We start from the raw sequence: 72,089 nt of genomic DNA on the forward strand, positions 1-72,089 counted from the left end.
GACCATTCGTCTGAGGGTGCTCGGCAGATGCAAACACTTGTTGAATTCCCACCCCTTCGCACAGCTTCTTCAACAGGTGACTTGCAAACTGCGTTCCGTTATCTGACACCAGGCGCTTGGGCACACCAAACCGGCACACGATGCTCTTCCACACAAAGCTCTCGATCTTGTGCGGTGATCTGGGCCACTGGTTCTGCTTCGATCCACTTGGTGAAATATTCAATTGCCACCACCAAGTACTTCATCTGCCTGATCGCCAATGGAAAAGGTCCCAGAATATCGATTCCCCATGTATGAAACGGCCAAGGGCTGTAAATCGACTTCAACTCCTCGGGAGGCACCTTGTGGCAATCGGCGTGCTGCTGACATTGCTTGCAACACTGTGCATACTTCTTGCAATCTTCTCTCATTGTAGGCCAATAGTAACCTGCACGGAGAGTCCTTGCGGCCAGAGCTCGACCCCCGACGTGACTTTCGCAGATCCCTTCATGGAGCTCGGCCATGATTCTCGTACATTTCTCTCCGTGCACACATTCCAGGAGTGGGTGTGTGAACCCAAACCTATATAACTCGCCATCAATCATCGTGAACTTGCTGGAGTTCTTCTTTATCTTCCTGGCCTCCATCGGATCCAGCGGGAGAAGGCCATCCGCCAGGCATCGCTTGTACTATGTTACCCAGGTGTCTGGCTCATGGGTAGCGCAGACCTGTGCCACGCTTACCTTCTCCTCCCGACACACCCTTATTCTCGACGATCTCAAGGTCTCCTGGGTTAAAGACCTGTGACTCCTCGCCGCTTTCTCCGTCGATTTGCTTATCTGAAGAACCAGGTGATCTGCCACAAATGCTCTGGGTGTCTTCAGAGTTTCTTGGATCACCGTCCTCTGCCTACCCCCCTTGCCTGAACTGGCAAGCTTAGCTAGCAAGTCAGCTCGTGCATTCTGCTCTCTGGGCACATGCACCACTTCAAAGGAGACAAAGGAACTCTTCAACTCCTGCACATACTCTAGGTAAGCCGCCATTTGTGGATCCTTGGCCTGGAACTCGCCTGTTACTTGTCCCGTGACTAACAGCGAGTCACTCTTAGCCATTAGCACCCTAGCTCCCATCTCCTTGGCCAACAAGATTCCGGCGATCAGCTCCTCCTACTCTGCTTGGTTGTTGCTGGCCTTGAAGGAAAATCTCAGGGACTGCTCAATCAGCACACCGTTGGCCCCTTCCAAGATGACCCCAACACCGCTACCCTGCTAGTTCGACGATCCGTCCACCGAAAGCACCCAACAAAAGTCATCCCCCTCAACTCGTGTTGCTTCTGACGAGAGCTCGACCACGAAATCTGCAAAAATCTGCCCCTTAATCGGGCCTCGGGGCTCATACTTGATATCGAACTCCGACAGCTCCACCGCCCACTTCACCATCCTCCCAGCTACATCGGGCTTCTTCAGAACCTTCTGGATGGGCAGGTCGGTCATCACCAGTATTATGAAGCTGTGGAAATAGTGGCGTAACCTTCTCGCCGAAAAAACCACTGCCAGTGCAGCTTTCTCCAAGGCCTGATATCTCACTTCGGGGCCTGCAGCACTTTACTAACAAAATAGATAGGATTTTGGGCCTGATCTTGGTCTTGGGCGAGCACCGCACTCACCGCCCTCTCAATCACAGCAAAATACAACCTGAGAGGGGTCCCCACCAGCGGTTTGCACAAAACTGGCGGGCTCGCTAGGTACTCTTTAAGCTTGACGAAGGCCTCTTCACACTCCTTCGTCCAGGCGAATTTGTTGTTTCGCCTTAAACACTGAAAATACGGATGGCCCTTCTCTCCGCTCGCTGATACGAAACGAGACAGAGCGGCCATCGGACCTGTAAGTTGCTGCACTTCCTTCACGGTAGCCGGGCTCCACGCCAAATATGCACTTCTCGGGATTCAGCTTTAACCTGAACTTGGCGATCGTAGTGAACAACTCCTCCAAGTCCGCAACGTGCTTGCTCTTCTCCAGCGAGGTCACGACCATGTCATCCACGTACGCTTGCACATTCCTTCCCAGCATTGGTGCAAGTACCCGATCCATCAACCTCTGGTACGTGGCCCCTGCGTTCTTCAGCCCAAAAGGCATCACCTTGTAGCAGTAGCACGATTTCTCGGTCATGAACGCGGTCTTCTCTTCATCCATGGGATGCATCTTTATCTGGTTGTACCCCGAGAAGGCATCCAGAAAACTCAGCAACTTACACCCTGCAGCACTGTCAACCAGGGCGTCTATGCTTGGTAAAGGATACGAATCCTTTGGGCAAGCCTTGTTCAGATCATTGAAATCGACGCACATGCGCCACTTGCCATTGCTCTTCTTCACCAGCACGACATTGGCTAGCCACTCAGGGTACTGGACCTCCCTGATATGGCCTGCAGCGAGGAGCTTCTGGGTTTCATCCCTGATCGCCTGTCTTCTCTCCTCGTTGAATTTCCTTCTTCTCTGTCGCACTGGTCTGACCTGGTTGTCCATTGCTAGATGATGGCACAAGAAGTCGGGGTCAATTCCCGGCATATCTGAAGCAAACCATGCGAAAGCATCCAGATGCCGCTCTATCACCTTGGCAATCTGGTCTTGGAGCTCAGCCTCCAAGGATCTTCCCAACTTGAAGACCTTTCCCCCGATCTCCCTTTCGAGCCATTCCTCGACGGGTTTTGGTCTAGCTTCCCTGGCGATCACCGCCCTGGCGATTCCCAGCTCCCTCGCTTCCTCGCCTCTTCTTCCCGCTCGACGTTCTCTCCTTCAGCCTCAGCATCCATCATGGTGACGTCTTCCCCAGCGGCCACCTCCATCGCTGCACCAACAACCCGCCACTCTTTTGGCTTGGGCTTCACACCGGGAGGCGGCGTCGTTGTGATGTAACTCACTGACCTCTTGTTCTTCAGGCTATTCTCATAGCACTTCTTTGCTTCCTTCTGGTCAGATTTGATGGTGATCACCACCCCTTCCATCGATGGCAACTTCACCTTCATGTGCCTGGTCGAAGGCACAGCTCCTATTCTGTTGAGTGTTGGTCTTCCCAACAGAATGTTATATGCTGAGGGAGCGTTTACGACGAGGTACTTGATTTTCTCCATTCTTGAGCCCGCCTCATTCGTGAAGGTAGTTCTCAACTCTACATACCCCCTGACCTCCACCTGATCGCCAGCGAAACCATACAAACACCCTCCATAGGGCCTCAGCTGGTCAAGGGGCAACTGCAACTGTGTGAAAGTCGGCCAGAACATCACATCTGCCGAGCTTCCTTGGTCCACCAATACTCTGTGGACCTTCCTTCCCGCCGTGACAAGCGAGATGACTATTGGATCTTTGTCATGAGGCACAACGTCCCTGAGATCTTCCCTTGTGAACGTGATGTCCACGTCTGGTGAGTGGTCCTCGAACATGTCCACCGTCATCACAGACCTTGCATACTTCTTCCTCTGTGACGCGGTGCATCCCCCACCCGAGAAACCTCCTGCAATAGTGTGGATCTCTCCGTGAGTAAGCATCTCGTGCTGCTGAGCCTCACCACCTGCGGGCTGGGAGCTCGACGCGCCCCCAGTCCTTCTATCCAGCAAGTAATCATTTAGGAACCCGCTCTTGACCAGGTCGTCGAGCTGGTATCCTAAAGCCAAACATGAGTCCACGGTGTGGCCAAAGCCCTGGTGGAATTCGCACCAGGCGTCTGGCTTTGGTCCCAACACCTTGTCGCCCACCTTCTCGGGCGCCTTCAGCCTGGCTGCTATATTGGGAATGGCGATCAGGTCCGCCAACCCCATGACAAACTTATGCTTCGGCGGGCGATTGTACTCCCGACGTGCTAGTTGAGGGCGCCCTGGGCCCCTGCCCTTGTTCTTCCTTGGATCATAAGGATGGCGAGTCCTCTGATCCCTCTTGGCCGCCGCTGTCTCCAGCACCCTCTGTGGCTGGATCCTGGTCTGGGCACGTGGCCTAGCGGGGGCCACGCTTCCCCTCTTCTCGGCCACCTCTCTTTCATCGGCGATGTGGGCCACCGCAAGTCGCCTAACCTCAGCAAACGTGGCGGGGTGAGCCCTGATCAACGCCTCGCAGAAGGGTCCCGGCAACACGCCCTTCTTGAATGCGTAGACCAACATCTCTTCGTCCTTGGCCGGCGAGCGGACCATCTGCGCCCTAAAACGATTAAAGTAGTCCCTGAGGGACTCTCCCTGGTACTGCCTTATGTCGAACAGATCATAAGACACCCTAGGCGGCGCCTTGTTCACTATGTACTGCTCGACGAAGATCTTCGAAAACTGCTAGAAATTGGTTATGTGGCCTGTAGGAAGGCTCACAAACCATTCCAGCGCCGTCCCCTAGAGTGTGCTCACAAACATCTTGCAGTACACAGCATCCGATCCTCCTGACAGCATCATCTGCGTGTGGAACGTGGTGAGATGTGCCTCAGGATCCTCCACGCCGGTAAAAACAGCTTTCACGGGTACCACACTCGCAGGGATAGGCGTGTTCGTAATCGCCTGAGCGAAAGGCATGGGGAAAACGCGATGCGACGTTGCCGGCGCGACCTCTTCAGCGACTGGGCGCCCCCGCTGCTCCTGGAGAGCTTGGCGCAATTCCTCAGTAACTCTGCTAAGCTCTTCATTCTTGGCCTGAGAGGCAACCAGGTCCTCGTGCATTTTTGCCTGCTCTATGCGCGAGGCTTCCACATTCGCCTGCAGCGAACGCATGATTTCCACCATTTGCGCCATAGTCATGGCGCCTTCAGCAGCAACGGGCGCAACTGGACTTGAACGGTTGCTTCTCATCTTTCTCATGAAAACTTGACAGATCACAAAGAGCGATGAACAACACCTTCTTCAGCGACGATCGATTCAGCGATCAATCGGTCAGAGTTTCGCAAAACTCCAAAGAACTTCAAGAACACAACCTCAACAGCGAACCTTTGCAGAAACGCACGACTCCACCACAAACCACCGTTTCTTCCACGAAAATCCAAACGAGCGGCGAACCTTAGATCTCACCGATTAAAACTTGCGTAAGCAGCGAAAAACCCCACCTCATCGAACAAGAACTCAAACGAACGGTGGAAAACATGAAACTACCGAACAAAGCTTAGATGAACGGCGAAAAATGGTTGCACCAGCACACAACCACACAGAAACTGCAGAAACTTCCAAGAACTCACGCTGTGGATGGGAACAGGTTTTACACGGCCCCACGGTGGGCGCCTGATGATCCTGCCTGTTGACCAAGACGCTGGAGCCTTGCCTCGTCAAACCTAGATCGACTTCTGCACCGTGTTAGTCTCCGTCCTTCGCCGTGATCCACCTCAAGAACCTGCAAAAGACAGAACGGCGCCGCTGCGGCCGATCACGCTTCGACGCCCAAGTCAGCAACTGAACCACCAATTACTAAGAGAAAACTCAAGAACTCTAAGGAACCGTGCAAAATTCTCTCTCAGCGTACTCAAGACTCGCAAGCGTAAAGAAGTAATCTAAACGTGCGTACCTCAGAAGTTCGTTAGAATCTCTTATATACCTGCGCACTTTCTCTCTCCAGACAGTTACACATCTGGACACGTGGCTCGCATCCAGCTGTACACGTGTCACCATCTGGAGCATCCTTGACTTGGGCGCCACTTCTTACTCTTCAGGTTTTTTGGCTAACTTACTCATGCATGACATAACTCAGTGCATAGCTGCCTTGGAGCGTGATCTCTTCTGAGTGGCGAGATCGGGTACCTTCGTATACACCTTCCCTGTGGTCTCGCCGGCCGCCTTCACGATCTACTTTACTTGCTTCACCGTGTATGTTCAGGTAAGCTGTCTCCCGAGCTCATCCTCTGGCCAGCTGGGAAATGACTATCTGACTTCATCTTCGACGATGTCCTTGTCTCAGCGATCTCTAATCACTTGGTCGCCTGGGTTCACATCTGGCGACTTCATCTCAAGCCCGGTGACCGCCGGTTTAGGTATGCTAGAGATCGGAGCACGCCAACTTAATGACTGGCGACTACAGGAGCCCCCCAACGGCTTCCTTCCCTTCTGCCAGCCAGGTGTCCCGTTCAACACGCCTATATAATAGCTCGATGCCACATCATCACTTCCGACGACCAGGGCGGTACAAGAACCCAAAGAAGATCCCCACTGGACACGAACTTAATCAAGTGGTTAAGTAAGTGTGAAGGTTCACTTCTACAGGGCAAAGAAAAAATACAAGTATATGGTGATTGATGATGAAGGGCGAAAATTAAATGACATTGAAAGGAAACATAAAAGCATGGTAAAAACCAAATTGACAATGGAGGAAAATAGGAACATAAGAACACAAAGATAAATGGAGTAATGGAAAAAATGGAAGTGATGAAGGAAGGAAAAGCTTATGTGGTGGAAGAGAGTTGGTCATGCCAATTGGAGTGTAGTTTTCCTCCAAATAAAGTGTTGATGGTCACAACTTGAGAGCTCTCCAATCACTCAAGATGAGACCTAATGCCAAGAGGAAACAAGCCTCACAAACACCTCACACAATTTGTGCAGAGTAACTTTTCTATTCAAATCCAACTTGAAAATACATGGAGTAAGGCACCCTATTTATAAGAATGGGTGCCTTGGAAAACAATATGAGAAAAGATAGCATGGTAAATGTGTGAGGGGCTGCCTTTACGGTTTGACTAAGTCAAAAATGCACCCTAGGCTTAATGTTCTATAAACTAGGTCAACTTTCCTTCCTAAAGGGCTAGAAACAAGCTAAAATGATGACTACACCCCCTATTATGCTAAAGGCACCTTATTCTAGCCTATCTTGTTATTTGGACCCCTAAAGTGATCCCAATTTATTTACAACTTGTTTTATTCTTAAGAAGACTAGCAGAAAAACATTAGATGCTCTAGTCTTTGTCCATTTCTCCCTCTGATGAGGTCTTAACTTGAAAGTGGAGATGACTTCTCATAGTGTGAATGATAATTTGCATCCTTGGTGATGGAAGAGACCCACGCTCAGGCCCTAGTTCAAGCCTAACAACTAGGTCCATGGAAAAGAGGATTCAAGAAGATTGGGACTCTGATACTGATGACAGAGAAACGTTTCTTTATATGTTCAAAGAGGACCACAAGAAGTAAAGCCCAAGCCATGAAGCTAGTTTATTTATTTGTAATTTCAGTAGAATATGGTTCTTTTAGCATAATGAGGGTGTGTGCTTATCATTATAGCTTGAGTAAAGCCTTTTAGGGTAAGAAGTTAACCTAGCTTCTAGAAGTTTGCTCCTAAGGTGCGATATTGACTTTAGTCAAAACCCTAGCAGCCGTTCTTTTGTGTATTCCCCTTCCTACCCTTGTTCCTTGTTCTCCAAGGCACTTGCACCTATATAATAGGGTGCTTGGCTCATGTTTTGTAAGATAAATTTTATGAGTAAAATGCTGCCAAATATTGCAAGCTTCTACTCCCTTGTCTAGTCTCGCTAGGTTAGACATTTTGATCTTCACCTCCACCTTTCTCCTAGTGATATGGCCCAACCAATCACTCTCCATACCTTTCATGCACCTACAAGGAACCCATAGTTCTATATGAGCCCTCCTTGATCCATCACATCATTGTTTCTGCCACCCTTTTCAAATCTTCAAGAAGAAGAACCCATCATTTGGTATCTAGAGCCAAGGTTCTTCAAGAGATAAGTGTTTTCTTCATTTTATTTTTTGAGTTTTCTTCAAATCCGTGTTGTTCATCTTGCCTTGATTGTCTTGCTGTTTTTGATGTCATTTTAATTGTGTTGTTGTTTTTAAATTGTTGTACGGTTTTATTTTGGTTCAAATTGTTCTTGAGCTTCCAAACTGTTTTTAGGTTCTATTGAGTATTTTGTGTTGGTTGTTTTGTTTTTAATTTTATTTGAATCTTATTGATGTTTTAATCAGTGCAAAGTGTTTTTGGTTGAGTCTTTTTTATTTTTGAATCCATACAAGTTTTGTCAAAGTCATGTTCATCCTACAATGTCATAAATTCCTAGTGGTGCCTTTTATTGTTGATTTGGTTGCTTGATTTTGATTTTGAGTGCAGTTTATATTTCTATTTTTTAAGCTTTGGTGTCTTTATATTTTCATATTTGAGTTCATACTTGTGTGTTAGTTCCATACAAGTTCTTTTCCAATCATTTCCATTGTGTTTTTGAAGTTTCCTTGTTGTTTTCTAATTCTAGTTTAGGATTTCTCTGTTTTCACTGTTACTGTGTTGGCTGGAATCTTTCCCATAAATTAATTCTGTCAGTGAAAAAATCTGAAATTTTGTATTTGAGTATTTTTATGTGTTGAGAAAAATTAAAAAAAGAAAAGAAGTACATCAAAATTCAAAATACAAAAAAAAATGATAAAGAAAATACGAACAGAGTGCAAAAAATTCTGACTCTAGAAAAACGGTGATACGACAGTGATCTTGAAAAACATATTAAAATTATTTGGCTTACTGTTTTGGTGAAATTCCAACGCCTATTTTGAGCTAAACCATTGAAGTTTCTGTGGTTAAAATTTCAAGCTCAATTTTGAAGTATTCTGTCTAACATAAATTTGGGAAGTTGTGAAAAATTTACACACACAAATTTTGTAGTGTTGTTTTGGTTTTATTGATTCTTGTTCCATTCACTAGGATTTCACTTTGTGTGCTACCTTTTCTTGTGTGTCTTAATTTTTTGCTTGTCAATTTTATTGAATACACTTTCAAGTAATGTCAAATATCAATTCCCTTTGCTGTAGTCCTAATTTTTAAATTGAGTTTTGTTGCTTTAAACTTGCTTGACCTCTCTTTGGTGGAAGTGACCTAAAAGGTGCTTTGGTGAGTAGTGGAGCTAAAATTTTGTTTTGGTGAAAGCTATATCACTAAAAGGGAGCTGGATTAAAGATTCAAGGTTGAATAACCTAAGGAGACAAAGCAAGGGACAACAACAACCTCACTTGAAAATACACAAATATACACAAAGGAGCTACAAGTGAAGGAGTGCAAAGAATAGGACTTTAATTTTTGTGCATAAAAAAAAATTGTTGACCTAATTTCATTGTATTTCTTTGAGTTGTAATTTGCAAGAACTTTGATTAATTAGTGGATTAATACGCTTTAGTCGATGAGTGTGTCTTCAAGGTTCCAAAGTGCTAAGAAGCCTCACCTTAGGATTCTACTAGTTTTAAAGCTTTCTAGATCGCAATTTTCTTGTGTGTTTTATTGCTTTACATTGTTTTCTTGCATAAAACTTTATTTTCTTATTTGATTGTGCTCTAAGTGAATTACTTAGAGAAGGGTTTATGAAAGTATTGTAGAATAGAATATGGCTAGGAAAGGCTTGTTACTTCAGTGATCCAAGGGATCCACCTCCCTTTCCTGGGAATCTACCTACGATACTCCACCTATCTTTCTTTTGGTAAATTGCTTATAACACATAACTTTCAATATGTCTTCTCATTCTTCTAGTCCAAGTGAAAGTGATATAAAGTCTATAAAATCTCTTTTAAAACAATTAGCCAAAGAATTTCAATCACTATCACATAAACAATTGCAACATGAAGCCCAAATCATAGAAGATAAAAAAGAAAGGGAAGCTCATCTTGCTATTTTAGAAGAGGAGTTGAAAATTGTGAAAGAAAAGGATGAATATATTAGAAACTTAAAAAAATCACATGCATCTAGTTCTAGGTCGAGTGACTCACATGCTGAGGGGAGTCTGAAAGTTAATGATTATTATCAACCTCCACCTAGAAGAACTAGAAGGGAACACCCAAAGGAGACTAGGGTAGACTTGCCTCATTTTTATGGGAAAGAAAATGTTGAAACCTATCTAGATTGGGAGATGAAGGTAGAACAACTTTTTGCTTGCCACCATGTTAGTGAAGAGAGGAAAGTACCCCTAGCCACCTTAAGCTTTCAAGGGAATGCTATGTATTGGTGCAGAACCCTAGAGAGAGATAGGCGCCTCCACAAGGACCCTCCCATAGAATATTGGAATGGCCTTAGGGGAGCCTTGAGACGCCGCCATATTCCTTCATACTACAATAGGGAGTTAACGGACAAGCTTCAAAGACTCCAACAAAAGAACATGAATGTAGAGGAGTATAGGCAAAAGATGGAGCTTTACATGATGAAAGCCTTTATTAGGGAGGAAGAAACCACCACCATAGGTAGGTTCCTCAGTGGTCTCAATCTTGAGATAAGGGATAAAGTGGAACTCTTGCCCTATATGGACTTGAATGACTTGATTCAACTTTGTATAAAAGTTGAGCAACAAATTGAGAAAAGGATCAAGTCGCAAGGAGAGTTCTTACTCTAACTCTTATCCCAAGAAAGAGTATAAAAGAGAAAGGGAGGATAGTCTTTCAAAAGATAAACCCAAAGAAACTCCCAAAAGTGTAGGAAAAGATGTGTCTACCTCACAACCCTGCAGTAGATATATTCAGTGCTTTAAGTGTCTTGGTAGGGGCCATATAGCATCCCAATGCCCAAATAGGAGAACCATGATCTTAAGAGAGAGGCACGAGTATAGTAGCTAAGATGATGAGTCCAGTGGGGAAGAAGAGAAAGAAGATAGTGAGGGGGCATATCCTTGTGAGGGAGAATTAATGATGATCAAAAGAACCCTCAACAATCACCCTAGTGTGAATCATAAAACACAAAGAGAGAACATCTTTAATACAATATGTAAAGTTTTAGAAAATATTTGTTCTCTCATTGTGGATAGTGGGTCTTGCTACAATTGTTGTGGCACTAGGATGGTTGAAAAACTTAATCTACAATTAGTACCTCATCCAAAACCTTACAAACTTCAATGGATCAATGCAAATGGGGAATTAACTATAGACAAGCGAGTAAAAGTCAATCTTTTTGTGGGGAACTATAAAGATGAGATTTTATGTGATGTAGTACCCATGGAAGCCTGTCATATCTTATTGGGAAGACCATGGCAATTTGATAAGAAAGCTATGCATAATGGTCTTACCAACGAGATTACTTTTACTCATAAGGAAAATAAATTTTTACTTTATCCTTTAACACCCTCACAAGTGGTAAAGGACCAAGTACAAATGAAACAAAAAAGAGAAAATGAGAGAAAAAAGAAAGAAAATGGAAAAAGACCTTAGAGAGAAAGTTGAGGCATAGGAGAAGAGTGTTCCTTCCCACAAGGTCATTCAGAAAGAAGAAAAAATTGAAAATAAGATACTTCTATATGAACAACCTTCAGGCCTCCTTCTTTGTAAAGGAACACTTGCATGCACTGCCACACTTTCTAAAGTTTGTGAGCTACCTCCTCAAGTCCAAAAACTTTTAAAAGAATTTGGTGATATATTCCCTAAGGAAGGACCCATATGACTTCCACCTGTTAGAGGTATAAAACACCAAATAGATTTAGTTTCGGGAGCTAGTCTACCAAATAGACCGGCTTATAGAACTAATCCGAGGAGACTAAGGAGATAGAGTCACAAGTTTAGGAATTGTTGGAGAAAGGCTGGGTTCAAAAGAGTCTAATTCCTTGTGTTGTACCTGTTTTGTTGGTGCCAAAGAAAGATGGCACATGGAGAATGTGTTGTGATTGTACGGTCATCAATAATATCACCATCAAATACAGGCATCCAATTCCTAGACTTGATGAAATGCTTGATGAATTGCATGGGTCCACTATATTTTCTAAAATTGATCTCAAAAGCGGATATCACCAAATAAGAATCAAAGAGGGTGATGAGTGGAAAACTGCTTTTAAGACCAAATTTGGATTATATGAGTGGTTAGTGATGCCTTTTGGACTCACTAATGCACCTAGCACTTTCATGAGGCTTATGAATCATGTCCTTAGGAATTGCATAGGTAAATATGTAGTAGTTTATTTTGATGATATATTAGTATATAGTCAAAGTCTAGAGTCCCACCTAAGTCACCTTAGGGAGGTTCTTTTAGTGCTTAGGAAAAATAGTTTGTTTGCTAATATAGATAAGTGCACTTTTTGTGTAGATGGTGTAGTGTTTTTAGGTTTTATAGTAAACAAAATTGGGTACATGTTGGCCCCGAGAAAATCAAAGCCATTCAAGAGTAGCCAACCCCACAAAATGTAGGAGATGTCAGGAGCTTTCATGGTCTAGCAAGTTTCTATAGGAGATTTGTTCTTAACTTCTCAAGTCTAGCTTCACCACTCAATGAGTTAGTGAAGAAAGACACTCCATTTTGTTGGACGAAAAAGCATGAGCAAGCTTTTCAAAGGTTGAAAGCTCAACTCACTAATGCACCCATTCTAGCTTTACCAAACTTTTCAAAAACTTTTGAGCTAGAGTGTGATGCATCGGGAGTAGGAATAGGTGTTGTGTTGTTGCAAGGTGGGCACCCAATTGCATATTTTAGTGAAAAACTTCATGGTGCCGTGAGGGCCCTATGCACTTGTGAGGGCCCTGCAGACTTAGGAACATTATCTAGTCTCAAAAGAATTTGTCATACATAGTGATCATGAGTCTTTGAAATATTTGAAGGGTCAACACAAGTTCAACAAAAGACATTCACAGTGGATGGAATTTCTTGAGCAATTTCCATATGTTATCAAATACAAGAAGGGCAATACAAATATTGTGGCAGATGCTCTGATCCGATCGGTCATCGGTAGTCGATGACGTCAGCATCAGAGAACCACGTGGACCACTCGCAGGGTGACACGTGGACCAGGTGGCAGAGAGGTAGGGGGACGATCGCCAAGAGAGGTGATCAGTGGTCAGTAACCAAGTTACCACCGACAGATTAGGCGGCAGAGAGGTCGGGGGATAGATCACCCAGAATGGTGATCGGTGGTCAGTAGCCAAGTGACCACCAGCATACCAGTTCCCAGACTCGCGCCTGGAGGCAGAGCGCGAGTAGCGAATAAACACTGATCAGTCATCGGGTGTATTGTCATCGGGGCCTCGTGTTACACGCAGTTAAACTGGGACTAAGGTTCCCAGCGAGAGCGTTACGCATGGACCTCGCATGAGCACACCTCAAGGAATCATGCACGAGAGTGGCCTGAGGGAACTAGTAAGCCAGTCGGTGATTGGTGATTCCCTCAACCCATTACGTGCGTGTCATCCTGAAGGGTAAGTCGCCTACGCAGAGAGTAACGTTTGGTGAGTGTGCCTAGACCAGCCACACCCGACGTTCTCCTAAGAGTATGCGATTTACCCAGATAAGAGAAGCATCCCAAGTTACTCCGCAAGGGCGTAACTTAGGCAGACAAAGAGAGGCGCTAGAGCCCTTCCAGTAAGTGACACGTGTGTGGTTAGATGTGAGTTGCAGGCCTCCACGTGTCATCATCTGAGAGGGGTGCGGTCCAGACAAAAGAGCACTCCGTACCACTAAAGGTACAGACAGGCGCAGCCAAGCGCAAACATGCGCAGACTCTCACGCTCCCCATTGCTGATTCTGAAGGTACGCTTTCTCTGAAAAGCATAACAGGGTTCTGACACATGCGAGAAAAGCATAACAGAATTCTGTTATGGCCAGAAGCAGGAAAAGAGAGATAAAAGAGGGAATCAGAGTGAGAGTGTGGGGAGAGAAAAAAGATAGACGAAAAACAGAGTGCAAGTTTTTTCTCACACACACATTACTAGTTCCCAGTTTCTGGTGGTTCTGTTGGACTAACTTGATCGTCGGAGTGCAAACGGCCGCTAGAGGCGCCGTCTGTGTATTTTGCAGGTCACACTTTGAAGACATCTGAGAGAAAGTTCAGAGGGTGATTCTTCAGGAGACACAGTCGCGAAGACAGGGCTGAGAGTGTTACGAAGCGATTCACCCACTTTCGAGTTGCCGGCAGGATCATTTGGCGCCCACCGTGGGGCCCGAGTGAATCGTTGTCCCATATATACCACAGTTTTAAAGCTCACCAGAGTTTTATCAGTTTCTTTGATAGGGAGGATGCCTAGAAACAGAGAACCATCACCTGCGCCATCCGCTGATGAAGGAGCTGTGACAATGGCGCAGGTCCTGGAAATGGTGCGCACGCTGCAGGATAACGCTGCAGCGTCGAAAGTCGAACAAGAAAGGATGCAGACGTAGTTGGCTGCGTCGCAAAGCAGGAACGACGAACTGAATCGTGTCAACGAAGAGTTGAGAAGAACGCTGCAGGCGCAGAGGGAGCACGTTGTTGACGAAAGGGTGTCTAGGCAGCCCTCACCTCCAAGGGCATTTCCCATGCCATTCTCCCCTGAGATCATGGGAACCATGGTGCCTCCCAACCTGGTGGGGGTAAAAGCGTCGTTCAAGGGGGTAGAAGACCCGGAGGCGCATCTGACGGCATTCCACACCCAGATGATGTTGTCTGGGGGCTCAGACGCTGTATACTGCAAGATGTTCATGAGCACTTTGAGCGGAATCGCCATGGAGTGGTTCGTGAGTTTGCCAGAAGGGCATATCACGTCTTTCTCTCAGTTCTCGAAGCTCTTCACTGAACAATACATCGTCAACAAGGCACCTGCAGTGGTGTTCTACGACCTGTTCGACGTGCGCCAATACCAGGGGGAGTCGCTGAAGGACTACCTCAACCGCTTTGGCGCACAAGTGGTTAGACTACCCAGCAAAGATGAAGATATGCTTGTGCACGCGTTTAAGAAGGGAGTGCTGCCTGGCCCTTTCAGCGAGTCTCTCATCAGGAGCCATCCCAGCACCTTTGCAGAGATCCGACGACGTGCGGTGGCGCACATAGTGGCAGAAACAGAGGTTTCTGAGAAGAGGGGAAGTGCTGCACCACCCAGACCGCGTGGAGGGCAAGGAAAACCACAGCAAGCAAGGGTGCATGAGGCCAAAGAGGGGAAGAAGGTGCGGGAAAAACCTCGTCCCTATGCACCAGGCAAAGACCAGAGTAAGGGGCGTGCAAGGGAGAATAACGCGCCCCCGAGATACAACTTCATGGTGGGATTGGCGGATCTCATCGCCCTTCCTGCCGTAGCAGCAAGATTACGAGTACCAGAGAAGACAGATAAGGTACTCGAAAGGAAGAAGAATGAATGGTGTGAGTTTCATCAGGCCTTTGGCCATACACTTCATTCCTGTTTGGCGCTGGGACACCAACTGGCAGAGTTGGTGAAGTCTGGTTTTCTAGCAGATTACCTGCGTGAGCCGCAGGGTGATCGCGCGTCAGGATCCCAAACTGGAGAGCAACAGCATGAAGTCCCTGTGCATGGGGAGGTGCAGACGATCGCTGGAGGCTTCTCTGGTGGGGGATGCACAGCTTCACAAAGACGGAGATACACTCGATCTGTGATGGCGGTAGATGCAGTGAATGAGAGTCATTACCCTGAGGTGGACATTATCTTCAGGAAAGCTGACCTACGGGACGTTGTCCCGCACGACAACGACCCTGTGGTCATTTCTCTCATCACAGCAGGAAGACGGGTGCATAGGGTACTCGTAGATCAAGGAAGCTCGGCGGACGTCGTGTTCTGGCCAACATTCAACAAGCTGCAGTTGTCCCCTGATCAGTTAAGACCGTATACTGGTTGTCTCTACGGTTTTGCAGGGGATCAGGTAGAAGTGCGGGGATACATCGAGCTGAGGACAACGTTCACTGACGGAACGACAGCCCGCACTGAAAAGATAAAGTACCTGGTGGTGAACGCCTCTTCTGCGTACAATGTCCTGTTGGGGAGGCCAACGCTCAATAGAAGAGGAAGGTGCGATCACCCCTCGCGAGTCAGGGATCGCGAGGGCGGTCATCGCCAGCGAGAGAAGGCCCCACCCAGCTGAGGGATGGGTCGAAGTGGACGTCGGGGGAAGAAAGTTCAAGTTAGGGGGATCCCTCGCTGAAGAAGAGCGAATGCTGATCATGGGTGTGATTGAGAAGCACATGAATGCCTTTGCATGGTCAGCATCCGACATGCCAGGAATCGACCCCGATTTCCTCTGCCATCGTCTATCGATGGACCCCATGGTTCGACCGGTGCGACAGAGAAGAAGGAAATTCAACGAGGAGAAGAGGAAGGTGATCCACGACGAAGCGCAGAAGCTCCTTGTCGCAGGGCATATCAGAGAGATCCAGTACCCCGAGTGGCTAGCGAATGTGGTACTGGTGCAGAAGGCCAGCGGCAAGTGGAGAATGTGCGTGGACTTCACTGACCTCAACAAGGCGTGCCCCAAGGATTCTTACCCCCTCCTACCCAGTATAGATGCTCTAGTTGATAGCGCCTCGGGGGGAAAGCTACTCAGCTTCTTGGACGCTTTCTCAGGGTATAACCAGATCAGGATGCACCCAATGGACGAATGCAAGACCGCGTTTATGACGGAACGGTCTTGCTATTGCTACAAGGTCATGCCATTTGGGTTGAAGAATGCGGGGGCTACTTACCAGAGGCTCATGGATAGGGTGCTCTCGCCCATGCTGGGAAGGAACGTACACGCCTATGTAGATGACATGGTGGTTACATCCCAAGAGAAGAAGCATCATGCAGCTGATCTGGAAGAGCTATTCACCACCATTGCCAAGTACAGGCTGAAGCTCAACCCTGAGAAATGCATATTCGGTGTGGAGGCTGGGAAGTTCCTGGGTTTCCTCTTGACAGAGCGAGGAATCGAAGCTAACCCGGAGAAGCGTGCGGCGATCGTGGCAATGAGGAGCCCAACGACGGTGAAGGAGGTGCAGCAGCTCACCGGTCGCTTGGCAGCACTGTCCCGATTTATGTCTGCTGGTGGGGAGAAAGGTCACCCATACTTCTAGTGTCTCAAGCGCAACAGCAGATTTCTTTGGACGCAGGAGTGCGAGGAGGCCTTCATTAAGTTGAAGGGATATCTGGCAAGCCCACCAGTCTTGCGAAAGCCCCAGGTAGGCATCCCTCTTCGTCTATACTTTGCTGTTACGGAGAGGGCAGTCAGTTCAGTCCTGGTGCAAGAGCAGGACCAGGCCCAGAGGCCTGTTTACTTCGTAAGTAAGGTGCTGCAAGGCCCTGAAACAAGGTACCAGGCCCTCGAGAAGGCTGCTCTGGCGGTGGTATTCTCAGCCAGAAGACTCAGGCATTATTTCCACAGCTTCACAGTGGTGGTGATGACTGATCTGCCTATCCAGAATGTATTGAAGAAACCTGATGTGGCAGGAAGGATGGTCAAATGGGCAGTAGAATTGTCAGAATTTGACATTCAGTACGAGCCCCGAGGACCGATCAAGGGGCAGGTGTTCGCGGACTTTGTAGTCGAGCTATCATCCATCGCGACACCTGCAGAAGGGCTAGATTTCCGATGGGTGTTATCGGTGGATGGCTCCTCTAATCAGCAGGGAAGCGGCGCTGGAGTCATCCTGGAAGGACCAAACGGGGTACTGATCGAGCAGTCCCTCCGTTTCGCCTTCAAAGCTAGCAACAATCAGGCGGAGTATGAGGCCCTGATCGCAGGAATGTTGCTAGCAAGGGAAATGGGAGCAAGAAATCTGATGGCCAAGAGCGATTCGTTACTGGTCACCGGGCAGGTTACCGGGGAGTTCCAAGCAAAGGACCCCCAGATGGCAGCCTACCTGGAGTATGTGCAGCTCCTGAAGACGTCCTTCGCCGAGTTTGAGTTAGTGCATGTGCCAAGAGAGCAAAACGCCCGAGCAGACCTGCTTGCCAAGCTGGCCAGCTCTGGCAAGGGGGGGAAGCAGAGGACTGTCATTCAGGAGACCCTGAAGGTGCCGCGCGCGTTTGTATCAGACAACCAGGTGCTTCATGTATACAAGTCAATGGAGCGTCTAACGATCGGTCATCGGTCGTTGACCCAAGAAACGCTGAGAGCACCGAGGGTGAGATCGCGACCCTCAAAGACCGATGAGTCGATGGAGGTTCATGCGGAGAAGGAACCCGGCACCTGGATGACGCCATACCAGCTATACTTAGAAGATGGCGTACTCCCGCTCGATCTGGCAGAGGCAAAAAGAATAAAAAGGGGTTCAAGTAAGTTTACTCTCATAGATGGAAGCCTATTTAGATTTGGATTTTCTCACCCTGTGCAGATCTGTGTACACGGCGAGCAATGCACCAGACTCATGTCTGAGCTGCACGAGGGGGTGTGCGGAAGCCATGTAGGTGGTCGCGCTTTGGCGAGTAGAGTACTCCGCGCGGGGTACTACTGGCCAAAGCTGAAGGAAGATTGCATAAGGTTTGCTTAGCGATGCAAACAATGTCAGCTGCATGCAGACTGGCACAAGGCACCCCCTGAGGAGTTGAGGTCCATCCATAGCCCGTGGCCATTCCATACATGGGGGATTGACATCCTAGGACCCTTTCCCCTGGCGACAAGGCAGATGAAGTTCCTCATTGTGGCCATCGAATATTTCACCAAGTGGGTGGAGGCAGAGCCAGTTGCACACATCACCGCACAGAAAGTCGAACACTTCGTCTGGAAGAATATTGTCTGCCGCTTCGGAATACCCAAGAGACTGGTTTCCGACAATGGCACCCAGTTCACCAGTCATCAGTTGAGGAAGATGTGTGAAGAGCTAAAGATACAACAGGTTTTCGCTTCAGTGGAGCACCCACAAACAAATGGGCAGGTGGAGTCAGCAAATCGAGTGCTGCTCAGGGGACTGAAGCGAAGACTAGACAAGGCCAAAGGAGGCTGGGCAGAGGAGGTCCCCAGAATTGTGTGGTCTTATCACACCACCCCACAGTCCAGCACCCATGAGACGCCCTTCAGCCTTGTCTATGGGACAGACGCCATGATTCCTGTAGAGATACAGGAGAGCTCCCCCAGATTCTTGAACTTCGTTGCTGAAGAGTCCAATGAAGAGCGTAAGGTGAACCTGGATCTGCTAGACGAAGTGCGAGAAGAGGCCAGAGTCAGTGCTGAAGCTGTGAAGAGGAGAGTAGAGCGGAGGCACAACTCTAAAGTGAGGCCCAGGCGCTTCCAGGAAGGTGACCTGGTGATGAGAAAGGCGCATCAGAATGACATGCAGAACAAGTTATCCCCAAAGTGGACAGGCCCGTACAGAGTGGGGGAGACATTAGAGAACGGAGCCTATCGCCTAGAGACTTTGGAAGGAGGAGCAATCCCCAGAACGTGGAACGCCACCCACTTAAAATTTTATTTCAGTTAAAGTTGTACAGTAATGGCGTTCTCGCGCTAAAAGACACATGCTTTGTATGTGGTGGAAACAGTTGAACAGACAACGGGGCACTCTTTTCCCTAAAGAGGGTTTTTAACGAGGCCACCCAATTAAAGAAAAATTTCCAGCATATCAAGTGTGCTCAAGTATTAAAGTTAAAATCCTCCTTGCCCCAGGTGCAAGTGCAGGTGATTGGTTAGGCCCTACTTGCCCTAGGCGCAAGTACTGGCACCGATCTAAGTCTTCCTCACCCCAGGTGTGAGCGCAAGCAGTTAAAGGTTTGAAAAGCCAGGGGTGCTAGTAAGACCAAGGGAGGGAAAGGAAAGGTTTTGACAAAACGTCCTTACCCACTTGGCATACACCAATATTGGCCCAGTAAGACTCTTAGTCAGAAACCTTTCTCACCCCAGGAGTGAGACAGGGAATGAGCGACTCAACCCGCCAAAGGGTGATGACCTTGGGGAAAGGAAAAGGGGTTAGCGAGAAACACTTTCTTTCCCCAAGAAGAGGCATCACTTTGAGCGATCGATGTCAAAGTCCTTTATGCACTTAGCGCTAGAGCGACAGAGAAGGCTAAGTAAAGACTAAAGAGCGATCACTGATGAGTTGTCGGTAATTGGCTAGTAGTGCAAAGCAGCGCACGAGGACTGTTAAACACCAAGCTGAGGGAATAGCCAGTCGTGATCAAGCAGATCGCGCTAAGCCTAAGCTGGTCAACGCTTAGTCGCGCGCAAAGAGTAAGAGAAGCAGATCGCGCTAAGCCTAAGCTGGTTAACACTTAGTCGCGCGCAAAGAGTAAGAGAAGCAGATCGCGCTAAGCCTAAGCTGGTTAACACTTAGTCGTGCGTAAAGTAAAAGACGAAGCTCAAGATCGCGCTAAGCCTAAGCTGGTTAACACTTAGTCGTGTGCGAAAGGAAAGGTAAAGCCCAAGATCGCGCTGAACCTAAACTAGTTAACAATTAGTCGCGCACATGAAGATAAGTGAAGTTCAAAGAAAATACAAAGAGAAATTGAGCAGTTAAAATCAAGGTATATCACCAGAGATGTTCATACAATTGTCAGTTACAATGAGTTGAATGGTGCAGAAACGTAAGGTTACAGAATGAAGCTTTGTACAGAAGAAGTCAAATTTACAAAAAGGAAGAGATTCAGGGAGTAGGAGGCCTAAGTTTTCCATCTACCACCGAGTGATGAATGCTGAATTGTGAAAGGTCCAGTTCTGGGAGGACGCAGCGGACTTGCTCGAGCGCCAGCTCGAATCCATCAATGAGGGAATCAGCGCCCACGTTCATCAAGTCCTCTTTCTCCGCCTCCAGACTTCGCCTCGAAGCCTCTGCAGCATCCCTCTGCGTGGTGAGGGCAGCAAGGGAGGAGGCAGCTTCAGACAGCTTGCCCACTGCCTCCTCAAGCTTCCTTTCAGCAGCAGCAGTTGCCTCTTTGGCAGACTTGAGCATCTCCACCCGCTGAGAATCCTGTTGGCGTAGGGAGGCGTTCTCAGCCTGTAACTCCTCCACCATCTGACTCTGTTCGCGCAAGGAAGAATTCTCAGCCTGTAGCTCTGCCACCTTGCAGTCCAGAGGACCAACAGTCTGCCCCATCAAGATCTCCATCTTGATGGTCTCCTGGACCTGCATCAAATACTCCCTCCTGGCCTTCTCCACCATGCCTCGCATCAGCTCAACAAACCCCTGAGCGGCTTCAAGGTCACTTTGCAGCGACTCCTTGTCGTGCTCAAGTTCCTTCACCCTTTTTTCTAGGGCCTTCTGCTTGCGATGCTGGGTGGAGAACTCCAGCGAGAGCACCACCTGCTTGGCAAGGTGTGCATCTATCTCCTCCCCGCTCCAGTCGACGAGCTCCCCGTTGCTGATGTGCTGTCGCACCATGGAGATAACTCTGCTGAAGTTCTCATGGTTGACTCCAGTGTTGCTTGGGCGCGAGCTAGACCCACCATGTTCAGCATTTGCGGTGGAGATTGTTAGTGAAGGCAGGGCACACTCGTTTTGAGCAGAAACACCCCCAGCAGGGTGAGCGGATGGACCAGGTGATTGGCCTGCTGGGGGGAAGTTGGCGGTTGAGAGATTGGGGGCGATTGTTGGCAAGGGGAAGGTGGGCATGCGGGCTCTGGGGCAGGTCGAGTAGAGGGAGGGGGAGGTGGTGAACCTTCCTCTACCTCTACCACCTCGATCTCTCCAGGCTGGAGAGACGAGACCCCCTCAACCACTGGTTTCTTCCTCTGGCGGTGAATGAGGGGGGAGCCAGAGCTTTCCTCTTCCACTGAGGCAGCAGCAGCAGCAGGTACAAGCGAAGAAGCCTTCACCAGTCGTTTCCTTTTCTTCCCTTGCTCGTGGCCTTCGGCTGGCGCGACCGAGAGTGGAGGGGCTTCAATTGGCTCAGTGGTGGAAGAGGAAGAGCCAGTCCCTTTGGCCGCTCGGCGTTTAGCAAGCTCTAACACCGCCAACCTCCTATCTTTCCCTGACATTGAATCTGCATAGGCAAGAAAGGGGAAAATTAGACAGCTAAGAGACGCAAGCAAGGTGAAGCGTATAAGAGCATGCATGAGGAGGTATAAGTGTCCTAAGGGGCGGCAGAGAAAGAACTACCTATATATTTCTTCAGGGAAACCACGTCAAACTCATCCTTGATGAGGCGAGCGGAGTCATACTTAGCCCCCAGGAGCAGCCCACACAGCTCGCGCTCGTAGGGGGCCATGGTCTCGAGGTCCTTGGGTTTTTTAAATTGAACCTGGGGAACCCAGTAGAGGGGGTACCCCTCGAGCAGATGAGGGCTTTGTGGGGTGGCGGATATCATGTAAAACCTGCCTTTCCAGTCTTTGAAGGACTGCTGGTACAGGCCCAGAAGCACCCGTCCAGCAACCCCGTTCAGGCTGACCCAAAACCTATCCCCTGGTTTCTTCGCCTCAAAGAAGTAAAGGAACACCTCCACTGAGGCGTTGTGCCCAAAGTGGTTGCACAGGATCTGAAACGCCCGGATAAAGGCCCAGGCGTTGGGGTGGAGTTGGCAGGGCGCGACGTTCAACTCCATCATCAGCTCTTTCTCGAAGAAGGTGAAGGGGAGTCGCAGCTTCAACCTTTTGAAGATCGCGGAGTAAACAAAAACGAAGGGCACCCCATTGGTGGCCCTGTCGTCAGCGCAAATGGGCATCCCTCGGGGAGGGATGCGGACTCGGATGTGGAAGTCGTTTTCCCTGTCTATGGAACACGAGGGTTCGTCCGGGTTGTGGCTCAGGAGTGAGTTAAGATGGTCCTGGGGTAGCAAGATGGACGTTTCAGATAGCAACGCCAGAGGGGCCCAGTCATAGACCTTGGCGTTGTCATGAAATGAGGTGACAACGGGCGGTGGCGAAGCTGGTGCACTCGCGGAGGGCTGTGCACCAGAAGAGGAGGCAATGACACGAGCGGTCTGCTTCAAGCGAGCCATCGAGAGATAGCTGCAATGGAAGAAAACGAAGGGTCAGAAATAGAAAGGGAGAGAGTGATGGATGGTTCGGTGAAAAACAGAGAGAGGAAATGAGAAAGAAATGCCCAGGTAAAGGAGAAAGAAGGGGAGGCAGAAGTCGAGGCGGAAGCACGAGAAAAACCCTAGCGCGGGTTGAGAAGAAGAAAAACAGGGAAGATGGATGCATGATAACTAGAATGATAAATGCAATCGGTAAAGATGACCAAAAAGGGGCCAGGGAAAAGAAAAACCATACCTTTGAATGATTGTAAGAGATTAGGATCACAGAGAATTTGAAGAAAGATGGGTGCGCAGAAGAGAAGTTCGCAGAGAGTCTGGGAGTCAAATGAAGAAGATGAAGGAACAGTGGAAGGGCGCGCCAATTTGAATGAAAGAAGCGCTAGCGACGCACAACGCTGGCCGTCGATGGCGCCACGTGTCGCGAGATGAAGAGAGGGAGTCCAAACGTTAAAGAAGCAGCACGTGAGGTGGCACGTGAGGCGGCCCCACTTGCCACGTGGACTGAAGGCACGACCACTTAGTCTCTTCGCCGAGAACGAGTTCTCGACTCAAGACTGGGGGGCTTGTGATCCGATCGGTCATCGGTAGTCGATGACGTCAGCATCAGAGAACCACGTGGACCACTCGCAGGGTGACACGTGGACCAGGTGGCAGAGAGGTAGGGGGACGATCGCCAAGAGAGGTGATCAGTGGTCAGTAACCAAGTTACCACCGACAGATCAGGCGGCAGAGAGGTCGGGGGATAGATCACCCAGAATGGTGATCGGTGGTCAGTAGCCAAGTGACCACCAGCAGACCAGTTCCCAGACTCGCGCCTGGAGGCAGAGCGCGAGTAGCGAATAAACACTGATCAGCCATCGGGTGTATTGTCATCGGGGCCTCGTGTTACACGCAGTTAAACTGGGACTAAGGTTCCCAGCGAGAGCGTTACGCATGGACCTCGCATGAGCACACCTCAAGGAATCATGCACGAGAGTGGCCTGAGGGAACTAGTAAGCCAGTCGGTGATTGGTGATTCCCTCAACCCATTACGTGCGTGTCATCCTGAAGGGTAAGTTGCCTACGCAGAGAGTAACGTTTGGTGAGTGTGCCTAGACCAGCCACACCCGACGTTCTCCTACGAGTATGCGATTTACCCAGATAAGAGAAGCATCCCAAGTTACTCCGCAAGGGCGTAACTTAGGCAGACAAAGAGAGGCGCTAGAGCCCTTCCAGTAAGTGACACGTGTGTGGTTAGATGTGAGTTGCAGGCCTCCACGTGTCATCATCTGAGAGGGGTGCGGTCCAGACAAAAGAGCACTCCGTACCACTAAAGGTACAGACAGGCGCAGCCAAGCGCAGACATGCGCAGACTCTCACGCTCCCCATTGCTGATTCTGAAGGTACGCTTTCTCTGAAAAGCATAACAGGGTTCTGACACATGCGAGAAAAGCATAACAGAATTCTGTTATGCCCAGAAGCAGGAAAAGAGAGATAAAAGAGGGAATCAGAGTGAGAGTGTGGGGAGAGAAAAAAGATAGACGAAAAACAGAGTGCAAGTTTTTTCTCACACACACATTACTAGTTCCCAGTTTCTGGTGGTTCTGTTGGACTAACTTGATCGTCGGAGTGCAAACGGCCGCTAGAGGCGCCGTCTGTGTATTTTGCAGGTCACACTTTGAAGACATCTGAGAGAAAGTTCAGAGGGTGATTCTTCAGGAGACACAGTCGCGAAGACAGGGCTGAGAGTGTTATGAAGCGATTCACCCACTTTCGAGTTGCCGGCAGGATCATGCTCTATCAAGGAGACATGCCCTCTTTTATAAACTTGGAGCCCAAATTCTTGGATTTGAAAACATACCTGAACTTTATAAAGAATATCATGATTTTGCACTCACTTTTGTTGAGTGCCAACATAGAGGACAAGGAGGTTTTTATGTTTTTGAGGGGTATTTATTTAAAGAAGGAAAACTTTGCATACCCCAAGGAACACATAGAAAACTCCTTGTAAAAGAAGCACATGAAGGAGGACTCATGAGCCATTTTGGATTTGATAAAACTCTTGAGCTTTTAAAAAGAAAATTCTTTTGGCCACACATGAGGAAAGATGTCCGAAGACATTGTCATAGATGCATTTCATGTTTAAAAGTTAAATCTTAAACAATGCCTCACGGACTCTACACTCCTTTACCTTTTGCAAGTGCTCCTTGGGAAGATATAAGAATGGATTTCATATTAGGACTTCCTTGGACACATAGAGGTTTTGATTCCATCTTTGTGTTAGTGGATAGGTTTAGCAAGATGGCTCATTTCATACCCTGCAATAAAGTGGATGATGCTTGCAACATCTCTAAGCTCTTCTTTAGAGAAGTGGTAAGACTACATGGTTTACCTCAGACCATAGTTTCGGATAGAGATCCTAAATTTGTAAGCCATTTCTGGAGAACTCTTTGGGAAAGGCTTGGAACTAAGTTGAATTTCTCAACTTCTTCTCATCCTCAAACAGATGAACAAACTGAAGTTGTAAATAAATCTATTTCCACTATGCTTAGGTCAATCATGAAAGGAAACCACAAATCTTGGGATGAGTACCTTCCTCATATTGAGTTTGCATATAATAGAGTAGTTCATAAAACTACTAATATTTCTCCATTTGAGGTTGTGTATGGGTTCAATCCTCTTACTCCTTTAGATTTGTTACCTCTACCTAATCCACAAGATTTTGTGCATAAGGAAGGAGTAACAAAGGCAGAATTTGTAAAGAAAATTCATGAGAGGATTAAAAACAAAATACAACACCAAACAAAGAAATACAGGAAACATAGCAATAAGGGGAAGAGAGAGGTGATTTTTGAGGAGGGAGATTAGGTTTGGCTTCACCTTAGAAAAGACAGATTCCCTAATCAGAGAAAGTCTAAACTTAGTTCCCTGGGTGATGGTCCCTTCCAAGTTCTCAAAAGAATCAATAATAATGCATATCAAATTGACCTTGCTGAAGAATATGGAGTACAAATTACCTTCAATGTTATGGATCTAACACCTTTTGCAGGTAGTGAAGATGAAGAGGCTGAAGCGTGTGATTTGAGGACAAATCCTCTTCAAGAAGGAGGGGATGATGGAAGAGGCCCAACAACTAGGTCCATGGCAAAGAGGATTCAAGAAGATTGGGACTCTACTACTGACGGCGACAAAATGTTTCTTTATATGTTCAAAGAGGATCACAAAAAGTAAAGCCCAAGCCATGAGAGCTAGTTTCTTTATTTGTAATTTCAGTAGAATATTGTTCTTTTAACATAATGGGGGGTGAGCTTGTAGCTTGAGTAAAGCCTTTTAGGGTAAGAAGTTAACCTAGCTTCTAGAAGTTTGCTCCTAGGGTGCGGCATTGACTTTAGTCAAAACCCTAGCAGCCGCTCTTTTGTGTATTCCCCTTCATACCCTTTCTCCTTGTTCTCCAAGGCACTTGCACCTATATAATGGGGTGCTTGACTCATGTTTTGTAAGATAAGTTTATGAGTAAAATGTTGCCAAATATTGCAAGCTTTTACTCCCTTGTCTAGTCTCGCTAAATTAGACATTTTGATCTTCACCTCCACCTTTCTCCAAGTGATATGCCCAACCAATTACTTTCCATACCTTTCATGCACCTACAAGGAACTCATAGCTCTATATGAGCCCTCCTTGATCCATCACATCCATTGCTTCTGCCACCCTTTCCAAATCTCCAAGAAAAAGAACCCATCACTTGGTCATCTCCTTGTTGGCTTGGTTTGTATCAACCCCCCGGTTTGAGAGAATTCGACCTTGAATTTAGAACTCCTACAAATAACATAGTTAGTTTGTTCACATATAAGATAGTGCATGGTGTGGGAGGTGAAACAAACTTATGTTCTTTGAGCTTCGGGAATTCAAAAGGGCAAGCTCTTTTTACAAACCATGTTGGAAATTAATATTTGGGATGAAAGCGCTTGGTGATAAAAATCCTCCAAAAAAGTGAGAATCCTTAGCAGTTGTTTGATGTTCATCCAACAACAACTTCGTCATGCCAGGTCTCATGTCCCCCACCGTCATGTGCAGCGCCCGCGAGATCCCTGATATGGTCGCGGTGGTCCAGATTCGCGCCGGCTTCCGCAAGCAGTGTCAAGCACAATTCGGAGCCTAGTCTCGCTACAAAGAGGAGCGCAGTGCGGATGTCGGCGTCCACAACATCAACATCATGGTCGACGAGATTCCTGAGATACAGTGAGCACAAGAGTCGGTGGAGCTCCTGAGGTAGATGCTAAATATTTCTCTCTATACTGGTTCAATTTGAGAATATATACCTTTTATATTATTTGTGTTATGTAGGAACTCTAGCTTCATTTCAATCCTTAATTTGAATGATATCTTGATTGTTTTGGCAGAGCCTGATCCTGGTGATATGGTGCCTATAATTCAAAAGGCAATATCTATGCTGTCAAAGATAGATTCGCAAGCCACGCATAATCGAATGAGTTGTTGTTTACATGGTCTTTTTAATGCATTTAGTGGCTAAATTGGATCCTCTTTTAATGTTATTTATGTAGATGAAAGAACTCTACAACTGGCATGATGTTGCCAAAAGGACTGAAATTGTATATGATCGTGCTTTGAAGTGCTCCAATCAAATTCTTCTTGAAAGATTCTCACGGTACTCTTTAAACATCATTGGTTCAATTTGCTTGCAATGGTAACTTAGTTGATAGTTGTAATAGGAACTCCATTGTTCATTCGGTTTTAGTAATGTGACCTTGTTAACCACTTCAGCATAGCTTTGTTTAATTTTCTTGTTGATACTTGGTATAGAAATGTATTTTTGGATCTTCATTCAACAACTACAATGGAAATTCTTTTATAGGAGTAGTAGTTCAAATAGAAGGAGGAATATCAATCTGATTATAATAATTCTAAGATTTCCATTTTAAAGCATACTTGCTGTAATGACCTAAGGACTTACTTCTACCTATGCTAACAGTCTCTATTCTTTTAGATATCTCTTTTGTGTAGCATGGGCAGTAAAGTTGTTTTGCTTGGTCATGATTTTTGGTTTCTTGTTATGGCAGCTATTGGAACTATGGCGGGTAGGTTTGTTGTCTTGCATGTGTTTGACATTTTGATCTTATTTTCACTATGGTAACCATATTGCTTGTATATCTCCCATTATTAGCTTGTAGATGATAGAGGAGGTGCCACATTTTATTCATCCCCACAGCTGTGATGAAGATATGTTGGAAGAAAACCCAGTGAAATGAGTAGCGTGATACATTATTTTTCCTGAATCAGAGTTTTAGTTTTGATATTAATAGGATATGCAAAATATATAAGTAATGCACATGGCGTTAACACTAATCCGAGTTCCCAGATCCTTAAATGGAGATAATCATCAATCCTTTGCATGAGTGGTCTTGACGATACATGTGTTGCTTAAATGGATTCTATTTAGAGAACTGTGCGGTATGTTCTAATTAGTGTTAATACTATTGTCAGCATTACCTTGTTGAGGTTGCAGTCAAACATGTTAAATTGATCTGTGAAATCAAGGTTCGAATTTTTTCTGTACAAGAGCCTCTCAGACCATAATAACTATGAACATTCAGAAGTAATTGTAGAGGACACTGATATGCAAATAAGAACCGACTCTTTGTATGAAATGATATTTTTTTGTTCTCCCTTTCATGGAATGAAAAATAAATATTATTTAGTAAAGAAGTGGCTTACATAAAAACACAATACAGATATGTGATTACTTTCACATGAAGGGATATTTATAGAATTGGACTAATTCCCACTCGCAATCCAAGGATCTTAGTGAGATCAGTGTAGCAGCACCCTTTTTAACATGCTTTACATGTTTTATTGCAGGTTAAAAAAATGTATCTGGAACTATAAAATTTATTATGACTTCATTTCATTTTAGAACTTTATTATTTAGTAATATGATACTTACTCTTGCAGAAAGAAAATCAGAACACTGAACTAACCTTGAAAAGATACATTTGCAGGCTTCCTTGTAACCTTGAAAAGATACGTAGCTGAAAATGTTTAATTTATAGTAGAATATCTGAAGATGGCTGCAACAAATACCCCTCCATGTGCTGCTATCTCTTCATTTATAACAGGTACCACACACTTCTTTAAAGCATTTGCTTAGAAATACTCCACAATGATAATGCTATCTTTCATCCTCTATATTAGAAGTACTTTTTATTATTATATATATATTTGATATAATAAACAATTAAAATCTTTGAAAGAATTTGCAGCTACGTATGTTTTTTATTATGTTTTTATCTTTCAAAAAAATCTTTAAAATCTTTGATATATTTTTTATTTATTTTAGATAATGCATATTTTTATTTAGTTAATGAGGTATTAATATATTTAAATATTTATTGGTTTTTTTTATTTTATAATTATAAACATTTAAAATTATTAATTTAAAATTATTTATTTCAGGTATCATATATTGGAAGTGGTGCAAGTAATAGTATCAGGTGCTGGAAGCAAAATTGATTAGGGATGAACAATGTGTGTTTTAATTTTAAATTATGTCTCAACTTTTGAACAATGTACCGCCCAGGTAGTCGGAATTGATGACGTGGCCGCAAGCAATAGTATAGGCGTGTCGAACGGGACACCTGGCTGGTAGAAGGGAAGGACGTCGGGAGGCTCGTGTGATCGCCAGTCGTTAAGTTGGCGTGCCCCGATCTCTAGCATACCTAAATCGGCGGTCACCAAGTTTGTGTTGTAGTCGCCGGGTGCGAACCCAGGCGACAAGGCGATCTCTGATCGCCGAGAGGATGACATCGCCGAAGAATCAGGAAAGCTTGTTCCAGGCTTTCAAAGCAAAGGATGAAGTCGTCAGATGGTCATTCCCTAGTTGGCCAGAGGTTGAGGTCGGGGAACAGCTTACCCGAGCATGCACAGTGAAGTAAGTAAAGTAGAATATAATGGCGGCCAGCGAGACCATAGGGAAGGTGTGTATGAAGACACCCGTACTCGCCACACAAGAAGAGATCGCGCTCCAAGGCAGCTACACGCTGAGTTGCTTCCTGCATAAGTAACTTAGTCGAACAGCCTAAAGAGTAAGAGGTGACGCTCAAGTCAAGAATGCTCCAAATGGTGACACGTGTACAGCTGGATGCGAGCCACGTGTCCAGATGTGTAACTGTCAGGAGAGAGAAAGCACACAGGTATATAAGGGATCCTAACGAACTTCTGAGGTACGCGCGTCTTAGAATACTTCTTTTGCGCTTGCGAGAACTTGAGTACGCTGAGAGAGAACATTGCACAGTTCCTGAAGTTCTTAGTTTTCTCTTAGTATTTTGGTGGTTCAGTCGCTGACTTGGACGTCGGAGCGCGATCGGCCGCAGTGGCGCCGTTCTGTCTTTTGCAGGTTCTTGAGGTGAATCAAGGCGAAGGACGGAAGCTAGCACGGCGCAAAGTCGATCCAGATTTGACGAGGCAAGGCTCTTGCGTTCTGGTCAACAGGAAGGATTATCAGGCGCCCACCGTGGGGCCGTGTAAAACCTGTCCCCATCCACAGCGTGAGTTCTTGAAGTTTCAGTAGTTTCTGTGTGGTTGTGTGCTGGTGCAACCATTTTTCGCCGTTCGTTCAAGCTGTTGATCGGTAAATTCGTGTTTTTCACTGTTCGTCTGAGTCTTGTTCGGTGAATTCGAAGTTTCTACCGTTGTTCGAGTTTTAATCGGCGGAGTGAGGTTTTCCACCGTTCGTTCAAGCTTTCGATCGGTTTTCTTGGAGTTTCTTGCCGTTCGCACGGTGTTCAATCGGTCGTTCGGTGTGTTTCTGTTTGATTGCGTTTCTGGTTAGGGAATCGGGGGCTTGTTGAAGAAGTGGAGGATCTGAGGTGAAGTTGCAAGTTTCTGTGAAGGTTTCGACGTCCGAATCTATCGGCGTGCTGTTGTAGTTGTGTTTGCGAAGGCCTTAGGGAGTTTGAGGACTTCTAGCCGGTTGTTCGTTGGATCGATCGTTGCTGAAGGAGATTTTGTTCGGCGAACTTTGGTTTGCTGAGTTTTCATGAGAAAGATGAGAAGCAACCGTTCAAGTCCAGTTGTGCCAGTTGCTGCTGAAGGCGCCATGACCATGGCGCAGATGATGGAGATCATGCGTGCACTGCAGGCGAATGTGGAGGCCTCGCGCGTAGAGCAGGCAAAGATGCATGAGGACCTAGTCGCCTCTCAGGCCAGGAATGAAGAGCTCAGCAAAGTGACTGAGGAGTTGCGCCAAGCTCTTCAGGAGCAGAGAGGCCGCCCGGTCGCTGAAGAGGTCGCGCCGTCGTCGCCACCTCGCGTTTTCCTTATGCCGTTTGCTCAGGCGATCACAGACATGCCTATCCCTGCGAGCGTGGTACCCGTGAAGGCTACTTTCACCGGCGTGGAGGATCCTGAGGCACATCTCACCACGTTCCACACGCAGATGATGCTGTCAGGAGGCTCGGATGCTGTGTATTGCAAAATGTTTGTGAGCACGCTCCAGGGAATAGCACTGGAATGGTTTGTGAGCTTGCCTACAGGTCACATAACCAATTTCCAGCAGTTTTCGAAGATTTTCGTCGAGCAGTACATTGTGAACAAGGCGCCACCTAGGGTGTCTTACGACCTGTTCGACCGGCAATACCAGGGAGAGTCCCTCAGGGACTATCTGAATCGTTTTGGAGCACAGATGGTCCGCTCGCCTGCGAAAGACGAGGAGATGCTGGTATACGCCTTCAAAAAGGGCGTGCTGCCGGGACCTTTCGGTGAGGCACTGATCAGGGCTCACCCCGCCACGTTTCCTGAGGTTAGGCGACTCGCGGTGGTCCACATCGCCGACGAAAGTGAGGTCGCCGAGAAGAGGGGAAGCGTGGCCCCTGCTAGGCCACGCGCCCAGACCAGGATTCATCCACAGAGGGTGCTGGAGACAGCGGCGGCCAAGAGGGATCAAACTCGCCATCCTTGTGACCCAAAGAAAAACAAGGGCAGGGGCCCAGGGCGCCCCAGGGAGTACAATCGCCCGCCAAAGCATAAGTTTGTCATGGGGTTGGCGGACCTGATCGCCATCCCCAATATAGCAGCCAGGCTCAAGGCACCTGAGAAGGTGGGCGACAAGGTATTAGGACCAATACCAGACGCCTGGTGCGAATTCCACCAGAGTTTTGGTCACACCGTCGATTCATGTTTAGCACTGGGATACCAGCTCGACGACCTGGTCAAGAGCGGTTTCCTGAATGATTACCTGCTGGACAGGAGGACGGGGGGCGCGTCGAGCTCCCAGCCAGCGGGTGGTGAGGCTCAGCAGCATGAGATGCCCACTCATGGAGAGATCCACACCATCCCAGGAGGTTTCTCGGGTGGTGGATGCACCGCATCACAGAGGAAGAAGTATGCAAGGTCTGTGATGACGGTGGACATGTTCGAGGACCACTCGCCAGATGTGGACATCACATTCACAAGAGAAGATCTCAGGGACGTTGTGCCTCATGACAACGATCCCATAGTTATCTCGCTTGTCACAGCGGGGAGGAAGGTCCACAGGGTACTGGTGGACCAAGGAAGCTCGGCAGATGTGATGTTCTGGCCGACTTTCACACAGCTGCAACTACCCCTTGACCAGCTGAGGCCCTATGGAGGGTGCTTATACGGTTTCACTGGTGATCAGGTGGAGGTTAGGGGGTACATCGAGTTAAGAACTAAATTCACAGATGAGGCGGGCTCGAGGACGGAGAAAATCAAGTACCTCGTCGTGAATGCTCCCTCGGCATATAACATTATGTTGGGAAGACCAACACTCAACAGAATAGGAGTTGTGCCCTCGACCAGGCACATGAAGGTGATCACCATCAAATCTGACCAAAAGGAAGCGAAGAAGTGCTATGAGAATAGCCTGAAAAATAAGAGGTCAGTAAGTTACATCACTACCACCCCGCCTCCCGGTGTGAAGCTCAGGTCGACGGTGGTGGAGGCGACCGCCGGTAGCGATGTCGTCATGGTAGATGCTGAAGCAAGGGAGGAGAACGCCGATCGGGAAGAAGAGGCGAGGAACCGCCCAGAGGAAGCGAGGGAGCTGGGAATCGCCAAGGCGGTGATCGTCAGGGAAACCCAACCCAAACCCGTCGAGGAGTGGCTCGAGAGGGAGATCGGGGGAAAGGTCTTCAAGCTGGGAAGATCTTTGGAGGCCGAACTCCAAGACCAGATCGCCAAGGTGATAGAGCGGCATCTGGATGCCTTCGCATGGTCTGCTTCAGACATGCCGGGAATCGACCCCGACTTCTTGTGCCATCGCCTAGCAATGGACAACCAGGTCAGACCAGTGCGGCAAAGAAGAAGGAAGTTTAACGAGGAGAGGAGGCAGGCGATCAGGGATGAAACACAGAAGCTCCTCGCCGCAAGCCATATCAGGGAGGTTCAGTACCCTGAGTGGTTGGCCAATGTCGTGCTGGTGAAGAAAAGCAATGGGAAGTGGCGCATGTGCGTCGACTTCACTGATCTGAACAAGGCTTGCCCAAAGGACTCGTATCCTTTGCCAAGCATAAATGCCCTGGTCGACAGTGTTGCGGGGTGTAAGTTGTTGAGTTTCCTGGACGCCTTCTCAGGGTACAACCAGATAAAGATGCACCCTATGGATGAAGAAAAGATCGCCTTCATGACCGAGAGATCGTGTTACTACTACAAAGTGATGCCCTTTGGGCTGAAGAACGCGGGGGCCACGTACCAAAGATTGATGGATAGGGTACTTGCACCAATGTTGGGAAGGAATGTGCAAGCGTATGTGGATGATATGGTCGTGACCTCGTCGGAAACGAGCAAGCACGTTGCGGACCTGGAGGAGTTGTTCACCACAATCGCCAAGTTCAAGTTGAAGCTGAACCCCGAGAAGTGCATTTTTGGCGTGGAGGCAGGGAAGTTCTTGGGATTCCTCTTACCTGAAAGAGGAATAGAGGCAAATCCTGATAAGTGTGCTGCCATCTTGGCGATGAGGAGCCCGGCTACCGTGAAGGAGGTGCAGCAGCTTACAGGTCGGATGGCCGCCCTGTCTCGTTTCGTGTCGGCTAGCGGAGAGAAAGGCCATCCGTACTTCCAGTGTTTAAGGCGAAACAATAAGTTTGCTTGGACGAAGGAGTGTGAAGAGGCCTTCGTCAAGCTTAAAGAGTACCTGGCGAGCCCGCCGGTTTTGTGCAAACCGTTGGTGGGAACCCCTCTCAGGTTGTATTTTGCTGTGACTGAGAGGGCGGTGAGTACGGTGCTCGCCCAAGACCAAGACCGGGCTCAGAAGCCTATTTATTTCGTCAACAAGGTGTTGCAAGGCCCGGAGGTGAGGTATCAGGCCTTGGAGAAAGCTGCACTGGCTGTGGTATTTTCGGCGAGGAGGTTGCGCCACTATTTTCACAGTTTTACAATACTGGTGATGACCGATTTGCCCATCCAGAAAGTCCTGAAGAAGCCTGATGTAGCTGGGAGGATGGTGAAATGGGCGGTGGAGCTGTCGGAGTTCGACATCAAGTATGAGCCCCGAGGACCGATCAAGGGGCAAGTTTTCGCTGATTTCGTGGTCGAGCTCTCGTCGGAGGCCGCACGAGTTGAAGGGGATGGTTTCCGTTGGGTGCTCTCGGTGGACGGATCGTCGAACCAGCAGGGTAGCGGTGCTGGAGTCATCCTAGAAGGGCCCAACAGTGTGCTGATTGAACAGTCCCTGAGGTTTGCCTTCAAAGCCAGCAACAATCAAGCAGAATATGAGGCGCTAATCGCCAGAATCTTGCTGGCCAAGGAGATGGGAGCTAGGGTGTTGATGGCTAAGAGTGACTCGTTGTTGGTCACGGGTCAAGTAACAGGCGAGTTCCAGGCCAAGGATCCACAAATGGCGGCTTACTTAGCGTACATGCAGGAATTGAAGGTTTCCTTTGTCTCCTTTGAAGTGGTGCATGTGCCCAGAAAGCAGAATGCCCGAGCAGACTTGCTAGCTAAGCTCGCCAGTTCGGGCAAGGGGGGTAGGCAGAGGACGGTGATCCAAGAAACTCTGAAGACGCCTAGAGCATTTGTGGCAGACCACATGATCCTTAAAATAAGACAGTCGACGGAGAAAGCGGCGAGGAGTCACAGGTCTTTGACTCGGGAAACCTTGAGATCGCTGAGAATAAGAGCATGTCGGGGGGAGAGGGTGAACATGACGCAGGTCTGCGCTACGCGTGAGCCAGACACATGGATAACACAATACCAGCGATGCCTGGCAGATGGCCTTCTCCCGCTGGATCCGACGGAGGCTAGGAAGATAAAGAAGAACTCCAGCAAGTTCACAATAATTGATGGCGAGTTGTATAGGTTTGGGTTCACACACCCACTCCTGGAATGTGTGCACGGAGAGAAATGTACAAGAATTATGGCCGAGCTCCATGAAGGGATATGTGGAAGTCACGTCAGGGGTCGAGCTCTGGCCGCAAGAACCCTCTGTGCAGGTTACTACTGGCCAACAATGAGGGAGGACTGCAAGAGGTATGCACAGTGTTGCAAGCAATGTCAGCAGCACGCCGATTGGCACAAAGCGCCTCCAGAAGAGTTAAAGTCGATTTACAGCCCTTGGTCGTTTCATACATGGGGAATCGACATCCTGGGACCTTTCCCATTGGCGATCAGGCAGATGAAGTACTTGGTGGTGGCAATTGAATATTTCACCAAGTGGATCGAAGCAGAACCAGTAGCCCAGATCACCGCACACAAGATCGAGAGCTTTGTGTGGAAGAACATCGTGTGCCGGTTTGGTGTGCCTAAGCGCCTGGTGTCAAACAACGGGACTCAGCTTGTAAGTCACCTGTTGAAGAAGTTGTGCGAAGAGGTGGGAATTCAACAAGTATATGCATCCGTCGAGCACCCTCAGACGAATGGCCAAGTAGAGTCCGCTAATCGGGTGTTGCTAAGAGGCTTGAAGAGAAGGCTGGAGAAAGCCAAAGGATCCTGGGCTGAGGAGGTACCCCGCATAGTTTGGGCGTACCACACCGCCGAGCAGTCAGGAACCCATGAGACCCCGTTTAGCCTGGTCTATGGATGCGACGCAATGATTCCAGTGGAAATCCAGGAGAGCTCGCTGAGATTCCAGAACTTTGTAGCGGAAGACTCGAATGAGGAAAGAAGGTTGAATCTGGATTTGCTGGATGAGGTCAGGGAGGAGGCGAGAGTAAAAGCCGAGGCAGTGAAAAGGAGGATTGAACGAAGGTATAACTCGAAGGTGATGTCGAGGCAGTTTAAAGAAGGCGACCTGGTGATGAGGAAGGCCCACCAGTACGAGATGGAAAACAAGTTGTCGCCTAAGTGGACGGGACCGTTCAGAATAACCGAGGCGCTCGGGAACGGCGCCTACCGCTTAGAAACGTTGGAAGGAGGGGCGATTCCTCGCACTTGGAACGCCACACACCTCAAGTTATATTACAGTTGAAGCTTTGTAAGTAAAACAAACACGAAGAGATTTGCAAGCTTTCTGTTAAAACAGTTTGAAGGGGGCACTCTTTTTTCCCTAAGGAGGGTTTTTAATGAGGCCACCCAATAAAGAAGAGTTTTCAAAGTTTAAAGTTTCTAAGATTGCATGCTTGTTGTTTCGAAAGTTTTAGAAAAAGACCTTGTCACTCGTACGTGATTTAAGGCAAGTTTGAAGTTATGCTGCATGCTTTCTAAAAGTTTTAAAGTCCCCATCGCTTTTCGGCGATTGGCGGCATCAGTTAAAGTTAAAAGTCCTCATCGTCTTTCGGCGATCGGAGGCACCAGCAACGTTTAAAAGACCTCAACGCCCTCGCGCGTCCTGAGGCAAGAAAGAGATTAAAGTCCTCCTCGACTTTGTGCGAGTGCAGGCGAGAACAAGTTAAAAGTCCTCAGTGCATCCAGGGAAGAGGAGATGTAAACCCTGGGCAAAGTAAAGGCACCAGATAAAGACCTTCTCGCCGTCGAGCGAGTTCAGGCAAGATAAAGACCTTCTCGCCGTCGAGCGAGTTCAGGCAAGATAAAATCCTTCTCGTCTCGAACGAGTTCAGGTATGGTGTGAAGGGTGGAAGAAGTTTAAAGGATGGCTAAGGTAGGTTCAAAGAGAACACCTAGCTATCCGGCTTATTGTTCTGAAACTCAGGGAGGTAGAGAGGGATCTGAAAGGCGCCTCTACCCCCAGATGAGGGAACAATAGCCAAGTTATGAAGGCAAAAGGATGCTTACATCGCCACGACCCTATGGCGATCAGAAGAAGTCCAGGCGATGGCAAGAGTAAGGGCCCATTTCGATGGAGCAGATCAGGTGAACTATGTCTTAAACTATCAGTTGGGTTGAAACTCGCTGTTTAGTAAGTAGTTTCACGCTGAAGTTCGTTGCCTTAAGTTCACAAGTTATTAAAATGCCATCGTTTGAGAGTTGATAGTTTGCTCGAGTTTGAAGCAGTAAGTAAACGATTGAGCCCGCAGAATCGCTAAGTTAATTTGTTTAAGCGGTTTCTACAAGGAAAAGCGAAGTGAACAGAGAGACCATGTGCAGAAGCGGGAGAAGTTATAATAAAGGTGGTATCAGTTCGAATACATAAGAAGAAAAGAAAAGTTATTACAGGTAAAGTTTGTGCAAAAAGGAACAAGCATTAATTCCCAGGGAATAAGTGATGGAGGGAAACGACTAATCTTCAGAAGGCACGATCTTCCCATCCACCACTTCATTACATATCGACACCATGGAGAGGTCGAGCTCGGGGTACTGGCAGGCGACTTGCTCTAGGGCGGCGTCGAATCCGGCGACAAGGACTTGGGCGGAGCTTAGTTCGAGCTCTTCGTTTTGTTGTTTGAGCCCCTCGGTTTGCTGCTTCAGCTCGTCAGCTCGTTTCTTCAGTTCTTCAGTTTCCCCACGAGCCTGAGCAAGGTCGTCAGCAACCTTCTTGCCTTCGTCCCGCGCCTGGGCCAGCACTGCAGCAATTTTCTCGTTTTCCTCTCGAGCCTTGGCGAGCTCGTCCACGGCGTCGTCCCTCTCCTTCTCGACCTTTCCAAGGAGAACCTCCCGATCAGCCGACCTCTTTTCAAGGTTATCTACCTTGGCTGCATCCGCTTTCATCAATGCCTCCAAGTTGGCCACCTTAAGCCTATAAGGAACCAGCTCGATTTTCTCTTGAGCTAGGAGGTGCAGTTTCTGGCGCAGATCTGAGGCCTCCTTGCACACAACCCTCAACTCGGCACTCATGGCGTCCTCCACCCTTGAGTGATCGATTTCTGCCATCATCAGGTTGCAAGACAGCTTTTCCGCCTCGATCCTTATCAGGCGATTCTCCTCCTGGAGAGTGGAGATCTCGTCCTGAAGCTTTTTGTTGGAGCTCTTCACAACCTTTGTTATGATTTTGGGAAGGTCCTTTGCCATCATCTTTAGCTTAGCTGTGAAAGGCCCCCAGACTTCTTTGACCAGGGGGGGAAGGCTTGCAGCTGCTGTTGGTGGAGGTGCTGAAGGAGCCTGGTGCTGACTCTCACCACCACCCTCTTGAATTGGTTGAGCAAGGGGGGCTTCCTGGCGTGGTGGTGAAGTGGGGGACTCGGTTATGATTATCGATGAGTTGTGAGCGCCTTCATCCCCACCTGGTGCGGCTTCAGCAATTGAGGCGGTTGAAGGAGGACCCTCTCCAGCAGATACGAACGGCGTGGAGGCACTAGGAGGGTTCTCCATGAAGTTGGGCTCGTTGCCTTCAACCGCAGGAAGCGCGACTGCCAAGGGTGTTGCTTGGACCGACGGTGTTGGAGCTGGGGGAGAGGGCGGTGTTGGAGCTGGGGGAGAGGGCGGTGTTGGAGCTGGGGGAGAGGGCGGTGTTGGAGCTGGGAGAGCGGGTGGTGAAGAAGGTGCCACCCTTTTCCTTTTGGTGACAAGGCCGTCCTCAGTCGCCTCATCATCCTCATCCTCATCTTCTTGAACCACTTGAGGGGTTTTCCTTTTTGGTTTCCTTAAGATGAGCTTTTTTCGTTGAGGGGCAGGCAGTGTCTCTAGAGGAGCTGGACCTTGAGGAGGCGATCTCCACCACCGAGTTGGGCACAGTCTGGGAACCCGTCGCCAACTTATGAGTTCGGGCGAGCGCCCTCAGTTCAGTTAATTTGCCTTTGCCCAACATGAGGTCTGCACAGGGTAAAAATATACAAGTAAGCACAAAGGTAAAGGCAAAACATACGAGTACGTGTGCAAATAATGCAAACAAATGGCGCATGAATTAAAAACCAAGTCCAGTGCGCAACAAGCAGGACGCCCGATGGTAGATAACAGAGATTCGCAATCAGTTCCAACACAAAACGAAAACCTAAGTGTCGAGGTAAGTGCTAACCTATGTGAGCTTCGAGTTGGTCCTCGAGGAACTCGGAGGAGATTATTGCGGAGGTAGGAAAGGTGATGTTGGCGGCTGCTACTTTCTTCCAGAAAAGGCATAGATCTTTGTCTAGCTCGCCCATGTTGTCGGGACTTCTGGACCTCCTAAAGCTCTCTTTGGCGTCTTTGTTCCCCTTGTGTACCCAGTACAAGGGGAAGCCGTCGAGCAGGGAAGGATCTTGGTCGTTGGCGCACACCTTCACGAATTTCCCTTTCCAATCTTTGTAAGATTGCTGGAAGATGGAGAGGATTGACCTCCCAGCGATCCCGTTCAGGCTAATCCAGAGGCGGTCTCCTGGATTCTTAGCTTCAAAGAGGAAGAGGAAAACGTCAACCGAAGCTGGCAGTCCCAGGTGTGCGCACATGATCTGAAACGCCCTTACGAACGCCCAGCTGTTGGGGTGAAGCTGGGCGGGGGCGATGTTGAGCTCAGTTAGTAATTCCCTCTTGAAGCGAGTGAAGGGAAGTCGGAGCTTCACCTTCTTGAAGAACGTCGCGTAGAGAAAGCAGAACAACTCGCCGTTGTTTGCTTTATCGTCAGCGCAGATTGGTTCATTCGGGTGGCAGGGCAGCACGACCATTTTGCTGTCATGCTCCTTGTGGAATGAAAGATCAGATTGGTCCCCTTTTCTTAGTCGGTGCACGTCCAACGTTGTGTTTATGGAAGAGGCTTCTTTCAACAGAGCTGAGGTGGCCCACGGATAAAGCTTCTTGTAGTCTTGTGTGGCAATGGAGGCTCCTCCGGCGACTGGCGGAGTTGCCTGAGCGTGATTGGGGTGAGAGGTTGCAGGCCTCTCAGCCTGGGAAGAAGGAGCACCAGATGCTCGTGGTAAGTTATGCGCTTGGGGTGGAGGGTTTCGTGATGAAGGAGGAGGATTCGCGGTGGTTTTCGTACGAGCCATCGCAGGAACTGCAAAGGAAAAAGGAAAAAGGATGAACGAAGGTTACAGAGAACGACTCGATTGTGGACGAAGAATGGAGAACGAACGAACGGGAGTTCGTTGTGATGAATGTAATGGAAGACGAAGCCCTAAGTTACGAGAAGGAAGAAGAAGAGGAAACAACCCACAGCGTATGCACCAGACAGATAATGGATGATGCGAATCGGTTAAAATGCAGCAAATATCAACAGAGGAAGTAAAAGAGGTACCTTTCGATGATCGGATGAGCGTTGAAGGAAGTTGGAGATTGAGAGAGTTGAGGAGCGTCGTGGGTTTGCAGAAGAAAACTCAGAGCGTTTTGAGAATGCAGAGAGATGATGAAACAGTAGAAATGAAGGGGTTTAAGGGTTTTTCAAACGTTTTTGGAAGCGCAAACGACAGCTGAAGATGACCGTTGATGAAGCCACGTGTCGAGCGATTGGAAAAAAGAGTTTGGTGGAGCGTCAGAAAAGCAGAGGGTACGAACGTTTGGAATTCCGTCCCAGCGCCACGTAGATCGGTAGTGACGTGACCTCTTAGTCTTTTCGCTGGACAAGTCTTCGCTTAAGACTGGGGGGCTTGTGTACCGCCCAGGTAGTCGGAATTGATGACGTGGCCGCAAGCAATAGTATAGGCGTGTTGAACGGGACACCTGGCTGGTAGAAGGGAAGGACGTCGGGAGGCTCGTGTGATCGCCAGTCGTTAAGTTGGCGTGCCCCGATCTCTAGCATACCTAAACCGGCGGTCACCAAGTTTGTGTTGTAGTCGCCGGGTGCGAACCCAGGCGACAAGGCGATCGGAGATCGCCGAGAGGATGACATCGCCGAAGAATCAGGAAAGCTTGTTCCAGGCTTTCAAAGCAAAGGATGAAGTCGTCAGATGGTCATTCCCTAGTTGGCCAGAGGTTGAGGTCGGGGAACAGCTTACCCGAGCATGCACAGTGAAGTAAGTAACGTAGAATATAATGGCGGCCGGCGAGACCACAGGGAAGGTGTGTATGAAGACACCCATACTCGCCACGCAAGAAGAGATCGCGCTCCAAGGCAGCTACACGCTGAGTTGCTTCCTGCATAAGTAACTTAGTCGAACAGCCTGAAGAGTAAGAGGTGACACTCAAGTCAAGAATGCTCCAAATGGTGACACGTGTACAGCTGGATGAGAGCCACGTGTCCAGATGTGTAACTGTCAGGAGAGAGAAAGCGCACAGGTATATAAGGGATCCTAACGAACTTCTGAGGTACGCGCGTCTTAGAATACTTCTTTTGCGCTTGCGAGAACTTGAGTACGCTGAGAGAGAACATTGCACGGTTCCTGAAGTTCTTAGTTTTCTCTTAGTATTTTGGTGGTTCAGTCGCTGACTTGGGCGTCGGAGCGCGATCGGCCGCAGCAGCGCCGTTCTGTCTTTTGCAGGTTCTTAAGGTGAATCAAGGAGAAGAACGGAAGCTAGCACGGCGCAAAGTCGATCCAGATTTGACGAGGCAAGGCTCTTGCGTTCTGGTCAACAGGCAGGATCAAACAATTATGTGTGTTTTAATTTAGAATTATGTATCAACTTTTGAACAATTATTTGTGTTTTAATTTTTAATTATGTATCAAGTTTTGAACAATATTATGTGTTTTAATTTTCAATGCAATGAATGGATGCTTATAACTTTATATATTATTTCACTTTATTACTATTTTATTTTTTTATTACCGCACAAAATTCAAACAGAAATTTTAAATTGATTTTTAATTTCATTGTAAAATGTTTGAAAGACAGAAACCAAGTCAACGATTTTTCATTAAAAACACTAAAGTACATCTTGAATAATCATCAATAAAGTAACAAAATACTAAAATCCTAAATTGGACTTAACACGACTTGGTTCCCTAATGTTAGAGTGAACTAAGGCGAAAGGGGACAGAGCACGTTGTATGATAGTACTAGGAAAAGATTTATTAATGTGTTTCCCTAACTGACACGACTTACAAGACAAACTTGATAAATTGGACAAACTTGGAACAAGATGTTGCATCTTGGCAAAACTACAATGACCCAATTGAGCATGAATCAAAGATCGAGAATCCATAAGTGTTCCAACATATGCAGAGGTTCATAGGTGATAAAGACCATGAGACTCACATCTAGTGTCAATTGTCCCAAACTCCAATCTTGTAAACAAACAAAATATTTGGTAAAAAAAAACACAATCAAGGGAACGAGTGAGATGACAAATGGATAATAAGTTAAATGGAGACCCATGATATAAAGAAATTAAGATTAACAGTACCAACATCATGTGATGAGACCATAGATCCATTGGCCATAGTAATAGAAGGTAAATAGTATGTTGTAGACAAGGAAAAAAAAAATATTTGTTACAATAATGTGATATGTGGTACTTGAGTCTAGAACCCAAAGACCAAAGCAAGTAGAGTGAGTAAGACCAACAAAAGATGTACATGTGTATGCAACAGAAGTAGTGGAACTAGAGATCTGACGATCCTCATAACATTGGATAAATTCATTGAAAATAATAGGTTGTCCTTGGTATCAAATGAAGAAGTACCAGATGAAGTAGGACCCATAATAGTCGTTTGTGAGAGAGAAATTTGAACAAATGTAGCATATTAAGGACGACAACCATGTAAGTCATAACACCTATCAATTCTAGGCAAGTCATAACACCTATCAATTCTAGGCCTTGCTTGTAACAATGTTCACTTTATGACGCTCATTTCCCAACTTATGAGTGCGATTATGATCGTCACATTGAGATACAAAAGCAAAAGAGATCATTGATATAAAGAAGCACCTTAGAGGAGAGAGAAAATTCCTAAAAATCAAACCGATTTCAGTAAAAATGACATGGGAAAATCTAGAATGACGACATGATTCTGTCGATATGAAGTATTGCCCGTGGCAGCGAAAAAAAAAATCTGATGAACAGTGAGTACACCAAAAAGTCAGGAATTTTATCCTGGTTTTGAAGCCATATTAAAATAAATAAATAAAATAGCATAAATTTATTGCGTCTAAAGAATACATAGAATTATGTATATGTAGAGAAAAAACATGAAATAAATAAATAAATATGGATTAAGTTGATTACTTAAACAAAAATGTCTAATAATCTAGAAATACTTAACATAAATATATCTAAATAACTTAAATATTTAATATATCTAAATATATTTAACGTAAATATCTATCAGGTGTTTCCTCTTAATAACGAAGACCATCTAGGAACAAGAATGTAAACAGCAGTGGCAAATTTACATTGTAACAAATGTTTTATGAGACTTCCAATGGTAATTTGCAGTTTTTCAATTCTTATTTTTGTTAAACTTAATAATAAATTAAATGATAATTTTATATAAATGTAGAGAACAATTATACAATATTATTATTATAATTATTATTTTATCTATAGTGATTCACTCTCACTTTTAAAATATTGATTTTCTCCCTCTTTGATTTAGGATTTATGATTTTCGTTTATGTTAAAGTCTATATCGATGTGATGCCATGTTTTGTTATAACTTGTGTTTTGGTTGTGGTTAAACTTTAAGTGTTGTATTTTATCACTTTTAGGATGAGGTGGTAACCTCGTAAGTGCAAGAGAGAGGGGATAGAAGACAATGATATTGAAGGAAAGACACTGGTCTGGTGAAAAAAATAATTAAGAAGATTTAAAAAAAATATGAATATTGAAATCGTGTTTAATATAACATAATCGTTTATTTAAGAAAAAAATACTATTCTTCTATCTCCATTGTGTAATAAATTATACCAAACACAAATTATTATGCATTTTTTCCTCCCTTCTTTGTTTATAGTCTTTTTTTATCTCAATAACAATAAGAATAATATAGAATTAATAATAAAGATAAATGAATATAATATTAGTAATGATAAAATAAATAGAAATAAAAATAATATAAATTAGAAAATTTAGTGTCGAAAAAAATTATGTAATTTTTAAAAATTAAATAATATAAAAAAAATAACTTCTATCTATTTTTTCTTATATTTATCGTCATCAAATAATCTTTATTTCTATTCTATTTATTACCTATTTATTTTCAACCAAATAACTTTTAATTTCGTGTGCTTCTCATATTTTTCTTTTGATCAACTTATCACTTTCTATCTATATTTTAAATGTTAGAGAAAGTTTGGTTATGGATGTAAAATATATTAATCATTAGAAAAGCTTAGAGGTGTAAACTATTAAGTACTTCATTTCTCTCATTTCTATTAAGGAAAAATTCAATAAATTCAATATCCTACAATTTTGATTGAGTGTTGAAAATTATAAAGTATAAAACATGAATCAAGCATTATTTGTAAGATGTTCCGGCTGGTTGACCTGGGTCGTCTTTATGCGTGGTTGTTCTAACGAGCTAGGGCACCTTCGTTTTGCTTCGTCTGTCAGTACCTGAAAAAAGAAGAACAAAGGGGCGCCATCGCGGCCGTTTGCACTCCGACGATCAAGTCAGCTAGCGAGAAACACCAAAGTAACTAGAAACTGTATAATTATCTCAATGACTGAAACTGCATGGTTAAAACTGTGTTGCCCTAATTGTCTTGTGCTCTCAGCGGATGCGCCGTCAAGAACAATTAGGGTTTGTGCTCTGTATGTCTATATGGGAACTAGGTTAAAACTCGTGTAACTGCGAACTGAAAAACGTACCTTTCTAGGGCTTATTTGCGCCCTATATATAAGTGAAAACTAGGGTTTACCTCTGCGTTGCCTGCTATTATCTAGGGTTCCTTGGAGAAGGTCCTTGCGCCGCTATCTTTAGGATCTTAGCGTATCTGGCCCATGGACTTCCCTTATCTGGAGTGCAATGTATAACCTTATGGCCACTTGGGCTTTAACTTGAGCGCTGTATTTATCGCGCCATCATACTGTTCGAGTGCCCTAATTAGACACGTGTCATGCATGCAGCCTTCCCTGGATACCTTTAATGAGCACGTGGGCATTACCACGTGCCCTTTTGACTTGATCATTTATTCTGTGCATAGGGACCCACAGTGCCACCACCCAACTTAGGGTTATCCCCTCGTGTGGGCCCCCTCTCTGTGAAATGCTTACGTCATGCGGGTTGACTCTTCAGGCGATGTCTTACTTAGGCGATGGGCGATAACCGCTTATTTATGCTGCACAACGCCGCCTTTACATACGACGACTACGTTGACTTCTTGACTACCTACCTTTTTCTTGTCCACGTCATCACACCCGATGACCTGGTCGGTACATAAGACAAATAGATTCAATAACAGATTATATAAGACACAAGTTTTTCATTTGATATATGATATGAGCATAGACTAAGTTAACATTGTACTACTTGAATATATGTGTGTGTGCAAGCTTATTCTATGTTGCAAAAAATATTTGTTGCCTTCGTCTAACCAAAGAGATTCGTCCAAGATCAAGTACAAGTCAAACATCAAGATCTCTTAGAGTGCGAGTTAAAGTTGATTTATTCACCAACCTCCTGACACAACGAGCATTTCAACTCTGGTTCAACTATTTGTCGTGTACGATGTGCATTTTTACCATGAGATGGTGTAAAAGACTATGCTACTTAAGGACATAAACATTGCAAACGATTTAGTTAAGAACATTTTAACAGAATAAAGTATCAATTTTACCCATAAAAAATCTCTTGACATTATCAACAAGTTCTAAATAGTTTAAAAACATTTTTTAATTTTTTCTTGGATCAATTAAGTTTGGGAAGAAATACGTACAAACCAATTACATCAAAATCAAATTTATACACATGCAAAGATAGTCATAGTCTTTATTCTTCATGATATGAGCATATTCAATCTAGATGAGAGTTCGGATGCATCAAATATAATAGCGCAATCTTCAATCCAACAATTAGTTACAAAAATGAAAAACCTTTCACCTAATCTATTAACTGCATTCAATTCAAATTAAAAAATGTTTCCTATTTCTTTATATTCATGGTGAACTACATACATTCTACATTTAGACATTGTACTGTCCCATCCCCGGGCGTCGACCACAGTCAAAGTCAAAGTCAACGTCAGGCCAAGGTCAACATATGGTGGGACCACACGAAGGGCCCAAAGAAGGAAGTCAACAGAGTGACTACATAAGGCGTCGCCAAGATAAGGCGTCGCCAAGATAAGGGCGTCGCCTAAACAAGGCGTCGCCAAGGTAAGGCGTCGCCAAGCAAGTCATCAGCAGTGTTACTCCCCGATACCCATGGGTAGGAAAGACCATGGAGGGAGTGACACCACGGGAGGCTTCGGGCCCGCCTAGCTCAGAACAGTAATAAAGAGAAGAGAAAGGTGGTTTCAAGGCCATAGTACTAGCGCCAGTAGGGAGTAACCTGACTCGTGAAGTACCCAGGCCACCTCAGGGAGACCCTTGGGATAGATACGACTCAAGAGAAGGTCATGCCCAGGGGAAACCAGGTGCAGGGTGCGAGAGGAAGGTGGATACACTCCCAGGGCGAGTGACTAGAGGTTGGGTCGCATGAGTTGGCACCCAAAAAGTCACCCCTTTGCGCCAGATGCACTTAAGGAATGAGGACTCACACGATGAAATATCCCTAAATTGGGTTACAGTGCTGTGAGGCCCTCCACGTAGAATAACGGTCAAGTCAGAAGGACACGTGGCAGGAAGAACAGAAACATCAATGTTTTCCGGATAGTTTGTCAGGTATGAGGTAATCAAGATTATGTAATTAAGTTTACGTTTCGAACGCTTTAAGGTACTTTAAATGCTTTAAGTGTTTTGAATGTCTTAAAGGCGCTGAACGTTTTTACACCTTAAATGCGCTTTAAGACGCTTTAAATGATAGAGACGTTTAAAGGGAGCTTTAGACGTTGGAATCGGGGATCGGACCTTTGGCAAATTTTCCCCAGAACACACTTTAGTTGCTTGCTCGAGCCCTCAGGCTACGCATAAGGGACTAGAGAAGGATTGTTTGCCAGAACCAGGAAACAGCACACAATATACAGTTCTTTACCACCTTCAGAGCGCCTTTCACGGTGCTCCGATACGAAGGTGCAGAGTTTTGGTGTTTCTTGTTAGCTGACTTGAGCGTCGGAGTGCAAACGGCCGCTAGGGCACCCATTTGTTCACTTCTTTGCAAGTGTTTACAGATTACCAGAAAAGGGTGACCTAGAAGACGGGCAAGGTTGCATAGAAAGACGTACCCAGGTCAACTGGCAGGAACATTTGGCGCCCACCGTGGGGCCGATTTAAAACATCAGTCCCATCACAAGTTTTAGTTCGACAATTCCAGAGAGTTTATCAGAGCTACCATAACAACAGGAGAAATTCAGAGAAAACATTGAAGAATGAGGGCCACGAGACAAGGTCCAGCGCGCGCTACGAGCGAGGAAATGACCATGCAGCAGGTCATGGCCATGGTGCAGGGGCTACAGGATGAAATGGTAGAATCGAGGGTGGAGCAAGAACGCATGCAGGCGGATCTTGCGGCCTCTCAGGCGAGAAATGAAGAGCTCCATCGCACAAACAAGGAATTGCGTCACGGTTTGCGCAACAACCAAGGGCAACGCGACCCAGATGAGACCGAACGTCTCACCCCCCAAGGGAGTTTTCCACACCATTCTCGCAGGAGATCCTGGAGGCGTTTATACCCAACACGTTCGCAGGGCCCAAGGTGACTTTCACAGGGATGGAGGATCCCGAAGCACATCTCACCACATTCCACACGCAGATGGTGCTAGTAGGCAGCTTCGATGCTGTAAGATGCAAGCTTTTCATGAGCACCTTGTCGGGAATGGCCATGGATTGGTTCATTAGCCTTCTGGATGGCCATATCACCTCCTTCCCGCAGCTGTCGCAGTTATTTAGGGAGCAATACCTAGCGAACAAGGCCCCACCGCCCGTTTCGTATGATCTGTTTGACGTGAAACAATATCAAGGTGAGACTTTGAAGGAGTACATCAACTGTTTCGGGGCTCAAGTAGTGAAGGTTGGTACTACGGAAGAACCCATGATCGTGTACGCGTTCAGGAAAGGCGTATGCCCTGGCCCCTTTTGCGAGTCCATCATTCGCAATCGCCCCAGGACCTTCGCTGAAATAAGGCGTCGCGCGGTGGAGCATATTGCCTCTGAGGGAGAGGTGTGTGAGAAGCGCATGAGTGTCGCACCCACACGCCCGAGGGCACAGACACGGGCTCAACCCGTCAGGGTCAATGAGACCACGACGGGAAGGAAGAATCAGGAAGGGAGACGCCCCTACAAGGCGAGAAAACCCCAACCCAGGGGTCAAGCGGGAGGAAATCGTTCGGCCAAGGAAAGGGCCAGACCAACAAGGTACGACTTCGTGGTGGAGTTGAAGGACCTGATCACCGTACCTAATATAGCCGAAAGATTGCGGCGACCAGTGAAGTCTGACAAGGTGCTGGGGCCTCGCAAGGACTCTTGGTGTGAGTTCCACGAAGCTTTCGGTCACCATATCAACAACTGCCTATCGGGGGTACCAGTTAGACGAGTAAGTAAAAAGCGGGTTCTTGAAGGATTATCTCACTGAACCCGCCACGACCGTAGCCCTGCCGGAACCAGCGGAGGATCAAGCGCATGAGATGCCGGTCCACGGCGAAGTTCACACCATTTCTGGTGGTTTTTCGGGAGGGGGACCCACTGCATCCCAACGCAAGAAATATGCGAGGGGAGTAAATTTGAATGACGAAAAAATCTCAGGCGACCCGTGGGAGTCAGACCTCGTGTTCACGAGGGCGGACCTACGAGATGTTGTCCCGCACGACAATGACCCCGTGGTCATTTCGGTTGTCACGACTGGAAGGAAGGTGCACAGGGTTCTAGTCGACCAGGGAAGCTCGGCAGACGTTATGTTCTGGTCGACATTCAACAAGCTACGGTTGTCCCCCGACCTTTTGAGACCCTACACCGGGTGCTTGTATGGGTTTGCTGACAACCAGGTGGAAGTACGTGGCTACTTGGAGTTGAGGACGACATTCACAGATGGAGCGGCCTCACGTACTGAAAGCATTCGGTACTTAGTTGTAAATGCCAATTTGGCTTACAACATCCTGTTGGGAAGACCGGCGTTGAATAGGCTGAGAGCAGTAGCCTCCACGCGCCACATGAAGATGAAGCTGCCGGATCTCAGTGGCAGGGTGATCGTCATCAAGTCAGATCAAGAAGAAGTGCGAAAATGCTATGAAAACAGTTTAAAGACAAAGAGAGGTGTGTTCATGGTATTCGAACGTCCACCGAGTTCAGACACAGCGATGGAAGTAGAACCCTCGAATGAGGCGACGCCTACGGAGTCAACGCCTGGCAAGGCCGCACCCGTAGGGGCGACGCCTAAAGCAGACGCACGCACAGAGGAGAGGCATGACGACGCTTCGCCCGTAGAAGAGGTGTCGCCTAGAGAGCACTATAAGGCGACGCCCCAAAAAGAAGATAGCAGAGACCAACCGGCGGCCAATGTGGTGGAGAGACAGATCGGCGGCAAAGCGTTCAAGTTGGGGTGTTTGTTGAGCCAAGAGGAACAGGACGAAGTGGCGGAGGTGATTTCATGCCACTTAGATCCTTTTGCGTGGTCCGCCTCAGACATGCCGGGCATCGACCCTAACTTTTTATGCCACCACCTTAGCATGGACGCCACGGTTCGCCCTGTGCGACAGAGGAGGAGAAAGTTTAACGAAGAAAGGCGGCTCGTGGTGAGGGAAGAGACACAGAAGTTGTTGAGTGCTGGACACATCCGGGGAATCCAATACCCCGAGTGGCTGGCCAACGTCGTTCTGGTGAAGAAAGCAAACGGGAAGTGGAGGATGTGTGTAGACTTCATAGACTTGAACAAGGCGTACCCCAAGGATTCATATCCCTCGCCCCCTATCGCTTCGGTGTGCCTAGGCGGCTGGTGTCCGACAATGGCACCCAGTTTGCATGCCAACAGCATCAAGCAGGTGTTCGCATCAGTCGAACACCCCCAGACGAATGGACAAGTAGAGTCAACAAATAGAGTTTTGCTGAGAGGGCTGAAGAGAAGATTAGAGAAAGCTAAAGGGGCGTGGGCAGAAGAAGTGCTGAGGATTGTATGGGCGTACCACACCACACCCCAATCTGCCACCATGGAAACGCCTTTCAGTCTAGTATATGGGTCAGACGCGATGATTCCAGTCGAGATCCACGAGAGCTCGCCACGTTACCAGAATTTTGTGGTTGAAGAGTCCAATGAAGAAAGGCGAGTGAACCTAGACTTACTAGACGAAGCCAGGGAGGAAGCAAGAATAAAGGCTGAGGCAGTGAAGAAAAGAGTGGAGCGACAGTATAGCTCCAAGGTGAAGCCGCAGCAATTCCAGGTTGGTGACTTAGTCATGAGGAAGGCTCACCCATATGAGCTAGAGAATAAGTTATCTCCCAAATGGACCGGACCCTTCAGAGTCACCAAAGCCAATGGGAATGGTTCATACAATCTAGAGACTTTGGAAGGAGGTCCCATTCCACGCAGCTGGAACGCGGCCAATTTGAAATTTTATTTCAGTTAAGTTATGTCAGTTAAGAGTAACGAAATACAAGTTGTAAAGGGGACACTCTTTTTCCCTCTCGAGGGTTTTTTAATGAGGTCACCCAAGTAAAAAAGAAGTTCAAGAAAACTTTGTCTCAGTTTTTTCTCCTCCCACTCAAAGTGTAAGACCAAAGGCTAAAGAAATAAAATACAAAGACTCAAGGCAGCGTCAGGCGTCGCCAAGATGAGGCGTCGCCAGGATGAGGCATCGCCAAGGAGGGGGCGTCGCTAAAATGAGATGTCGCCAAGGTGGAACATCGCTAGAATAAAGAGTCGCCAAGGTGAGGCGTCGCCAAACGTAGGCATCGCCAAGCAGACATTGGAATTCGAAGCAAGTAGTAAGAACACATGCGTGCGCCTAGAGGTCAAGATGACAGGTATGTCAAACACAAGGTGCAAGCCGGGAGCTTAGCCCCTAGGCAGGGGTTAAGGGATTCCTTCGGGACGCCCCCTCCTCAGGTATGAATAGCTAGCCCCGGTATCAGATGTTCGATAAGGTAAAATCCGGGAGTTTTAGTCCTTGAGCAGGGGTTAAGGGATTCCTTTGGGACGCCCCCTCCTCAAGTATGAATAACTAGCCCTGGTATCAGATGGGAACACTTCGCCTTGGTGTTTTTAGACACCCTGAGGACAATACGACGCTGCTGTAATAGGCCTCTCCTCAGGCGTGGGCACCAAGCACCAAGAGATAAGAGACAAGTCGCCTTGGTGTTTGAGACACTCCATGGACGACACGGCGCTGTTATACAGGCCTCTCCATGGGCGTGGGCACCAAAGCGCGACTTTGTCCCAAGTGTTAGACACGTTGAGGACACCCAGAGCAGGTCTCTCCTCGAGCGTGGACACTCAGTACATATGAGATAAGCCCTCCTAAACACAATGGGGAGGTGCTGGAGGTAACGCATGCAACATGACAGAGGAAGCCCAAAGGATATTAAATCAGGACCGTTCGATGAGTCCACGTGTCGCAGGATCATGTGCTCCTTGGGAGCGCAAGAGGCTTTGGATGGTGACCGCGTGATGGGCCACGTGGCGAGCGATTAAGCGTGGCCCAAAGCGTCACTTTTCCCGATTCAGAGGATGTCCCGTCAGCCATTAAGAAGATGTCATGTCAACTGCTCAGGGAATGTCACGTCAACTGTTCGGGGAATGTCACGTAAGCAAGAATGACATGTCACCAGAGTGCCACGTGGATGGCGTGGGCGAGGCCTTAGTCTTTTCGCTGAAGACAAGTCACCAGCTCAAGACTGGGGGCTTGTGTACTGTCCCGTCCCCGGGCGTCGACCAGAGTCAAAGTCAAAGTCAACGTCAGGGCCAAGGTCAACATATGATGGGACCACACGAAGGGCCCAAAGAAGGAAGTCAACAGAGTGACTACATAAGGCGTCGCCAAGACAAGGAGTCGCCAAGATAAGGGTGTCGCCTAAACAAGGCGTCGCCAAGGTAAGGCGTCGCCAAACAAGTCATCAGCAGTGTTACTCCCCGATACCCATGGGTAGGAAAGACCATGGAGGGAGTGACACCACGGGAGGCTTCGGGCCCGCCTAACTCAGAACAGTAATAAAGAGAAGAGAAAGGTGGCTTCAAGGCCATAGTACTAGCGCCAGTAGGGAGTAGCCTGACTCGTGAAGTACCCAGGCCACCTCAGGGAGATCCTTGGGATAGATACGACTCAAGAGAAGGTCATGCCCAGGGGAAACCAGGTGCAGGGTGCGAGAGGAAGGTGGATACACTCCCAAGGCGAGTGACTAGAGGTTGGGTCGCATGAGTTGGCACCCAAAAATTCACCCCTTTGCGCCAGATGCACTCAAGGAATGAGGACTCACATGATGAAATATCCCTAAATTGGGTTACAGTGCTGTGAGGCCCTCCACGTAGAATAACGGTCAAGTCAGGAGGACACGTGGCGGGAAGAACAGAAACATCAATGCTTTCCGGATAGTTTGTCAGGTATGAGGTAATCAAGATTTTGTAATTAAGTTTACGTTTCGAACGCTTTAAGGTACTTTAAATGCTTTAAGTGTTTTGAACGTCTTAAAGGCGCTGAACGTTTTTACACCTTAAATGCGCTTTAAGACGCTTTAAATGCTAGAGACGTTTAAAGGGAGCTTTAGACGTTGGAATCAGGGATCGGACCTTTGGAAAATTTTCCCAGAACATACTCTAGTTGCTTGCTCGAGCCCTCAGGCTACGCACAAGGGACTAGAGAAGGATTGCTTGCCAGAACCAGAAAACAGCACATAATATACAGTTCTTTACCACCTTCAGAGCGCCTTTCGCGGTGCTCTGATACGAAGGTGCAGAGTTTTGGTGTTTCTTGTTAGCTGACTTGAGCGTCGGAGTGCAAACGGCCGCTAGGGCACCCATTTGTTCACTTCTTTGCAAGTGCTCACAAATTACCAGGAAAGGGTGACCTAGCAGACGGGCAAGGTTGCACGGAAAGACGTACCCAGGTCAACCGGCAGGAACAAACATCTTTGTTCGTTTCTTCTTCTATCTAAAATCAGCAAGATGTATACCTCTCCCTCTCCGTAAAGGAAACGTTTAAGGTCTAGAAAATGAACTGGAATAAAGGTCGTACACAAATGGATAATGAACACTAGTTTATGCATGAACTGTTCAAAACCCAAAAGTTCTTAAGACTTGGTTATCAGGAAATGAAGAAAAGATGACTGACTTTTTGCATCAAATAAAACTGCAATTAGTTACAAAAATGAAAAATCTTTCACCTAATTGATTAATTGCATTCAACTCAAATCAAAAATTATTTTTATCTCTTTATATTCATGTTGCACTACATACATTTTACATTTAGATATGTTTGCACGTTCCTTCTACTATTTGAAATAAGCAAGATGTCTATCTCTACCTCTCCACAAAGGAAAGGTTCAAGGTCTGGAAAGTCATCTTGAAGAAGGTCGTGTAAGGATTGATAAAAATAGTCTTAGAGTAGAAGTAGTAAAATTAAAATGACATCTGAATATTTTATTATTAAATTTAAAAGAGCATATAAATAGAAATTTTGTTATTCATGTTTCATTTTAAAAAGAACCACCATCTCTCTAGAAAGTTTTTTTTCCTTTCCTCTCCCTTCGCTTTAAGATTCTGACTTCCTCGCTCATCCGTTCGACGATCGGAGTCCACCATCAGACTCCTGGCAGTGAATACTACAAGACTGCCCGATCAGAATCTTTGATAGAGTAAGTTCATTTTTGCTCTTCTCTTTGAGTCAAATTTTGAACTTGTTACGATATTTTTGTCGTTGCTTGCATGTGACCCTTTTAGCTTCAGGGTTAATCTCTGTTAGCTCAGGGTACCAATGATATAGTTAGATTTTTTTTATTAGGACTCTGTGGTGCAGGTTAAGTTACGTTTAAGTTCTTGGTGGATTTGGAGCTCTTAGCGTATATCTGCTAAATTTCAGGTAAGGGAAGCTAGCCTTAATTTCCAATAGAACATTAGGCTAGAAGATCTGGATGTGAGGGTGACGTGGTCACCAGTCTCAAACTTTCTTCCAGGATTGTTTGTTTTAAGTATATTAGAAATTGACTGAGATTTGAATGTGAAATTGATATATGGTTGTTGTTATACAATTATAATGTTGTTAAGTATGGGTTGTTTGATGTTGATTTAGAATAATTGCAGCTATAGCAGGGACTTTGTTATTTTGGGTGCTCTCTGGTGTTATTTAGATAAAACTAAACTCTTTTCGATCAATCCAAATTTACTGAGTACTCTCTGGTGTAATTTAGATCAAACTAAACTATTTTCGATCAATCCAAATTTATTGGGTACTCTCTGGTGTAATTTAGATCAAACTAAACTATTTCGTTCAATCCAAATTTACTAGGTACTCTCTGGTGTAATTTAGATCAAACTAAACTATTTTCGTTCAATCCAAATTTACTGGGTACTCTCTGGTGTAATTTAGATCAACCTAAAATATTTTCGATCAATCCAAAATTTCTGGCGCTCTCTGGTGTCATTTAGATCAACCTAAAATATTTTCGATCAATCCAAAATTTCTAGTGCTCTCTGGTGTCATTTAGATCAACCTAAAATATTTTCAATCAATCTAAAATTTTTGGTGCTCTCTGGTGTCATTTAGATCAACCTAAAATATTTTCGATCAATCCAAAATTTTGTATACATATATGGATGTTGCTATTATTATTATTTTAGCATAGTTTATTTTGGATTACTATTGTTAAATAACTTTTTGGATATATTTGGATTGTTAGAAAGTTTAAATTATATATTATGATTGAATGGTGTATTGATGTGTTAAATAAAGTGTGCAATGATGTGAAAGTAAGATCAAGACATAGTATTTTCAGGAAAGGAAATACCGTGTTAAGATTGTTGTTAGGGTGTATTGATCTGTCAGGCCCGTAATGAGACATCCTGACTCTACTGATATAATGGAATCACATAGATGAAATTATTCAGTTGGTGAGAGTCGATGGAGGTCCATATGACTTTGTATGGGGTTTGAAATATAATCTGGTCTTTCAGGTCATATGAATTTACCCTATCATATGAGTGGATGAGATGATGAGATATTGAGATAATTCTGTGCATGATTGTGTGGATTCACAACGAGTAGTATGACAGGTGCAGGTTTCAGGATTCTAATTTCAATACACGAGTCTTCCGGAAGTAGAGTCAAGTGTCTATGTTATATGAGTCAGTGGAAGTTTGAGATGTGAAAGATGAATATTGAATTTTAATAGACACTTGATGATTTGAGAATTTGTAGGAGACTTTATGATTTTGAGAATTTGTATGAGACTTGATGATTTTGAGAATTTGTATGAGACTTGATGATTTATGTTTTATTAATTTCAAAGTGAAATTTTATAGAATTTTGTTTTATATGGCTAGCTTACCCTGTTATTTGGTTGTGTTGTTTCTCTATCTGTGATGATCGTGTATTTACACGGGAGCAGATGATGTTACAGGTGATAGAGCTCTCCTCAATGAGAAGCTGGATGATGAAATTATTTTATTTGAAATTTGACTATTTGTTTTAGAATGTAGATATTTAGAGTCTTATGAAGAGAAATATGTTTTGAAATACTTTTAGAAAGGGTTGTGGACATATTGGTATTATGTTTATATATTCATTTTAATAATTTATACAAATTTTAGTTTTTAGATGTGGGAAAATGTAGGGATGTTACAGGTGGTACACAAATGGACCATCAACACCATTTTTTGCACGAATTGTTCAAAATCCAAAAGCTAACCATCTTGAGACTTGGTTCTCAGGAAATGAAGAAAGGATGACTATCTTTCTGCATGGAATAAGCAAAAAGTTGATAAATGTTCCAAAATTGTGGAAGTTTTCCTCGATGAAAGAGTGAAAACTAAATGAACCTAGGTGATGGAGATCAAGCCCAAGAGAACATGGAGGCCACTCATCAAGCTCAAGAAGAGGTGGAGGCACAAATGGAGGACGCCCATGGAGGTCAAAGTCCACCTCAAAGGATTACAAGAAGCATGTTCAAAGCCTTGGGAGCAAGAGGACATTTATTTTCTCTTTTTGTAGTGTCTTTAGTTGAAGGTGCTTAGAGGGAAACCTTAGAAACCTCTTTTGTTATAGCATCTTTTAGGTTTTAAATAGGACCTTTAGGGGGGTGTATTAGTAGATAGGTGTAGGAGTAGAATAGGGGGTGCCAAAGTGAAGGAAGGGATCACACCTTCCTTGCTTAGGCAAATTAGCGCCGGTTCTAGTGGCTTTTGGAGGGAGTTTTTGAATTGTTTAGCTTTCATTTTTCAGCACCTTAGGCTATAAATAGAGGTGCCTTCCTTGTAAATTTCAGATTTGAATTTATCTAAAGAAACTATACTCAAAATTGGAGTGAGCATTTGGAGAGCTTTGAGCTTCTACTCTAGTCTTATCTTGAAGGACCATGGTTTCCTCAAGTGGCGGCTTGCACACTCATCTAGGAGCATCCATACTTCTAGTGGCGTGATCATCCAACCATTCTTCCATCTTCATGAGCATTCTCTTCTCCTTCCTTTTTTCTTCTTCAATTTGTTCATGTTGCCTTGTGTTTTGAGTTGTTGTTGTTTCGGTTCTTCTAATTTTCCAGCACCTATATTCTGTTTGTTTCTTAATTCTGTTCGGTACATTTGATTTTAATTCAATTCTGTTCGGTCTCTTCTTTTTAAATTCCTTTGTTGATTCAATTTGACAATATTTGGTTCATCCAAACGAGTTTGGGATTTGGTACTTGTTATTGGTGAGTTCTTGACTTAGAACCATGATCCAACTTCTAAGAAAGTGCCTCTATATTTTCCAGCTCAAGGTGATTCCTCAAAGTGTCAAGAATCTTGTTCTATGTGGCTATTGGAATCACATCATGTGGTATCATGAGTCTTAGGTTCATTCTTGTTAATTGTTGAGTTGTGTGCACTTTAATTTCAAGAGCTTTTTAATTTCTTGCAATTTAAGTTTCTGTTTTAGAATTTTAATTGAGTATTCTTGCTGTTTTTTTTCTTTTGCTCCAAGTGTTTGTGGAAAGGTTTATGGCACTCATCATTCTTATGAGTATGGTTGCTCTTTTGGAATGGCATTATCCTTCCTAGAGTTTACCTTAAGCTTCCTTCCACTTGTTACAATTTGTGTTGTGTCTTTTAATTTTTGAATCATGTCAAGTTTTGTCTTAGTCATGTTATTCCATATATGTCATTACTTCTAGTAGTACTTTTATTGTTTTGATTGTTTCTTGCTTTGGTGTCATATAATTTTCTGAATTGATGTTGATCCTTTGTGCATTTTCTTTTTAGAATTGAGTTCATACTTGTATTCTAGACCTATACAAGTTCCAATACATCATTTTCTATTATGTCTTTGCTAGTTCATCATTCTGTTTTTTATTCCTATTAGGTTTCCTCTGTTTCTGAAAAGAGTGCTTACTGTTTTTCCTTATTGCAACTGATTTACGTACTGTAAAATTCTGAAATTCTGGATTTGAGATATTCAAAGTGTTAGAAAAGAATAGAAAAAGAATCATTCAAAAATATGAAGTACACAAAAAATGATAAATAAAATAAAAAAAGTGTACATTCCTGCCGAAAAAAATACGGTAATCTGGCAGTGATTTTAAAAAATTTATTTCTCTCAATTGGCTTACTGTTTTTAATTGATTCCAGTGCCATTATTGAGTTAACATCTTGAAGTTTCTGTGGTATAAATTTCATAATCCAGTTCGCTCTACAACGTTCCAGTTAAATCAGTGAATATCAAACACAGTTTGCATAAAAAAAAAAAATTTCCAGTAGCTAATATTTTTGTTTTCTTCATCTACTCTAGTGCTTTTCCTTAGGTATTCTTTTGTGTGCCTACTTTTCTCATTGAGTTCTTTATTTTCTTGATTGTCTTTCATTTTTACTCTTTGAGTTTGTCTTACATATAGTATTCCTTTTGCAATTACCTTTCATTGCTTATACCTTTTCTTGTTTGTCTTTATTGTTTCTTTGGTTTTGTGGTGGTTTGCTCTTAAGATTGGTGTGCTTGCTTTGACATATTTCATTTGAGGATTCCAAGGCCTCAAGATCAGATTGGTGCAAGAACATTATTTCTTTGAGAGTGATATCTTTTTCAGCCTTAAATTCACTTCGGCAGTTTCAATTGCAAAGCTCACTGTTTTTGCTAATTTTTAACTTGTTTGCTGTTTTGTGTGTTTGCTGTTTTTTAATTACAAATGGCTGGATCTTCAAGTGATGCATCCTACAAGCAGAATTCTCCTTCCAAAGCTTCAATTCTTGGTGAATTACATGAAGCTCAAAGAACAATTAGAAGGTTGGAGGAGAAATTGCAAAAGATGGAGGTCCAACAAACTAGACCATCTCCTTCTATCCATGATGGACATCATTCTCATAGACCATCTTCAAGAGCTTCTTCAAATGATGTTGGCCGTGAAGATGAGCATAGGAGAAGGAGACCTCCACCCCAAGTCCATGGACAAAGACATCATCACCAAGGGGAAAGAATTCACTACGGCAATGGCTTCTACCATGATGCAAAGTCCAAGCTTCCTTCGGTCAAACTACCTTGTTTTAATGGTTCTAGTGATCCAAATGTGTATTTAGATTGGGAGGCTAAGTGTGAACAAATTTTTGAGATTCATGAGATCCAAGATGAGCATAAGCTCAAGCTAGCCACCCTAGAGTTTAGTGATTATGCCATGAAATGGTGGCATGGGATTGTAAAGGACATTATCTATCACAAGGGTCCTCCCGTGGACTCTTGGAACTCTTTAAAGGATCATATGCGCGCTAGGTTTGTGCCCCCACATTTTAGGAAAGACCTCATGTTGAGACTCCAACGGTTTCAACAAGGCACGCTAAATGTGGATGAATATTATAAGGAGCTTGAGACGCTTGTGCTTAAAATTGAATTAGAAGAAAGTGAAGAAGCCATGATTGCTAGGTTTGTGAGTGGTCTTAGGAAGGATATCCAAGACATTGTTGAGTTACAAGAGTATTCATCATTGGGTTCTTTAGTTCATCTTGCAATGAAGGTGGAAGCCCAACTTGCTAAGAAAAACTCTTTTAAAAATGCTTCCAATAATGGATACTACTCCAAGTCTTGGAGAAACAAAACTTCTTTTTCAAAACATCCTTCCAAAGATTCTTCTTTCAAACCCAAGGAATCTAAGCCATCAACATCTAGACCTAAGTCTTCCACTAGAACATCTAACACTAAATGCTTTAAATGTATGGGTTTTGATCACATTAAGGAACTTTATCATGATGACCTTGATTTTTCTCTCCTCTATCAAGAGTGTCTTAAGGGAGGACACAAAGATTTTTTTATTCAAGATGGCTTTCTTTTTAAGGGAAAACGTCTTTGTGTTCCCCAATGCTCTATTAGATTATCTCTTGTTAGAGAAGCTCATGAGGGGGGCTTAATGGGACATTTTGGGGTTGCTAAAACTTTGGATGTGTTGCATGAACATTTCTTTTGGCCTCATATGCATAAACATGTTCATAGTTTGTGTGATAAATGCATAGCTTGCCGCAAAGCTAAATCTAAGATGCATCCCCATGGTCTTTATACTCCTCTTCCTATTCCTTCAATGCCTTGGGTAGATATATCTATGGATTTCATCTTAGGCTTACCCAAGACATCAAAGGGAAAGGACTCCATTTTTGTGGTAGTGGATCGTTTTTCAAAGATGGCTCACTTTATTCCTTGCCACAAAGTGGATGATGCATGCCACATTGCAAACCTCTTCTTCCAAGAAGTGGTTCGCTTGCATGGGATTCCTAGGTCTATAGTGTCCGATAGAGATCCTAAGTTCTTGAGTCACTTTTGGAAGACCTTGTGGGGCAAGCTTGGAACTAAGCTTTTATTTTCTACCACTTGCCACCCACAAACCGATGGTCAAACCGAGGTGGTAAATAGAACTTTGGGACAACTATTGAGATGCTTTATTTCGGGGAATCCTAGAGTGTGGGAGAATTTACTACCCCATGTTGAGTTTGCATATAACCGAGTAGTAAATTCTACCACCTCCCATTCTCCTTTTGAGGTGGTCTATGGGTTTAATCCCCTAACACCTCTTGATCTTCTTCCTATTCCCCTTCTTGACGATGTCTTGTGCAAAGATGGGGATGACAAGGCTTCTTTTGTGAAAACTTTGCATAAAGACATCAAGAAGAGAATTGAGAAGAAGGTTGGCAAGTATGCTGAACTTGCCAATAAGAGGAGAAAAGCATTGTTGTTTGATGAGGGCGATTGGGTTTGGCTTCACTTGAGGAAGGATCGTTTTCCTACTCAAAGGAAGTCCAAACTAATGCCTCGAGGGGATGGACCTTTCCAAGTCCTCAAGAGGATTAATGACAATGCTTATGAGTTAGATATGCCTGATACATTCTTAGGTAGTCATACTTTTAATGTCAGCGATCTAACTCCTTTTTCTGTAGGTCTCCAGAATTCGTGGTCGAATTCTCTCCAACTCGGGGAGTATGATGGAGATCAAGCCCAAGAGAACATGGAGGCCACTCATCAAGCTCAAGAAGAGGTGGAGGCACAAATGGAGGACGCCCATGGAGGTCAAAGTCCACCTCAAAGGATTACAAGAAGCATGTTCAAAGCCTTGGGAGCAAGAGGACATTTATTTTCTCTTTTTGTAGTGTCTTTAGTTGAAGGTGCTTAGAGGGAAACCTTAGAAACCTCTTTTGTTATAGCATCTTTTAGGTTTTAAATAGGACCTTTAGGGGGGTGTATTAGTAGATAGGTGTAGGAGTAGAATAGGGGGTGCCAAAGTGAAGGAAGGGATCACACCTTCCTTGCTTAGGCAAATTAGCGCCGATTCTAGTGGCTTTTGGAGGGAGTTTTTGAATTGTTTAGCTTTCATTTTTCAGCACCTTAGGCTATAAATAGAGGTGCCTTCCTTGTAAATTTCAGATTTGAATTTATCTAAAGAAACTATACTCAAAATTGGAGTGAGCATTTGGAGAGCTTTGAGCTTCTACTCTAGTCTTATCTTGAAGGACCATGGTTTCCTCAAGTGGCGGCTTGCACACTCATCTAGGAGCATCCATACTTCTAGTGGCGTGATCATCCAACCATTCTTCCATCTTCATGAGCATTCTCTTCTCCTTCCTTTTTTCTTCTTCAATTTGTTCATGTTGCCTTGTGTTTTGAGTTGTTGTTGTTTCGGTTCTTCTAATTTTCCAGCACCTATATTCTGTTTGTTTCTTAATTCTGTTCGGTACATTTGATTTTAATTCAATTCTGTTCGGTCTCTTCTTTTTAAATTCCTTTGTTGATTCAATTTGACAATATTTGGTTCATCCAAACGAGTTTGGGATTTGGTACTTGTTATTGGTGAGTTCTTGACTTAGAACCATGATCCAACTTCTAAGAAAGTGCCTCTATATTTTCCAGCTCAAGGTGATTCCTCAAAGTGTCAAGAATCTTGTTCTATGTGGCTATTGGAATCACATCACTAGGTCACTACTAAAGCATCAAAAGCTACAACGCTTTCTAAAAATGAATGGTGATATTTTTTTTATCGTGGGAAAGTATTCTTCACAAATTTAGTCTTTGAAGGAGAAACTCTCAAGTTGGAATGTGTTGATATGGATATCACACCAAATGTATGGACTACTATCATTGGACTCAAATATGATGGGGTTCATGTTGAAAAATGGAATACCAGCCTTATTGCAGAGTGCATCAAAGTTTGGTTTTTCAAGAACTGCTTAAGAAGACAAGACACCTCTGTCAGAGGATTTCATGTTGGTGGACTTAAAACTGACTAAGAGGTTCCTTGCTTTTGTTATTGCGTGGTAGCTCACACCACTCATGCTATGTTAAATGAAGAAGACTTGTTGTTGATTCATTGTATCATGAACAAAATCAAAGTAAACTGGATCCTTATGATGAAAGATCATATGCTCAAGTCTAAAAAGTTGGTTGACTACCGTTTCCTTTATGTTGTTCTTGTGTAAAAAAGAATTACAATATTTTAAAGTTGATCTTAAGGGAGGTTATTTGGAATTGTCTACCATTTCCTTTATGTTTGGAATATTGATGTTGGATCAGGTGGACACCATGGCATATGATCAGAGGGATCATTATTAGTTTTGTGTTGCAAGGTTTCAGCATCTGGATGGTCAAATTGAAGAGGTTTAGGAGCAGCTTGTTGAACTTCATTATGGAAGGGATAATTAGGACATGCATTTCATATTTTCCATTTCATTTGCCCTATAAATTGGATGACTATAATATTATCTTAAATAATGGTTATTGACCTTTTTTGATGTAGTTAATGATGGAGAAATAGTTCCCTATGTATGGTTAATTTGTTCATTTGTTATTGTTTCTGTTGCATCCTATTTAAGACTGTTTGTGAACTATTTGTGAGACTATCTAGTGCCTACTTGCAAGATCGTCTAATGCTTGTGCAATCGTCTAGCATTGCTCATGAGACCATCTAGTGCTTGCTACATCATCTATTGTTATGGTGTGTTCTTGTGAGACTGTCTAGTGGGTCCTTTATGGACTGTCTAATGGTCTTTATTTTTAATTTTGGATATTATTATATTATGTGATATGAACTGTTATATGAGTATTGTTGTTTGTACTTGTGACCTCTTGTTGTTCTCTATCAATGCTTGTAGGGCTGATGGCAAGTACTTTGGCATACAAAATCATTCTCTCACACATTCAACTGGATTGTCTTCATAAAAAAAGAGTTTGTTAATACAACTAGAGCTAAGTTATTTAACGAATCCAAGTTTGAAGAGAAGGCTTAGATTACATTGTGTGTGTGAGAGACTTTATGTGTGTATACTTTTTTTATTACCAAGATTAATGATCCACTTAAATAATCCAAGAATACTCTAAATGTTTTCACACTATTTAGAACTTATTGTTGATATAAAGATAATTTCAAATGGATTAAAATTATATTATTATGTTAAAATACTCTTAATGAAGGTCTTTAAAGAATGGAGTGATGTTTTAATTGGTTGCTTTATCAAATCAATTTGTTAAATTTACTTAAAACCTCAAGTAGTTATTCAGATATTTCTTTAGTATGTTATAACCAATTTTTAGTATATTGAAATCTTTTGATTTTAAGGATATTGTTATCTGTTATTATTTTAATAAATTGAAAACTCAAATTGATCCATTATTTTAACCTTTAGTAAAATCAACAGATTAAATCAATTTTTTAATTATTAAAATTGATAGTTTATTTTTATAAAAATAGTTTTATATGATGTTTTAAAACAACTTTGAAAAACTTTTAGAGAGAACATTTCAATCTTTTGAGACAAAAATTGTTACGTGCAAATGTGTTTTATTCTTGGAGTAATCTTTTGAAAATCTTGGATCATTTTAGTCTTGGTTAAAGAAAGAAACTTAGTTTCAGAATTTGTGTGATTCCATTATGAACTCAGGTGTTGTTGTTCCTTTAGTTCACTTCTTTTATGTACTAGCAATCGAAATTACATAGGATTTCTAGTTTCTATAAAGTAATAGTGTGTTAGGACACTCTTGTAAGGATTAAGCATTCAGTTTTTGGTGTCTTTTGTATTGAAGATTGTGTTTAGTGGAATCTTATCTTGTGTAGCTAAGAAATTATAAGTAACTTTTGTTCAGGCAAAATTTAATTAGTAAATTTTTCAGAATTCAGAACTATAATTGAATTTTAATTTGTTGTTTGGTATTCTGAAAACATTTTAATCAATTGATATTTTAATTCAATTCGTCCCTCTTAAACTTGGTCTATCTTATTTACATTAATCATATGTTTTATCATAATATAAAATAATTATTAGTTAAAAATATTAACTTAGTTATTTTATATGTTATTTAAGTATTTTTATTTTAGTTATTTATTTGTATATATAAAATGTATATTAATTAGATAATAAATTTATTTGTTTATAATATAATATATTAATAAAAAATTAATGATATAATTATTAAAAAGATATTTATGCTTATAATTATATGATTAATAAACTTACTAAATATAATTAATTATATCATAAGTATTTTATTATTATTTACGTAGATAATATATTGGAAAAGCATAATCCATTTTATATAAGTTTTCTTTACAAATTCACTTACGTCTTCGTATTTTAAATCTCACTTTTTGATTTTCATTTATAATCCGTCGCATAAATAATATTCGTATGAAAACAAACATTGAGAAAGCCATAATTTGTACGGTACCATTTTTCAGACAGACCGACCGTAGAATTAATTGCGCGCACTATCCCCAATCCTGTGGTTCAAGACTTTTTCCACGCTATAATGGGTCCCACAAATGTGAAGTTATTGTCCTTCATCAAGAAATGGAGAGACATTAGTCAACACTTCATCCATGTACAAATTAAATCAATATCAGAGAGGATCTTTCCAAACTCCAAGTACAACTTGCAACACTATTTTCTTCAGAATAGAATATCTCTACAAGACTTACGCCTTGATAATCTTTTATTCATGTTTTAATTTTCAAAATTTTAAAAATAATTTTGATTCTTATAAATCAAAATATTCTTTAATGCTTTCTTTGGATTATTGAGTTAAGAAAATTGTACCGCCCTGGTAGTCGGAAGTGATGACGTGGCAGCAAGCTATTATGTAGGCGTGTTGAGCAGGGCCCATGGCTGGCGGAAGGGAAAGAAATCGGGGGGCTCGTGTAGTCGTCCGTCCTTAAGTTGGCGTGCTCCGATCTCCAGCATACCTAAACCGGTGGTCACCGGGTTTGAGATGAAATCGCCGGATGCGAACCCAGACGACCAAGCACTAGTGCAGATAAGTTAAACAAATGCGGCTATTTTAAATTTACAAATGCGGTCATAGAACCGCATTTGATCAACACGCATTTGTAAATCTGGAATTTACAAATGCGGTCCTATGACCGCATTCATAAATCACATTTACAAATGCGGTCATTTTAGGTAACCGCATTTGTATATTATTCTGAATTAGGGAGTGGGTTTGGGGTTTAGGATTTATGAATGCGGTCTTGGTAAAACCGCATTCATAAATCACTATTTACAAATGCGGTCATTTACTAAGACCGCATTTGTAAATGCGAATTCACTATTTACAAATGCGGTCTTGGTAAATGACCGCATTTGTAAATAGTGTTTTTTTTTTTTGGTACATCCTGTTTTGTGCAGAAACCATATATTTAAATAACCTGCATAATGATTAAACCCAGCCAGACAAATACAAAAATGTAGTAACCAATTGAAATCATCAAAATGTACATTTATAAGTGATCAAATTACATATAATAAAACCACTAATGTTGTTTACGTATGCTAGAGTTATAAAAATTAATGAAGTATGTGGACCAAGAATCTCTAACATATGAAATGCCTTCCTCACTCATTGGTGTTTCTTCTGTGAATAACTGCATTGCAAAGTTGACATAAATTAGTTTCTAGATATATATATGTTCAAGAATTATAAAAATGATTTAACATATACCTCCTTCCAACCAGTTTTAACACCTAGTCTTATAATGGTAATCATCCATTGCATAATGTAATAGCCACACTCATAGCTTCCTGGTTGTTTATTACACTATATAATTCAATAAAAAGTAATATGTTAGTATATTGATAAACAATGATAATAGAGAAAGAAAAAAATTACAAACCTTTACTCTTATGTAGTTCAAATTATTTGAACTGGATCGACCTTTTAGGATGTTATATCCACGCCATGAACTGGTTAATACAAAAAACCTCGTTAGTAGATGGTTAATTAGTAACATATACAAAGTTAAGTTTATACTATACTTACGTATCAATGATATCCTTAAATTTTGTGGGCATCTTCTTGTGTAGGGAACAGAACCACACAGCAGTCTTATCAACCATTGATAAGACAAGTAACTGCCAATGATGCCTATATGATCATTGAAAAGAGTTAGTAAATATTTAAAACATGAAATAATAATAATTGATGACATATAATTAAACTTACTCATTAATGTAAGGGCATAAATAAATTTGTTTTCCCTCTTTTTCCAGGATGTTAGTGATGTATGCTTGAGTCTCAGTTGAGTTTGGTCCAACGGGATTAGTATATGCAGGATCTACGAATCCATACATATTTTCCTTCCCCTCAGTGATACAGACTCTATGCAAAAACCTACAAGTTTTTAGTTAAAGCATAATCAATAATAATTTAACATAAAGTAAATTGAATAATAGGTAAAGATACTTACATCATAAAAAATTGAATTATACTTATATTGAGCTCCTGGTTCCCAGATATAAATTCTGATAAATCTGTGTTGTAAATCATCAGTGGCAGTTCAGTGTTGATTTGAAAAAATGTATTATCCCACGGAACTGGAAAAGGATCATTGCCAATCTGACTAGCAATGAGACGTAGGGAAGCCATAGGATCGTCAACTGGAACCTCACGCTTCTTTTTCGGAGTTGGTGGCTGAAAAGGTTCCTACAAGATAAACAACATTTGTATTAAATTATATGTAATATATAAATATAAATAAAAATAATATAATGAAATGAAATTATTACATGAGGTTCGGGCATAGATCGAATGAGCTCTCTGGGCCAGGCAACGAATGTCTGAAATGCATCGGCCACAGTGGTTACCTCATCTGAAGGTAGTGGAACACGAGCATCAGGAAATCGTACTTTTTCAACAGTTACCTTCGCCACATCAGGGGAGAGAGGAACGCTATGTAAGGTGGTGGCGTTTTTATAGACTTTTCCAAGTGCCACCACTCGAGGAAGTTTGCCGCCCACTACCAGTAGCTCACAATCCTCTGTCTGCCCATTGATATCATCCCCTGATGTTGGAGGAGCCGCACAACTCCCCTTTGTGCTCTTGGGAGTGGGACTAACAAGGGGTTCAATCGGCTCAGCACAAACTTGTTGCGATAGAAACTCTTGTCGCATTCGATCATTCTCCTTTTTCATCTCCAGCCACATCAAATCAGTCTCCTTTCTCATCTCCTCCATTATTTCTTCACGTAACTTAGTCTTCATTTGAGTTTCCTTCTTGGAGGAGGAGGATGGCTGTCGTTCTGAAACTCCAAAAAAAAGTTTAATTCCGACCCCTTGTCCAGCGGCACGAACACGACCAGAGTGTTCAGGTCGTCCAATTGCTTCAACCAGGATATCGTGACGACCTTCAGCAACAAATGTACCGTCGGATTCCAAGGAATCCTGCAAGAGTACACAAAAATCATATTTTCAATCATTAATATAATTAATGCTTTAAAAAAATTGAAAATAACAAAAATAACTTACAATTTTTTCGATTATAACCCCGGATTGCTCGGATCTTGGTGCACCGGACTTTTTAATTCGGGCCCTCTTCCATTTTTGATGGCGAAAAGGTGGTGGAGGAGAAGTGACCCCTGTTTCCACATTCTCAGAATACGTCCCCTGTTGAGATTTCTCCTTTTCCACCATCAGTGTTTGCTCAAGTTTTCTATACCCCGAACGAGACATAACGTGCGGGGTAAGATTCTTCAAAGCTATCTCTTGAGCTTTCTTCCGACGATCCTGTCATAATTGAAATAAACAAACTGAAGTAAATAAGATAAACTTATTAATGTTATATAAACAAAAAAGTTACTTCACTTACCATCCAAGCCTCATTTTCACGGCTTTCTCTAAAAAGACGCCATGTCTCTTCATCAATATGTTGGTACTTTAAACATGGATTTTCGTCTTTAAGGTCGCCAAAAATGTATCTCGATGTCAGTCTTGACTTAAAGGTACGAAATTTAAGTGCGATATTGGATAATATCTTTGATCGAAGCGGTTCCACATCAGGAATGTCAAAGTTTGCCTGCAAAATAACATCATGAAATTAAAATTAATTAATCAATATTAAAAAGCATTATATGATAACAATAATAATGTAAAGCTTACCAGAACATCCTCCCATAGCATGTTCCGATCAACCTCTGAAACCTCATCCCATGAATTAATCAAAATGGAGAGCCTCTCATGAGAAACAACTCCAAGATAGCTCATAAACTCATCTGCCTTAGGACCAAAAGCCACTCCAGTGTTGACGTCAATGTCAACATGTGTCTTCTCACCAGCAGCACGTCTCAATGCAAGACGCTTCAATCTAGTAGGTCCTCTACTACCTCGCCCAGATCGAGGTCTGACTGGAGTCTGGTCGTCATCCATGTCTCTGTTAAAAAAATTAGGTAACAAACATTAGTTAATGTGCATCGAATTAAAATCATATAAAAATAATACATAAAATTATAAATGTTTATTTACATGTTGCATGTGGGTTGAATGTTTATATGTAAATTCCTTCACTGTGGTCTTTACGGGTTGCATGTACATCATCAAGTACATCGTCATCTTTATTAGTTATCATTGGTGTGAATGAACGAGTTTCGCCATATTCAATATCATCTATGGCTTCCCCTTGTTTTTTCCCGTGTAAAACGACATACCAATGTTCTGACGTAGGATCTTTCACATAGAAAACCTGAGATGCTTGTTGAACCATTATAAATGGCTCATCTCGATACCCTATCTTTCGAAAGTCCACTAGTGTGAATCCTGATTCATCAATTTTAACCCCACTTTTATTATCAACCCATTTACACTTGAAAACTGGAACGGAAAACTTAGTGTAGTCAATCTCCCATATCTCTTCTATAAACCCATAGTATGCCATTGATCCAAGTACTGGATTTGTATCTTTCGAAGTCGAAAACTGCATTGACTCGGCTTCAAGAGTAACACCAGAATTTTGAACTGTACTCTTTTCATCCAGGGACTTCGTGTAAAATATACAATTATTCACTTCGTACGCTGTACATGAAATGACATCAAACTTCAATCCAGCAGCCAACCAAGTCAAGGTCTCTGATGCCGTTGAATCCTTGAACACCTCATCTTTAAACCAAGGCATGAAAGTTCTATTATGTTCCATCAAGACCCATTTCTCTGCTTGTCTTGGGTTATTTGCCTTCACAATGGCTTTATGAGCTTCTATGTAAGGTACAACTTCATCTGTGTTATTCAATATGTACAAATGTGCTTGCAAGACTTCTGATCGAGATTTGCTTACAATATTCACACCACGTAAACATTTACTTGTAGAACGCCTGTGGTGCCATGAATTAGCTGGAACACCTATTGGATTTGCTTTTGTCATGTACTCTGAACAAAATTCAATACTTTCTTCAGCTATGTACCTTTCAATCATTGAAGCCTCTGGACGATAATGATTTTTCACATAACCTTTCAAAATTTTCATATACCGCTCAACAGGATACATCCATCTTAAGTACACTGGTCCACACAATCTAACCTCTCTTACCAGATGCACCACTAGATGAACCATGATGTCAAAAAAAGACGGAGGAAAAAACATTTCCAATTCACACAAGATAACAACAATTTCATTTTGAAGTTCATCTAGTTTTGAGGGATCAATGACTTTACAACAGATGGAAGAGAAGAATGAGCACAAACGGGTTATGGTGTGTCTAACATTTTTTGGTAAGATCCCACGGATAGCTACCGGCAACAATTGTTGTATCAAGATGTGACAATCATGAGACTTCAACCCAATTAACTTCAAATCTTGCATTGACACTAGACTCTTCACATTTGAGGAATGTCCTTGTGGCACTTTCACACCCTTTAGACATTGACAAAAACTAATTTTTTCATCTTTTGACATTGTGTAACAGGCTGGGGGCAAATATGTACGCTTACCCATTTGTATGGGTGCTAACTCGCCGCGTATGTTCATCTCAATCAAATCTAAACGAGCATTTAGACCATCCTTCGTCTTCCCGTTAATGTTAAGAAGTGTACCAATTAAGCTATCACACACATTCTTCTCAACATGCATTACATCTATACAATGTCTGACTTCTAACCTCGACCAGTACGGAAGATCAAAGAAGATTGATTTCTTCTTCCAAATATTTGTCACAAATGACTTTTTTTTGGACTTGCCGAAGGTGTGGTCTATGTTATTTACCTTTTCGTAAACCTCGACACCGGTTAATGGAGTTGGTGGACCACTACCCTCTTGGTGTCCATTAAAGGCTTTTTTCAACCTCCGGTAAGGATGATGACTTCTAAGAAACCTCCGATGCCGAAGATATACTGTTTTCCTTCCATGTTTCAATTGTTGAGAAGCAGTGTCTTCTTCGCATATTGGACACGCTTTGTGACCCTTAACACTATAACCAGATAAGTTACCATATGCCGGAAAGTCATTGATGGTGCAAAATAACATGGCATGAAGCTTGAAAGTTTCATTAGCAAATCCGTCAAATACTTCGACACCCTGGTCCCACATTAACTTCAAATCTTCAATTAGGGGACTTAGATAAACATCAATATCATTCCCTGGTTGTTTCGGACCGGATATCATCATAGACAACATCATGTATTTTCGCTTCATGCACAATCCAGGAGGTAAGTTGTAAATAACTAGTAATACAGGCCATGAACTGTGATTTGTACTCATATTACCAAACGGATTCATTCCGTCTGTAGCTAAACCAAGTCGGATATTTCTTGATTCTTTACCAAATTCTGGAAAGTCATCATCAAATTTCTTCCATTGAATAGAATCAGCTGGATGTCGGTACATGCCATCGCATTTCCTCTCATCTGCATGCCATCTAAGATTCTTAGCATCGTCTGGGTTTGCAAACAAACGCTTCATCCTTGGAATGATGGGAAGATACCACATAACCTTCATTGGGGGTCCATGCTTTTCCATGTCATCAATAGAATCATCATCTTTTTGTTTCAACTTATAACGTGATAACCCACACCTCGGACAACTTTTCAACAATTCAAAATCTTTCCGGTATAATATACAATCATTAGGACATGCATGTATCTTTTTGAACTCCATACCCATTGGACAAAGAATCTTTTTTGCCTCGTAATTACGATTAGGTAGACTATTTCCCTCTGGAAGCATATCCTTCAACAGCTGGAGCAATTCCGTGAAGCTTTTATCAGTCCATCCGTTTATTGCCTTCAAATTCATCAATCTTAACACCGCCGACAACCGTGTGAAGTTAGTTGATCCAGGATACAAAGGAGTCTCTGCATCTTTTGACATACTTTCATATCCATGCGCTTTTGCAAAACACTCAGCTCCCACATCACGAATCATGTCCTCCAATCGATCATCATCTCCATCATCGTGTACTGCTTCATCCATGGTAGAACCCACATATTCTTTAGTTACGGAAACACGTGGTAAATTTAATAATTCACCATGCCATGTCCAAGTTGTATAAGATCGAAGAAACCCATCACATAGCAGGTGTTCCCTCATGATATTCACATCCAGTATCCTTCCATTCAAACAGTTAACGCACGGACACCTGATCTTTGCTCCATCATGACCACTAATAATCGCGTTACGCTGTGCAAATTGTATAAATTCCTCTACTCCCCTTTCGTACTCATCACTTATACGAACAACATTAATCCAACTTCGATCCATTATATATTCTGGAATATAGTTAGGATTTTCTAATAATTAGTATTCTCTTCAATCTCACACATTTGCCGAGGGTCGAACACCCCCGGACTCAATCCAAACACGATATTTCTATTCTAAAAGTAACAATAACTAACATAACATAAAACTTTTATTAAAATGTAATTAACAACTAACTAAATATTTCACTTCTAAAATTAAAATTCTAGAACAAAGTTTAATACACTATAGAATTATAATTCCATAAAGATTAATATCATATTCATTTTTATTTAAGTAAAAGTAGTTTAAAGTGACAATTATAAAAAATAAATGATGCCAGGGAAAAAAAGAAAGATATGCAAAGAGAAAGTGCAAAAAATAAAAATAATTACAAAAATAGAATTTATATATAATATAAATTTAAGAAAATAGAAATTATATAATACAAAAATTCAAAATACACACAAATATATAAATTATTAGTTATTAGTTATATACATTCCAAGTTATATTAGTTATTAATTAAATATATATTATAATACAGAAAAATAAAAATTCAAAATATTAAATATGAATTCAAAATTTTAAATATAAATTCAAAATATTAAATAAATACAACACCAACCTTTAGGTTGATGGTGATCGGAGACGAAGACGAAGGCGGTGGCGGAAGCAGTGGCGGTGACGGAAGCAGTGGCGGTGGCGGAGCAGAAAAAACCAGAGAACCAATAGAACAGTAACCACCTATATGCAGAAAACGAGTAAGGAAACGAAATGGCAATGCCAAGGAAGTGAATAATGA

General features: G+C 43.9%; 2 protein-coding genes and 1 long non-coding RNA gene across 3 annotated transcripts; 1 reads left to right on the forward strand and 2 right to left on the reverse strand.

Moving 5' to 3' along the window:
* The first annotated feature begins 26,438 nt into the window (after positions 1-26,438).
* Positions 26,439-27,142, forward strand: LOC137826310 (uncharacterized). The gene is made up of 2 exons (XR_011083474.1): positions 26,439-26,755; positions 26,887-27,142. It is a non-coding gene; the product is annotated as an uncharacterized lncRNA (long non-coding RNA).
* A 9,990-nt stretch (positions 27,143-37,132) lies between these two features.
* Positions 37,133-38,161, reverse strand: LOC137824988 (uncharacterized). Its single transcript, XM_068630660.1, has one exon. The coding sequence runs from the start codon at positions 38,159-38,161 to the stop codon at positions 37,133-37,135; it is 1,029 nt and encodes a 342-aa protein (XP_068486761.1).
* Positions 38,162-65,103: 26,942 nt separating this feature from the next.
* Positions 65,104-66,544, reverse strand: LOC137826223 (uncharacterized). The gene is made up of 4 exons (XM_068632110.1): positions 66,355-66,544; positions 66,036-66,271; positions 65,792-65,959; positions 65,104-65,713 (listed from the first exon to the last, which is right to left on the reverse strand). Exons 1-4 carry the CDS (start codon positions 66,367-66,369, stop codon positions 65,605-65,607), a joined length of 528 nt encoding a protein of 175 aa, XP_068488211.1. The 5' UTR covers positions 66,370-66,544; the 3' UTR covers positions 65,104-65,604.
* Between the last annotated feature and the right edge of the window lie 5,545 nt (positions 66,545-72,089).

The sequence above is a fragment of the Phaseolus vulgaris genome, chromosome 8 (assembly GCF_000499845.2).
Source record: "Phaseolus vulgaris cultivar G19833 chromosome 8, P. vulgaris v2.0, whole genome shotgun sequence".
Taxonomy (NCBI): Eukaryota; Viridiplantae; Streptophyta; class Magnoliopsida; order Fabales; family Fabaceae; genus Phaseolus; species Phaseolus vulgaris.

Coding starts and splice junctions, on each gene's coding strand:
- LOC137824988 (XM_068630660.1), bottom strand. CDS start 38,161: ATGGAGAACCCTCCTAGTGCCTCCACGCCGTTCGTATCTGCTGGAGAG.
- LOC137826223 (XM_068632110.1), bottom strand. Junction 65,960..66,035: donor ATAATTCAATTTTTTATGAT/GTAAGTATCTTT, acceptor AAAAACTTGTAG/GTTTTTGCATAGAGTCTGTA. Junction 65,714..65,791: donor TTATGCCCTTACATTAATGA/GTAAGTTTAATT, acceptor ATGATCATATAG/GCATCATTGGCAGTTACTTG.